The sequence below is a fragment of the Phragmites australis genome, chromosome 5, assembly GCF_958298935.1.
Source record: "Phragmites australis chromosome 5, lpPhrAust1.1, whole genome shotgun sequence".
Classification (NCBI taxonomy): Eukaryota; Viridiplantae; Streptophyta; class Magnoliopsida; order Poales; family Poaceae; genus Phragmites; species Phragmites australis.
Window position 1 is genome coordinate 13727702 of NC_084925.1, and position 72089 is coordinate 13799790.

A 72089-nucleotide genomic window follows, 5' to 3' on the forward strand; every position below is an offset into this window, starting at 1 on the left:
AAGACTCTAAGGCCCTGACGTACCACTCGGTACAAGCTAGGATCACTCCTTGATCCCTTCTTCAAGCTGTAGCACCTAGCTACAACTCACTCTATCCTTATAAGCACTAAACACTCTCCAATCTTATGCTTAATTGCCTTAGATAATCACTTTAAGTACTTTGGTGGCTTGGATGTCTTCTCAACTCTGTATGAACTTCCTCTAGACTTTAGCAGCATACCATACCTTCAAATGACTGAGTAGAGGGATATTTATAACCTCAATCCTACCAACTAGCTGTTTTCCCAGCGGCTCAGAAAATCCATTAACACTGGATGATCCGGTGAGAATAGTAGTACTAACACCGTATCATCTTGTGAGTACAACCTTATAAACTAGCCGTTGAACTTCCACTCAAAACCTCTGTGAACACCGGAGACTCCGATGTGCCTTGAAATCCATCACCGGACCTTCCAGTGAGTTATCTTTAGTCATCCAAGCCTTTGCAATCTGTCTGTATAAAATGCTCTATTGCATTCATCTGGTGTTCATTCTATTCACACCGAATCATCCGGTGAGTTAAACCTTCTCTTCTTTTCACTAGAAATGCTCTGGTGCAACTATCTCTATGATCACCGGACTATGCGGTGAGTTGATCTTCATTCTTCAGCACTTACAGTCATCTCTGCAAGAAATGCTCTCGTGCTATACTCCAGTGTGCACAAACCAAGAACTGGACCTTCTGGTGGGTTGATCTTCAGTCTTCTACACTTGCATTTTTCTCTGCAAGAAATACTCCAATGTTACCCTATGTAGATCACCAAACTATCTGGTGAGGTCCTCAGCCTTCTTCCCCTTTATTAGAAATACTCTGGTGAGTTCAACACACAGAGCACCGGACTATCCGGTGAAGCTATCAACCTCTGTGCATAATGCTCTGGTGAGTGCAAACTCCTCTTCACTGGACCTTCTGGTGGGGCAAATTCTCTTGGGACTTCTCTAATTCAATCAAACTTTGTCCCGGCTATGGTGGATTATTGATGTATTTCATCCATGAAACCTATTAACATATATTTTTGGCAAACATGCTAGTCCCAATGACTATATTGGCATTAATCACCAAAATCACAAGCACGGCCTAATAAGTACATTTTCGCTACAATCTCTCCCTTTTTGGTGATTGATGACAACACAACCAAAGTAAGTGGAAAATAATAAATGATATTAATTGTAAAGAGCACAAAGCATTACCACATTGCTTGGATGCATATCCTTACCATTTAGTCATCCTATGTTGTTGCTCCCCTTTCTCCATTGTCATTATCTCCCTTGATCGATCCATGCAAGAACTTCTCATCTTTGTCAATCTAGATGCCTCATGTTGCTTCTTGTATGTTCTCCTCCCCCTTTGTTACCTTAGGCATTCCTGGATGTGGGGACCCGTCCAAACAGTATTCAAATTAATCATCAGGCGGATCATTATTCATAATCCAACCTCAACGATTAACCCGAATACCATTCCAGCAGTCCCGGCACGTGTTTTGTGCCCAAGGATCGGAACACATGCCTCCAACATAGTGCATCACAACATAGCTTAATAAAGAGCAAGTAATAAACATTTATATTACAAATATTAAGCATGCAACTGATTTCAACAATTTACAACAAAAACGAGCTAGGAGGAGACAAAACCCCTCAACTCCTAACTAACAAAAGAGACTACGCAGCGGAAGAAAATAAACTATCCAACAAAAGGATATGGAGCCACATGCCCTTAGGCTCCATACCGAAAGCACCGAGTTCGGAGTAGAATGTGCTACTCCTGCCCGCCACCCTGATCGGCAGACACAAAGTAGCCAAACACCGCCACTTCCTCACCAGCAGCACCTGAAACGCAGGCATGAGTACAAAGGGTACTCGCAAGACTTAAACCATATAGAGCAAAAAACATAGCTCGACTCCAAGGATTATGCATTGAGCCATTAGCAAGGATAAAGCCATATGGTTATGTTAAACACAAGCGGTAAGCAATCTAGACATCTATGTGTGAGAAACTAACTTAACCAACAACATAATTCTACCCTGCATATACCAACTGAACATAAAGGTAACTGTAACCAACATAAACATAAAACTAGAACCAACATGAGTATATATGTAACCAAGAACCAACTCGTCCATCTCCCACATAACCAACCACAACCACAATCGAAACTCTACGACCGGGTGCAAATGAAACAATAGCATGCTCATGACCGAGAGCGCGGCAGTTCGAACTGTTTATACACCCTGCAGGGGGATACTCCTGGACCCACACGACTCGGGGACCATACGGCTTGTGCCACCCGCTAAAGTGCACACAAGGGGGTACCCGTGTCAACCTTTCCCAACCAGCCCCAACCGTGTGGGGCATGCATCGCTCGGCGCGGTGATACTAGAACTACTCCCGGAGCAAACTAGTACCGCTTACAAGCCCGCCCGCTCACACCGTCGATGTCCACGCCCACAAAGCCACATCTGCGAAGATATTCGGCTCGCCTTACCATTAGATCGGCATGTGGTGAGTAAGGTAAGTGCTAAAGCCAACTATCTCGACGATCGGCCTTAAACGATGCAAGCGGTCTACGGTGTCCGGTCTCCCTCTACCGGCCTACCCAGGGGAACTCCACATCCGGGCAGGACAAAACACCATCCTAGCACCGCCCACATCTCGTCTCATACTCACCACTCATACAACCATCATCAACCAATCTCCAACATTGTGATCATAACAAAAGTAAATAACGCATATGCTCGTGAACGATGAAACCATTCACCGCTCGACTTCTACCGAAAGACCTATGCATTGCTAAGCATTTCGATTAATTTGTAATCTAGACAACAACATATTCAAGGCGACAAGGGTATGGATAAACAACATATCAAGGTATAGGATATGCAATTCAACATAGGATCTACCCATTTATACCCGACAATAACTCACTAAACATGCAAACATACACAAGCATAATTTATCAATTTTAGACTTTATTCAATTCGATGAAACGGGTGCAATATGCAAACATAATAGGTTGCTTGCCTTGATGCACTGGTTCACAAAGGTGCGGCACCTCGGGATCGACCTCGGTCTCCGGGATCGATGGATCGGCGTGTTCTAAGAAACATAACGCGTGCAATGATAAGCATAAATAAAATGCAACAATATAAGCCACAAGGTGCAAATGATGAAATGTCATGAAAATATACTTTAAAATGTAGGAAAATATTTTTCCTAGCTAGAACAAGTCATAAGAAGACTAGCAAAATTGGTTTCATCCATTTTGGACTTGTAAAGAATTAATGGTGAATTAATGAAGCTTAAGCCTAATTAATTAGCCTCAAAATTTTAATTCGATATTTAGTTGCTGGGGATATTTTTAGTAGATATAGTAGTTTATTATGAAACCAACAAAATTGGTTTCATGATTTTTGGAGTTAGTATGAATTAATTATGAATTTTACAAGTTTCAGCGAAGACTGATGAACAGTGCACCCGGATACTCCGGTGAAGGCCGGATACTCCGGGGTACCGGAGACTCCGGGAGACTCTCCGGCAGCACCCTCTCTGTTATTTTCAGCTGGGGCTCACCGGAGACTCCGGGGAAGGCCGGATACTCCGGGGAAGCTCCAGAACTGGACTGTTTTGAGGGGAAAAATGCCCGGAACGAATTGCAATCTTCTCCAAACCAAAAGGGAACATGTTTGAGCTAGTTCAAGGGTTCTAGAACTCATTTAACAACTTAGAAACTCCATTCATAACTCAAATTCATCCAATTCCTCAATTTAGGGTTAAACTCACAAAAACTCATGAATTTCACTCTTTTGCAAAATTGACCAATCGAATCACGAATTCCTCCTATGGGGAGCCTAAGAGACTTACCCACAACACTTGTGAAGGTTAGTGGCCACCGGGTGATGAAGAAAACGGAGGGAAATCGAAGAATTCCGGCGTTCTTCACTTTTCAACCCTAACACCAAAAGACATCCAAATCGGCTCAAATCCTTCAGGAATGAGCAAACAAATTGGAGGAATGGAATGCTTGTGAGCTTGTGATCGCAATGGTACCACATGCATACCTTGATTCGGCTCCTAGAGCACGGATTTGAGGGAGAAAGGGAGAGGGGCTTGAGAGAGTGAGAGAGGGAGCTGCTCCTTTGCTTGCACGGGAGAGGCACGGGAGTGAGGTGGGGCTGCTGTGGAGTTGGCAGCCGAGTGAGGGAGAGAGAGTGAGGTGTGGGGCCGGCCAGCTGGTGGGTCCCACATGCTAGAGAAAGAGGTCCGTTTTAACTGCGAATTCAATTCTTTTCGCTCCCAAATTTGATTCTCTCATCCGATTGACATGAAACGAATTGCGCTAGAGTTATAAAACAAAATTACACAAAATTAAACATAATGCTTAAGAAGCATAATTATGCTTAATTATGTGATTATAGAATTTGGGACGTGACAAACTTCCCCCCCTTAAAAGGAATCTCGCCCTGAGATTCAGTACGAGTCGGGGAAGAGCACGATGAGTCTAGGAACCACGCTGTGAGACATAGAATCCAATGAACATTTCCATTTAACAAGACGATGTACACATACATGCGAAATGTTCAAACTGTGCAAACTTTACAACGACTTCTCCAAGCCTGCAAAGAGCTCGGGATACTCGGAGCGGATCTTATCCTCACGCTCCCAAGTTGCCTCGTCTTCCGAGTGGTTGCTCCATTGGACTTTGATGAATTTGATGGAACTTCGCCGTGTCTGGAGTTCGGCTTCGTCCAAGATACAGAGTGGCCACTCACAATAGGTCAAGTCTGGTTGCAACTCTTGGGGTGCAACATCGACAACTTCCATCGGGACTCAGAGACATTTCTTCAATTGTGACACATGGAACACATTGTGCACGGCGTAGAGAGACGGAGGCAAGTCCAGTTGATATGCCACCTCTCCACGTCGAGCAACAATCTGGAATGGTCCCACGTATCGAGGCGCTAACTTGCCTCGAACTTGGAATCGGCGAACACCCTTGAGCGGTGAAACCTTGAGGTATACATAATCTCCAATTGCGAACTCAAGGTCTCGGCGGCGACGATCCGCATAGCTCTTTTTGCCGGGATTGAGCTGTGAGAAGACTCGTACGAATATTCAGAACATGATCTTCCACTTCCTTGACCAAATCTGGGCCTAGAAAAGCCCGTTCGCCAGATTCTGACCAATTTAGCGGCGTTCGACATCTCCGTCCATAAAGAGCCTCAAACGGTGCCATCTCAATACTAGCTTGGAAGCTGTTATTGTAGGAGAATTCTGCGAATGGCAGGCATATGTCCCACTTCTTCCCATAAGTGAGAACACACGCTCGGAGCATGTCTTCTAGAATTTGGTTCACCCTCTCGGTTTGACCGTCTGTCTGAGGGTGATATGCCGTGCTGTGCAAAAGCTCGGTTTCCATAGCCTCTTGGAAGCTCCTCCAGAAATGAGAAGTGAATTGCGTGCCTCGATCAGAGACAATCTTCTTTGGAATACCATGAAGGCAAACTATCCTGGTGAGGTATAACTCCGCATATTGCTTGACCGAAAATGTGGTCTTGACGGGCAAGAAATGAGCGGACTTCGTCAATCGATCCACAATCACCCATATAGAGTCGTACCCATTCGAGGTCTTCGGCAAGCCGGTAATGAAATCCATTCCAATTTCCTCCCACTTCCAGGAAGGAATGGACAAAGGCTGAAGTGTACCGGCTGGCCTGAGATGCTCAGCTTTCACTCTTCGGCAGACATCACACTCAGCTACATATCGAGCGATCTCTTGCTTCATGCGAGTCCACCAAAATCTCGGCTTGAGGTCTTGATACATTTTTGTGCTTCCCGGATGAATAGAGAGCAACGAATCATGAGCCTCATCAAGAATCTTCTTTCTCAAAGCCTCAACCTTCGGAACCACAAGACGGTTCCCAAACCATAGAATGCCCTACTCATCTTCAGAAAAGCATAAGGCCTGACCGATCTTCATCTTCTCTCTGATTCAGGCCATGCCTTTTTCATTCTTCTGAGCTGCCTTGATCTCATCCAGAAGAGTGGATTTGATCTCCAGGTTGGCAATGAATCCCTCCGTGACCATCTCGAGCCTAAGCTAGCGGAACTCATCACAAAGTGTGGAATTCCCAGGCTCGACCCTAAGACAATGGCAATAAGCTTTTCGGCTCAAGGCATCGGTGACCACATTCGCCTTGCCGGGGTGATAATGAACTTCCAGCTCGTAGTCCTTAATCAGCTCGAGCCATCTTCGCTGCCTCATATTCAAATCTGCTTGAGTGAAGATGTACTTCAAACTCTTGTGATCCGTATAGATACGACACAAGTTTCCCAACAAGTAATGACGCCAAATCTTCAGAGCGTGCACGACAGCAGCAAGCTCTAAGTCATGTGTCGGATAATTCTCCTCGTGGCGCTTCAACTGTCGTGAGGCATAAGCGACAACCCTGCCTTCTTGCATAAGGACACATCCGAGGCCCATGCGAGAAGCATCGCAATAGACATCGAAACTCTTGCTCATATCGGGCTGAGCGAGAACTGGAGCGGTCGTGAGCAACTTCTTCAAGGTCTGAAAGGCGAACTCACACTCACTTGACCACTCAAACTGGTTGCCCTGCTTCAACAACTCAGTCATTGGCTTGGCAATCTTGGAGAAGTTCTCGATGAACCGGCGGTAATAGCCCGCAAGTCCGAGAAAACTCCGGATGTCAGTGACATTCTTGGGCTGCACCCAATTGAGCACATCCTGCACCTTGCTCGGGTCGACTGCAACACCGTTTTCTGATAGAACATGACCCAGAAAAGCTACCTCCCTAAGCCAGAACTCACATTTGCTAAACTTGGCATAAAGTTGATGATCTCTGAGTCGGCCAAGGACAATACGGAGGTGCTCAACATGTTCTGCATCAGTCTTGGAGTATATAAGAATGTCGTCGATGAAAACCACGATAAACTTATCCAATTCCTCCATGAACACCGTGTTCATCAAGTACATGAAAAATGCTGGTGCATTCGTCAAACCGAAGGACATGACGGTGAATTCATATAGGCCATAGCGAGTCGAGAAAGCTGTCTTCGGAATATCCTCCGGTCGAACCTTGATCTGATGATAGCCCAGTCTTAAGTCAATCTTTGAGAAAACCTGGGCTCCAGTCAATTGATCAAACAGAATATCAATCCTAGGGAGAGGATATTTGTTCTTGATAGTGACCTCATTCAATGGACGATAATCAACACACATCCGCAGGGTACCATCCTTCTTCTTCACAAATAGTGCTGAGCATCCCCAAGGCGAGGAGCTCGGACGAATGAACCCCTTCTCCAGCAACTCCTTCAACTGCTTCTTCAGTTCCGCTAATTCATTGGGTGGCATCCGATACGACCTCTTCGAGATTGGAGCTGCACCGGGCACGAGATCAATAGAAAACTCGACTGCTCGATCGGGTGGCATTCCTGGCAGCTCATCCGGAAAGACATCCGGGAATTCCCACACCACAGGAATACTCATCATGTCTACGGTGGGGATAGCCTTCAAGGCAAAGAGACAAGATTTGTCACCCTCAAGCTTCAATTGAATACGAGTGCTGGACGGACCATTTAGAGTAACTGTCCGCTGAGCACAATCTAAGACTGCCTCATTCTTGGTGAGCTAGTTCATCCCCAATATAATATCTATTCCCTTCGAGTTCATCACTAGCAAATTTGCCCCAAAAGATATCTCATTGATGATTATCGAGGCGTTGGACACGCATTGCTTAATAAGGACCTTGGCTCCAGGTGCATCTATAAGATAGGGCGTAGGGGTGGTGCTGACTGTCAACCCATGACGCCGAGTATAACTTGCCGCTATGAAGCAGTGAGAAGCTCCAGAATCGAAAAGAACAACTGCTAGAGCTATGACGGAATGTGAATGCACAATCAACGTACCCATCAGGACGGTGTCACTCTCGTGAACGTCCTCAGCGGTGGTGTGACGTGCTCGGCCACGCTTGGGGACGTGGGTCGCCTGAGAGGACTGCGGTGCAGATAGAGCCGGTGGTGGCCTTGGAGCGGTCACCACGGCTCCCGACCTCGGGTAGGGGCAATCCCGCGCGTAGTGGCCGACACGGCCGCAGTTGTAGCATGGGCCGCCAGGGCCACCAGTCACGCTCACTTGCGAAGCGGTCGGTCGTGGAGGCTGTCCCTGTGGAGCTGAGAACGACGGGCGTTGCACGAGCCACATCGGACGAGGAGCGCTTGATGCCGGCACGCGAGATGGTGGAGGTAGACTCTCCGTGCGGGCACGCTGCAAGCTCCCGCCCACAGAAGGCGAGGGACCCCTCTTGTGCTTCTTCTCCTCCTGGTGGTTCTTGAGCTTGAACTCCACCGTGAGCGAGGTGCTCACAAGTTTGTTGAAATCGGCGAACTCGTGCGCCGACAACCGATCTTGCATCTTCGAATTGAGACCGTTAATGAAGTGGTATTGTTTCCGATCGTCAGTGCTCACTTCATCTTGAGCATATTGTGCAAGGTGGTTGAACACCTGCACATATTCCATCACCGATCGGCCTCCCTGCTTGAGGTCCATGAATTCCCGTCGCTTGATCTCCATAAGACCCTTGGGAATGTGGAAATCCCAGAATGCCTGGCGGAACTCCGCCCAAGACACCTGGTGGTTGGCGGGGTGCATGGCCAAGTAGTTGGACCACCACACGCCCGCCGGGCCCTGAAGTTGGTGGGCGGCGAAGAGCGTCTTCTCGTGATCCTCGCATCTGAGGAGAGCAAGTTTCTGCACAATCGTCCGGAGCCAGTGGTCGGCATCCAGAGGATCCTCAACCCGCGAGAAAACCGACGGCTGAGTCCTCAGGAAATCCGAGAAATCATCTCGGTGCCCAGCTCCACCCCCTCCATGAGGAGTCGTGTTGCGCACGAGAGCCTCCAGAAGTGCCTGATTAGTCTGACGGTTCTGCTCAATCTGCATGAGCACTTCCGCCATTGTTGGCGGTGGGGGAGGGTTATTCTCATTCGAGCCCTCGGGGTCATCCGACTCGCGACGAGTTCTCACCATACTGTACCGACAAAACAAAAAGGGAAACATCAAATTCTGACATAGCCTAAAAGCATTCGCTGGATATCATTTGCTAGCCCCCCCCCCCCCATAATACATGTATATAGATCATGCATGCATGAATGCAGTATGAGAATGACGCTATGCTCGATCCTAGATACCGTTTCTTTCCCGTGCACTTCTCTCCGCAACAAACATCGAAACTCACAAGCAGTTATACTTAGGGGCATAATATAGCAGATTCATACATATTGACAGGAAAATGTGTAAGTAAACTTTATTTGGTTGCTTAGTGGGTTTGACACACTTACTAAACAACATTCTAATTGTGTTTAGGCTACTTAATTAAACCAAGCTCTGATACCACGCTGTGGGGACCCGTCCAAACAGTATTCAAATTAATCATCAGGTGGATTATTATTCATAATCCAACCTCAACGATTAACCCGAATACCATTCCGGCAGTCCCGGCACGTGTTTTGTGCCCAAGGATCGGAACACATGCCTGCAACATAGTGCATCACAACATAGCTTAATAAAGAGCAAGTAATAAACATTTATATTACAAATATTAAGCATGCAACTGATTTCAACAATTTACAACAAAAATGAGCTAGGAGGAGACAAAACCCCTCAACTCCTAACTAACAAAAGAGACTACGCAGCGGAAGAAAATAAACTATACAACAAAAGGATATGAAGCCACATGCCCTTAGGCTCCATACCGAAAGCACCGAGTTCGGAGTAGAATGTGCTACTCCTGCCCGCCACCCTGATCGGCAGGCACAAAGTAGCCAAACACCGCCACTTCCTCATCAGCAGCACCTGAAACGCAGGCATGAGTACAAAGGGTACTCGCAAGACTTAAACCATATAGAGCAAAAAACATAGCTCGACTCCAAGGATTATGCATTGAGCCATTAGCAAGGATAAAGCCATATGGTTATGTTAAATACAAGCGGTAAGCAATCTAGACATCTATGTGTGAGCAACTAACTTAACCAACAACATAATTCTACCCTGCATATACCAACTGACCCACAGGTCCCAGGATCGAAACCTGGCTCTGATACCACGCTGTGGGGACCCGTCCAAACAGTATTCAAATTAATCATCAGGCGGATCATTATTCATAATCCAACCTCAACGATTAACCCGAATACCATTCCGACAGTCCCGGCACGTGTTTTGTGTCCAAGGATCGGAACACATGCCTCCAACATAGTGCATCACAACATAGCTTAATAAAGAGCAAGTAATAAACATTTATATTACAAATATTAAGCATGCAACTGATTTCAACAATTTACAACAAAAACGAGCTAGGAGGAGACAAAACCCCTCAACTCCTAACTAACAAAAGAGACTACGCAGCGGAAGAAAATAAACTATACAACAAAAAGATATGGAGCCACATGCCCTTAGGCTCCATACCGAAAGCACCGAGTTCGGAGTAGAATGTGCTACTCCTGCCCGCCACCCTGATCGGCAGACACAAAGTAGCCAAACACCGCCACTTCCTCACCAGCAGCACCTGAAACGCAGGCATGAGTACAAAGGGTACTCGCAAGACTTAAACCATATAGAGCAAAAAACATAGCTCGACTCCAAGGATTATGCATTGAGCCATTAGCAAGGATAAAGCCATATGGTTATGTTAAACACAAGCGGTAAGCAATCTAGACATCTATGTGTGAGAAACTAACTTAACCAACAACATAATTCTACCCTGCATATACCAACTGAACATAAAGGTAACTGTAACCAACATAAACATAAAACTAGAACCAACATGAGTATATATGTAACCAAGAACCAACTCGTCCATCTCCCACATAACCAACCACAACCACAATCGAAACTCTACGACCGGGTGCAAATGAAACAATAGCATGCTCATGACCGAGAGCGTGGCAGTTCGAACTGTTTATACACCCTGCAGGGGGATACTCCTGGACCCACACGACTCGGGGACCATACGGCTTGTGCCACCCGCTAAAGTGCACACAAGGGGGTACCCGTGTCAACCTTTCCCAACCAGCCCCAACCGTGTGGGGCATGCATCGCTCGGCGCGGCGATACTAGAACTACTCCCGGAGCAAACTAGTACTGCTTACAAGCCCGCCCGCTCACACCGTCGATGTCCACGCCCACAAAGCCACAGCTGCGAAGATATTCGGCTCGCCTTAACATTAGATCGGCATGTGGTGAGTAAGTTAAGTGCTAAAGCCAACTACCCCGACGATCGGCCTTAAACGATGCAAGCGGTCTATGGTGTCCGGTCTTCCTCTACCGGCCTACCCAGGGGAACTCCACATCCGGGCAGGACAAAACACCATCCTAGCACCGCCCACATCTCGTCTCATACTCACCACTCATACAACCATCATCAACCAATCTCCAACATTGTGATCATAACAAAAGTAAATAACGCCTATGCTCGCGAACGATGAAACCATTCACCGCTCGACTTCTACCGAAAGACCTATGCATTGCTAAGCATTTCGATTAATTTGTAATCTAGACAACAACATATTCAAGGCGACAAGGGTATGGATAAACAACATATCAAGGTATAGGATATGCAATTCAACATAGTATCTACCTATTTATATCCGACAATAACTCACTAAACATGCAAACATACACAAGCATAATTTATCAATTTTAGACTTTATTCAATTCGATTAAACGGGTGCAATATGCAAACATAATAGGTTGCTTGCCTTGATGCATTGGTTCACAAAGGTGCGGCACCTCGGGATCGACCTCGTTCTCCGGGATCGATGGATCGGCGTGTTCTAAGAAACATAACGCGTGCAATGATAAGCATAAATAAAATGCAACAATATAAGCCACAAGGTGCAAATGATGAAATACCATGAAAATATACTTTAAAATGTAGGAAAATATTTTTTCTAGCTACAACAGGTCATAAGAAGACTAGCAAAATTGGTTTCATCCATTTTGGACTTGTAAAGAATTAATGGTGACTTAATGAAGCTTAAGCCTAATTAATTAGCCTCAAAATTTTAATTCGATATTTAATTGCTGGGGATATTTTTAATAGATAGAGTAGTTTATTATGAAACCAACAAAATTAGTTTCATGATTTTTGGAGTTGGTATGAATTAATTATGAATTTTACAAGTTTCAGCAAAGACTGATGAACAGTGCACCCGGATACTCCGGTGAAAGCCGGATACTCCGGGAGACTCTCCGGCAGCACCCTCTCTGTTATTTTCAGCTGGGGCTCACCGGAGACTCCGGGGAAGGCCGGATACTCCGGGGAAGCTCCAGAACTGGACTGTTTTGAGGGGAAAAATGCCCGAAACGAATTGCAATCTTCTCCAAACCAAAAGGGAACATGTTTGAGCTAGTTCAAGGGTTCTAGAACTCATTTAACAACTTAGAAACTCCATTCCTAACTCAAATTCATCCAATTCCTCAATTTAGGGTTAAACTCACAAAAACTCATGAATTTCACTCTTTTGCAAAATCGACCAATCGAATCACGAATTCCTGCTATGGGGAGCCTAAGAGACTTACCCATAACACTTGTGAAGGTTAGTGGCCGCCGGGTGATAAAGAAAATAGTGGGAAATCGAAGAATTCCGGCGTTCTTCACTTTTCAACCCTAACACCAAAAGACATCCAAATCGGCTCAAATCCTTCGGAAATGAGCAAACAAATTGGAGGAATGGAATGCTTGTGAGCTTGTGATCGCAATGGTACCACATGCATACCTTGATTCGGCTCCTAGAGCACGGATTTGAGGGAGAAAGGGAGCGGGGCTTGAGAGAGTGAGAGAGGGAGCTGCTCCTTTGCTTGCTCGGGAGAGGCACGGGAGTGAGGTGGGGCTGCTGTGGAGTTGGCAGCCGAGTGAGGGAGAGAGAGTGAGGTGTGGGGCCGGCGAGCTGGTGGGTCCCACATGCTAGAGAAAGAGGTCCGTTTTAACTGCGAATTCAATTCTTTTCGCTCCCGAATTTGATTCTCTCATCCGATTGACATGAAACGAATTGTGCTAGAGTTATAAAACAAAATTACACAAAATTAAACATAATGCTTAAGAAGCATAATTATGCTTAATTATGTGATTATGGAATTTGGGACGTGACACTAGACATCTTGTATCTTGTTTTTTTGCTTCTTGTTTTGGTCATCAAACTTCTCCTCCTTTGTCAATAGTCTCAAAAAATGGCTACAAACATATGTTGAACTCGAGGAAGAACGTTAAAGCATATGAGAGAGAGCTTCATAAATCATGATCCATATGAAATGATAACAATTCAAAAGATATACCGGCTGTAAGGATATGAGGCCTTGATATCAAATGAAAGAGACAAACAAGTATCATAATTCATAGGACTCACATGATATAATCTAAACTCCTCCTTTATGTGTGCATACATATAATGAAATCTACTTGTGAATACCACTTGTACGAATATAGCAATATATGCACATCTAGATAATAAGTAGAGATATGAAGTTTAAGTCATATCATACATTGAAATAGCTTAAATGTATAAATAAATTGACAATGATACCAATTGAAGCATTTAAGCATTGCATACCTTCGGGGATGTGTTGATTTCTCTATGAGACTCAAAAGATACATCTAACAACACATATTGATCTCAAAATCACAACCCATAAGATATACTCCTCCTAAATGTGTGCATACAAGTTGTGAATAGTTGTGATACATATGCACTTGTTTTTGATAACTATGGGAATGATACCCTATAGATTGGTTCATAGCATATAAAAGATACCAATTGTGAAACTAATATTATGAAAATAACCTACAACTAATAAACCATATAGGTTGCTCATAAGAGAGAGAGAAACACAAGCAATCTACCATATGAAAACCTACACTAGGTATTATAATAAATTGAAATATGCGCATGCAATCCTAGATAAGGCAAATGACATACAACAATTGAAAGATTTTGCATTTAGCTTCATTACTTTTTTACCTTTGGATAGGGATTTGGATATATGATGATCATGATCTTCATCAAAGCGTCCAATCTTATACACTTGGTTTCTTTGCTTAAACATTTACTTTATTTTATAAGCTAAGTCTCCAAATTCTCATAGTCGCATCGGGCTTCAAGTCTTCTTTGGAATCCAAACCGATTGGTGTCCCTTCATATTGGTGATGATTTTCTTGGGCACCCAAATGGGTTGGTTCCACCTCCAATTCTTTCTCCCAACCATATGTGCAACCACCTTGCTATTGTTCTTCTTCTTTTGCTTGTAGTGGCATTAATCACTAAAATCACAATCATGGTCTAATAGGGCCATTTTCGCTACACTAATATATTTTTGTGATGTTTTATTGCTTAGAAATATGGGAGAGGCATCATAGGTCACCTAAACATAATCACTCGAGTGCCAAGTCTACTCGAACAACAAGTCGAGCTCAAGTTGGACTCCAAATTCGGCTCAAAATCTCAGGACAACACGTTGGTAAAACGGACATAACTCTCACATATGGAGTCCAATTGAGACGATCTTGGACTTGCTGAAAAGCATATGAAGAGTCATTTCCAATGGATTTATGCTCAACCAAATATTCCTTATAGTTTAATCAAAGTCAAAGGAATATGGTGTTGTATCACCATTTTGGACCTTGTTAGATCATGTAATCATGTCGGGGTCAGAGTCCAGATTGTGTACGTCTCTTCTCAGGTCCACACAACCCTAGAGCGACCTTTTCACATCCCTCTATATATACATAGTAGCCATCATATTTTAGGCTTGGATTTTATTTAGATTATTCTTTTTAGAGAGTTTCACCGTTTATTAGTTTGTAGAACCCTAAACCCGAGCACTTCATTGATAATCAACAATATTCATATTGCATATACCTATTATTGCTCGTGTTCTCAATTCTCTTGCATAGAAAGCCTTCTTGGCAAGGTCAACCATGTCTTAACATGGTTGATAACCACGAAGTAGTGGTGTAGTAGCTGCAAAGGGTTATCAATCTGTTCTGTTCAGAGCCTTCAAATCATCAATGTCGAATCTCTACCAAATCGACTTATCATATTACCTTTCAGAAGATCAGGCAAGATCGCATCAAGTTCTCAGGGCGTGAAACCACATAGAGTGGTCGGGCTAAGAACATCGATGATGCAGCGAAGCCGAATTGGGGGTGCACTCGTGGTCCACATCCAACACTAGGGTCTGACTACATGGTGGTGATGCGGGTTGATATTAATTCGGCATTCTATTCATCGAGGGAGCTTGCAACGCCGTGAGATTAGCACAATCACCACTTTGTCTACTTGTCTCTATGATGAACTCAGTAGAGTATTCAATGATAAAGGGCTCCCCCTAGTACGGCATACCTTTCTCACCTTGGGCTCCCTAGTTCCTCTTGGTGTCCTCATCGGAGATGACATTGCGAGACACGTGGACACAGTTAGTAACAGGAACATATAGATGATATGCCTTGTTGCTGGGTTTGTAGCCAAGCAGGATCATCGAGACAGCTCGATCCTCCAGTTTCTTCAGGTGTGGCTGAATGTTCTTAACATAGGCCAAGCACTCGAATGTTCAGAGAAAGTGTATCGTCGGTTGCTCACTATGCGAAGCTTCATATGGTGTTTTGTTGTCGAGGCTCTTTGTTAGTGATCTGTTGAAGACAAACACCGCCATCACGACAGCTTCCCTCCCAAATCTTCTAGAAACTTCTTTGGCCTTCATCATGGTTCAGGATGTGCCGACGATCATTTGATTATGGTGCTCAACTACTCCATTTAGCTATGAGGAGTAGGTGCAATAAGTTGTCGATGAACGTTGTGATCCGTGCAATGCACAGATGTGAACTCCCCTCCATGGTCGGTGCACAACGCACGGAGCTTCCTTCCTGTTTCAGCTTTTGTGTGCGCCTGAAATTGTGCAATGGTTGCTAGATCTTGATCCTTCATCTTGAGCAGAGTCACCCACATGTAGTGGCTCATATCATTGTTGAGCAGCAAGAAGTAGGCATTTCCTGCTGTGGTGATTAGTGCCATTGGAACACAAAGGTCGCCACAGACTAGGTCGAGCTGAACCTTGGCACGGAATTTGGCTTCAACAGGGAATAGGGAATGCCTTTGCTTGCCAATCAGACAGCTGTCGCAAACCTGATTGATCTAATCGAGTTGGGGAAAGCCTCAGACGATGTTCTACCACGCCAGCTACTTGAGAGCCTTGAAATTCAGATGAGCATACCTCACGTGCCAGTGCCATGCTTGCTCCAAGCTGCGAGCTGAAAGGAAGATAGGTTTGACAATGGCGAGATCGAGCATGTAGAGCCAATATGGTGACCGCTTGACTTCCGCCAGCAGATCACAATGTTGGTCATAAATGAGCAGTACTCCATTGTTGATGAACACCTTGCAGCCGATTTCATTGAGTTGGCCGAGACTGATGATACTCACCATCAACTATGGGATAAAGTATACCCCGGTGAGGGCACAATTCTCTCCTGTATTGCATGAAAAGAGCATGGTTCCACGTCCCTCGATCTTGACCATGGACCCATCTCCAAATTTCACAGTTCCGGTGATGCTCATGTTGAGTTCGGTGAAGACAAGCTTCGTACTTGTCATGTGATTGGTGGCTCCGGTGTCCAGAACCCACCGTTGGTGTTCTTCTTGCTCCTTTGGTCCATGGTGCAAGAAGACTTTGTCTTCGATCACGATGACATGTTTGTTTGGTGGCGAAGGTGGAGATGATTACTGTCGTGGCGACTCTATTTCTGGGCATGGTCGTGTAGTGGCCACCAACAATGTTGGCTCATCATCGTTGCCATCGACGTGGTGCGGCTGGTCATGCTTCACTTGGAATAGCACTCCTTCGCCCAGTGGCCATACTTGCCATAGTTTCAGCATTGGTTCCTCAGATTATCATATCCACAAACCTAAGAATTGTTACCTTCTAGTGTTTCACAGCCTAGTGTCACATCCTGGACTACATCACCCTCTGCCTTGGTGACGTCCTGAGCTTGGGCCGTCATTCTTGCATAGCCTAGCCTTCCACTCTTCTTCTGTGAGAAGAAGGCGGATGTTCGTGTTCACTCAATTGACGGCACTTGAACTCAAACTGAGCTTGTACCACTACTCTGCTACGCGAAGCCGACCGGTGCACTCTTCGATGCTCAAGGTGTTGAGGTCCAACAAGGTTTCAATGGAGATGCAGGCCACCTACGAGAGACGATCAGGCATGACCTGCAAGAGTTTCTTAACAACGTCAGTGTCGGAGATGTAGTCACCGAGGATGCGAAGGTTGTTCGCAGTGCTTGACATTCTCATCGTGATGTAATCAATTGACTCGCCGTCCTTGAACGCAATGTCATTGAGATCTTGCCGATGTTGCTGGGTCTTCGCGCATAGTCTTTATGGCCTACTAGGCATCCTTGGCGATGTCTTTGATGGCGAGTGATGAGAGCATGTATGGTGGCACTGCACGAAGAATAGTTACCAGTGCCAGCCAATCATCTTGAAAGTAGCCATCGCCGTGATGGATGATGTCCCAAAGACCTTGAGCTTGCAAGTTTACACGCATCACCAAGGCTCGATCAATGTAGTTGGACATTGTGAGAGTTGGATACACCAAGGAGTTTGCTGCCTCTTTGACAATGCGCTGCTGCACAACCATTTTGCGGCCACCCGTGTCCCAGTTTCATGGTTAGTGTGGCGCATGTGTTGGAGATCCATGGTGGTTCTAGCGTGGAGGCATCTGAGAGCACGTGTCCGTTGGAACTACAAATGTATTCAGGACCGATTGGAACTACGTGTCGGTTCGAATTGCGCATGTCGGTTGGAACTACGCATGTCGGTTGGCTATAATACTAATTATTGGATCTTGACTCTTGCTCAAACACTCGATCTGAAAATGAAGTGGCTATTGAATTCCACTCTCCCTTAGATAGGAGAACTTTGAATGTTTTGGTGTCGTAAGATTCAGTGACTTTTCCATTGATTTGAGCAGCTATTTAAAAGGGATTACATGCTAATATACTGGCCCTTATGACCGAACTAATAGTAGCACAAAAGATGATGTGTGCCATCCCACACGACCATGAATTCATATCATGCCACCACTTAGTGGTGGAGCATGGGGCCAAATCAGGGGGGATTGCTACCAGCTACATGTTGGGGCAATGGTAGAGCGAACACCGCTGGTGACCTTGTGAGGATGTTGATGCCTACATGAGGCCAGAGGCCATGATGCAGCAGCAGCAGCACGTGTCGATGCACAGTAGCTCACCATCCTTGAACGCCACCCTCATGATCAGCATCATCTCTAGGTCCAGCAGGGCAGTAAGGACAGCCAACAAGCATGGAGCAGGGGGGCGGAGCCCAGTTTGGCCTTCACTACACTCCGCCTGTGCCACCACTAGCTAAATGTGCCAAAATAAAATCAACTGACTAACAAACTTTGACTAACACGCTCTGAAAGAGCTCAACCAGTTGAACATCATTCAACAAAATCACGCACAACAATTTTATCCCAGGTGATCATATAGAATTTTTTGCCGATAAGCAGAACTTTGGGGAACATTGGTTTCTTAAGAAGCTCTGCTGCCACCAATGTACGAATGCCCCATACACCCTCTTGGAACACATTCACCTGCATGGTAGTATGACACTCTCTAAAATGAACAGTCTATAACAGTTCCAAACACTGCAGGCTGTTATTGCTGTGATCAGGGAGAAACCCTGTGGAATGGGTGGATGGTGTCGGGCTCGGAAGCAAGCAGTTTGGATGACTAGAGGAAGGCCTTGTCTCCTACAGGGTATAGCAGTGGGATGAACACTGCCTACTCATACGTGTTGCCGACATCAGAGAAGATGAGGAGGCGGCCATCCCAACAGTCCATGATTTTCATGTTGCAGTAGGGGAAGGTATCGAAGGTAGAGGCAGCACGATAGGCAACGGAGACAAGCTCTGGGGGATGACGAATCGGCAAGAACTCCCAACAATTTCCAAACCTACCTTGGGCGTGGAAGCTGAGGAGGCACGATAGGTGGAGGTCACGGAAGCGACAGAGGAATACAGGGTCGATGGCGACACGGAGCCAACGCTTACATGCGAGTGTTAGAATATAATAACTTGTTGGTGCCAGTGTCTTGTCTTTTCTTTTGTGTTTTGAGTCAAATGCACATTGCCTTGCTTGCGTCAGGAACGTGCGAGTAGATATAGGACTGAGACGTGGGACATGACATGTGTCAAGACATTGTGACTTTCATGCCCCATGTTAGCTACGACATATGATACAGCGCAAGTTGCGGAGCATGGGTCGCATATAAGGGTAGGTCTGCAAGAGTCTATAAATAAAAGAGGAAGAAAACCAAAAAGTTGTGGTGGTTGAGTGGCACAAAAATCTCTCTCTCTTGCATCCAAGTGTTTCTGTGCTCCTGCAAGCAGTGCTTGAGTGTGTCTATGTGTGGTCGCTAGCACTAGTCAAGTGGTCATGTGAGTGGTCGGAGTGGTTGCGAGTGGTCATGGGAGTGGTCAAGGAGTGTGGTGAGCAGTGCTTGTGTGCACTCGACAAAGATCGAGGGCCAACAATTGGTATCAGAGCCTAGGTCTCTGATGTTCTTCGCTCCTGTGACATGTCGAAATCACAGGTTCCGGAAGGCTCGAGGCTTTCTCGGACTCCGCCGTGATGGGGATGTTGCAGGTCTCCCTCTCCCGCTTCGCGCCGAGGATGGAACTATGACAATAGTGGTAGTACACTCGTGGTGTAGCGGATGGTACGAGAGATTGGAGGCTCGACGGCATATCCAACTCTCACTCTGACGAACTACAACGATTGGTCGCTGATGATGAAGATGATGCTCCAAGCTCGTGGGCTCTAGGAGGTCATTGACATCGGCAGCGCTGAGGAACAAGAAGACTGGATGGCGTTAGAGGCCATTCTCCGAGCAATTCCACCAGAGATGATTTCTGCGATGGCAACCAAGTCCAGCACCAAGGAGGCTTCGGACAGCCTCAAGGCCATGCACATAGCAACCGATCGCATGCGAAAAGCGAAAGCCTAGCAGCTCCGCAAGGAGTATGAGGCGATCCAGTTCGACGATGGTGAGGCGGTGAAGGATTTCCCGCTGCACCTGAGCGGTCTGGTGAACCAGATGGCGACCGTTGGTGAGGTCATTGATGACACGACTGTTTTTGAGAAGTACCTGCGTGTGGAGCCTCCCAGGTTTACGCAAATCACCATATCCATTGAGACTTTGCTTGACCTATCCATCCTGTCCATCGAGGATGTGACTGGTCAGTTGAAGGCAGTTAAGGACCGCTCCATGAAAAATGCGAGCGGGCAACTCCTGTTCCCTGAGGCAGAGTGGATGGCATGGTAAAAGGATCGGCAGCCTGGAGAGGGCTCCTCCTACTCTAGCAAAGGTGGTGGTTGCGGATGTCGTGGTAGTAAGCCGACTCAAAAGAAGGGTGACTCCAACGGCCACGACGACAAGCAAGAGTCTGGGCGCGGTGTCAAAAATGACAAGTGCCATAACTGCGGCAAACTTGGCCATTAGGCCAAGGACTGCCGGCAGCCAAAGTGCAACAAGCAAGCACACCTCACGCAGAGTGACGATGACGAATCGATCCTACTGATGGCGCAAGCATGTGCCCTCACTGACTCGATGGAGCTGACGCACCCCAGATGCGTTGTGCTTGATAAGACGCACGCGCAAGTGAACCTTGGTTGCGAAGGAAAGAGCTGGAGTGATGTGTGGTACCTGGACACTGGAGCCAGCAACCACATGGCCAGCGCTGGTGACACATTCGTGGAGCTTGACACCGGCATCATCAGTTCGGTCAAGTTCGAGGATGGCTCCATCGTCGACATCTGAGGCCATGCCACGGTGTTGTTCAAGTGCAAGAACGACAAGCACCACGCCGTCATGGATGTCTACTTCATCCCCAAGCTGAAAAGCAACATCATCAGTATTGGTCAGCTAGACGAGAGAGGCTGCCAAGTGCTAATCGATGGAGGAGTGTTGTGGATCCGTGATCAGGAGCTCGATCATCTCACCAAGGTAACACACTCCAAGAACCGGTTGTACATGATGAAGCATGAACATCATGTAGCCGGTGCGCCTGGCTGCATTGCACAATGATAAGGCGTGGCTCTGGCATGCCTGTTGTGCAAGGGCATGTCCTTCGTCCACGGCCATCGGGTTGTGCACCACGACCTCAGGCCGCACAACCTGCTCATGGACCGCAAGACCATGGCGCTCAAGATCGCCAACCTCGGGCTCAACTGCGCCTTCATCGTCCATCTCAAGAAGTACACCCACGAGGTCTGGTTCCAACGGGCATCAGCCGGTGCTTGATCCCTGTTCTTGGATTGAAATATGTGGTTAGTTTGATGTATAGTTCGGTTCATTTGGATGGATTTTTGGTGGATCTGATGCAGGACCACCAACTCTTACTACAGGGCCTCATCGCACCGCTTGCTGCAGTTGTCGCAGGAGCTCACCAAGCGGTTCGGCCGCAATCCACTATGATGGATCAGCGGGTTCAACATGTTCTGGTACTCACACCACCTCTTCGTTGTTGTATGTGTCACCTTCATCATCCACAGCATGTGCCTCTGCATCAACAGGACATGGTACAAAAAGATGGTAAGGCGAAAACATACCCGATCGAATCCGGTTCGATGATGTGCAATTGGATTCTCTGATCACATGGATCTTCTTTGACCAATTTCAGAAATGGATGTACCTTGCCATCCCCCTCCTGTTGTATGCTGGTTAGTGCCTTCTCCCGGCACTGACATCTCATTGTCTCACCAGTGGGGATTGTGAAGGTACGGATTTCATCATAGCTTCTTCGCCATGCGATCCCAGTGTGCTGGTATACTGTATTCTGCCTTTCTTGGATGAAATCAGAAAAATATGAGATTCACATTATTTTTTCGATAACGGATGATTGAATTCTTGACTTATGCTTCGCTAGAAAGATTGTGAAATTAAATATGCTCATTTTCTTTTCTGATGAATCTCTAGCACCATCTTGGAGCACAATGACGCTGTGGAGTCCAAAAATTTCTGGTCGTTCCTCATCTCTCTGGTTAGTCCAGGTACATGAGGTCTACTGCTTAAAATTGTCAGTTTTCATATTCCGATCTCAGTTGCATGCATTTGGATGTGCTAAGGGTTTAAGAAAAAAAATTTGCCATGTCACATCAACAAGCAAGCATCTAATAGCTAAAATTTTCAATGCAAGTACCGCTACATAGTTGTTTGACAAGCTTTAGATCCCAGATAAGCACTTGCCAACCATCGATACTCAAGCATCAATTCTATGGGATAGAAATAAGGAGATTGTTGAGTTACATCATGATAACTCCGTTCCTTGATTAATATATCTTCCTGTTTCGAAAAATAAAATCTACGGGACAAGCATGAAACAGATCACCATGGCACATGTGAAATCATGAAAAGATTAAATTTTGTAGCACCAAAACAAAAAGAAAAGAGGACAAGCATCACAGGTTCCTCATTTCCTTTATATCTCACCAATCCATGGCTAACATTTTATTATGCCACATGTTCGTCAAACTTACTACGTGAAAAAAGCCGTAAGTGACGGGTGTAACCATTATTAATGACGGGTCTCGCATCTGTCATCCTGAACATATCACTAATGAGTCGTCATTAGTGATGGATCATAATCGTGAACCGTCACTAATGAAATCATAAGTGACGGATCGTAACAATGACCTGTCACTAATAGCTGAACATAAGTGAAGAGTCGTAATAGTGACTAATCACTTATAACTAAGAATGATAATTTATCCCGATTACTCGGTTACCCACGGGTAAATATCCGAATATGGTAGAGTATAGGTAGCATTTGGTACCCATAGGTATATTCATGTGCAGAAAATACTACCCGAAGGGTAAATGGTATAGGTATAGGTAAGACGTATTCATACCACGAAATCCGTTTACCCGTGAAATAAGTCTGATAGGTGGGCCAACTCAATCCTCCATTACACATTGAGCTGAGCTAAATTAATAGTGGCATGGGAGATGGATGTAGGATGATAGAAATTGTTTATGAGTCACCAGTTCAGCACACACTTTAACTACACTTGTGGATCTTTTTACATGCAATTTATAAGGTGTTTCTAAAGTAAATGATAAACTGAGTGCAAAGTATGAGTCCTAACTGCATGTATCAGTGGTTTCTTTATTTGATCAGAGAAGCAAATATGGCATTGTTAATTTGTCTTTCATAAATTCAGAAAAAAAAATTCTTCAAAGATTATCAGACTAGCATGGTTCACTAGTGGGTCAACGGGTATATCCACGTATAACGAGTACCCATGGGTAATGGGTTTGGGCAATGCTCTTCACCCACGGGCATTCCTGGGTATACTCGTGGGCAGGTAAAAAACTAACGGGTACGGATATGGGTGAGCACTATCCGTACTCGTGATACCTGATTGCTATTCCTACTTATGATTGATGAATGTTTTTCATATTTTCTGATACGAAAAAAGTAAAAAAATTATTTTTTTCACCCGAGCCATCCCAACACAAGGACCCATCGTATATGCCCCACAAGTCACGTCATTTTTCAAACTATTTTTCAGTCTGCGTTCCATAGACCTCGAATCCGAGGCCTCCCCTCGCGCACGTAGCTTCCTTACCACCTCATCTATCACGTAGTTGTGATAGAAACTGAATATTTTATCATTTTAATCTTCTTTGTCAAAGGTTATAGATGATGGGTCATAACCGTGATCCGTCATTTATGACTGATTAATGACAGGTCAAAATCGTGACCCGTCACTAATGACTGAATATTAGTGATGTCGTAATCTTGATCTGTTACTAATGACTGATTTTGCCAAATTTCATCAGAGGTTATAATTTTTACATATAAAATTTTCTTTATCCAAATTTGTAGAAATATTTTATGAATTTCTCCCAAACGATCGCAATTTGACAGGTGACGACCCAGAGTGCTTTCAGTAAAATGGGTATAACTTTTACATATACACTTTGATTTTGATATATTTTTTGAGTCTATGGACACTTATAGAAAAAGTTACATCCATTTCTCTTCGGCTTTGTCGGATTTGGCAAATTTTTTGAGACTAAATTTGGCTTGGAAAATTGAGTTCTCGCCCCTGAAGTTTTTACACCGTTTTCAAAATGTGCATTTATGTTTATAGCTGCCATGTCTTATATCGAAGTTGAGTAGAAATGTACAATAGTTCATATTCTAGTGCTGCTAACGTGAGAGAAAATAAGAAAAAAATAAAAGAAAGATAAAAAAGTTTTGTGAAAGATAAAGTTTTCAAAAAATTCTTGTAATAAAAGAATGGAAAGACATGTTCACATACTGCACATATGTAACTAACAATCCTCTCTATCCATAAATGTATGCCATTTAAAACATCAACAAATTAAAACTTAATTTGATGCTCTTTTCTGCAATCGTGAAAAAGCTTGTTGTCTTTTTTGCCATAGCTCAGTCAATGTATATTTCATTTTCTTTTCCTACTCAAACTATTCCATAAAGTATTGGGCTCTTGTGCATGCTTATACATAATGGTGAATGATTTAAATAATTCAAAAAAAATTATAAATACCGTCATTAGTGATTGGTCACAACTTAACCCGTCGCTTATGTCATCAATAACGGGTAACTTTATGACTCGTCATTGATGATATGTTATAAGTGACGGGTTATGGTTCAATCCTAACCCGAGGCTACATAAGTGACAGATTCTTATCCATCAGGATAGGTTCTTTAACGATGGATCTTATTATTTATATAGTGTCTCCTTTGTTTGTTAATGACTTTTAATTTTTAGTGGCGAGTCATGTCACTTATGTAGTATTTTTTTATCTGTTTTTCACGTAATGACTTTTTATCTCTCTCTAATTTGAATCATGAGGGTGTGGCTAACCCTCCTACATCAAATATATCAAAAAAACTCTCAAGTTTACAAGTTCAGAAGACACCACAACCCCTGCAGTAAAATACCGAACCACGTGAAATTGGGTGAGACACTTGTAAGTAGTGCTGCTAGTGCATAAAACACGTTCTGAAAGATCCATATGATATTACTATGAAGTCAGAAAACTGATGGAGCTTGTAAAACGTAGATGAAAGGAAATTAAATACGAAATTAATTTTACTACTGAACACTACTTGGGTCCAGAGGCACCTCAATTAGACATAAGGGCCCTTACCCAACCACGTCCATAACATTACATGGTAGATAGGTGTGAACGAGCATAATCCCAAGCTGACGACACAAAGAGAAGGAAAATGATCCCAAGCTTATGTCAACGCTGAGAGGAGCAAGACCTGTAAGCTGATGGCAACCAGACTATGGTTGCCGGGAATCAACTCCATCCATACTGTCAGTAATCCTGATATACATCCCACGAGTGAAGGACACAGAGGAGCAATCCTATTGTTATTGGCTGGAGATAAGATTAGTTAGATTGGTTTGTTAGTTTGAATTTGATTTAGTTAGAGATAAAATTAGAGATCTGCTAGTTTAAATTATATAAGAGTTAAAGATAAGTTAGAGTTAGATTTGAATTATAACTTTGTATGCTATCTAAGTTATCTCTTAGCCGGCTATACATACACGATGCTAGCCGTGGTTAAGAAAAAAATTAAACAAGAGAAATCAATCTAGTTCTCAGTCCCTTCTCCTATATCTTTCATATAATTTTAAGTCTTCTTAATCTATTGTTCTATGTCTTTCCTAACAACTGACGTCGTCTGATTATCCTTCTGATAGTGTTTACATTAATATTTAGTATCAGAGCAGTTGGGTTCCGACTCCGACAAGGGTGCCAGCTCTCATGCTATCGGATCTTCAACCAAGCTGGTGGTTGACATATAAGAAGCAACTTGATGAAGAATTAGCGCAACATGTGGTCATGCTCGACAAGTGTTAGTTGGAGACTGCAAGATAGATGGCCGTGTTGTCGGTACACTAGCCAGTGCAGCAACCACATCACTTCTAAGGGTCATCACTGACATCAACCACATCATGGTAGCTACTGCCCCTAACATGAATGTCATTCTCGCCTTTGAGATGCTCGCCATGAGTTCAAAGTCAGACCATAGCACCAACAATGATGATAACATTTGTGTCTTGCTCGTGTCCTACCCTTGACGATCATGACCATAGCTGTGGCAGCGACAACACCAATAAAATATAGTTTTGTGAAAAATGTAATTATGCGATAGATTTTTCAATCTTAAATTCACTCAAAAGATTAATAATGGTCAAAGGTTTGAGCAGGTTACAACAGTGAAATCGATCGTCCCAATCCCCATTTCCACCCTGCGCCGCTCGCACTCCCGATCCCGAATTCCACCTGAACCTAAACCCTCGCTTTTCTTCCTTGTACTGCTCCTCCAAAATCCCACCCTCCGCGGCGGGTCGCGGCATCCGCGGCAACGGTCGCGTCGATGCTCTGCGATGACGACCTCCTCCGCGAGATCCTCCTCCACCTCGACTTCCTCACCTGCCTCGTCCGCGCCGCCGCCGTCTGCAAGCGCTGGCTACGCGCCGCCGCCGATCCCGCCTTCCTCCGCCGCTTCCGCGACCTCCACCCGCCCTTCCTCCTCGGCTCCTACGTCGTCACCACCGGCCACCCGCGCGTGCGCTTCGTGCCGATGTCACAGCCCCCCGAGCTCACCGCCGTCATCCGCCTTGGCAGCTTCGACCTGCCCGACGACGCCATAGCTTTGTCGAACTGCCGCAACGGCGGCCTCATCGTCCTCGTCAGGGGCAGATACCCCGCGTACAGCCCACTGCATCCTGCACGAGGCACCGTCGCCCTCCCACGGATCTACATGTTATGCCCTCCCACAGTCTACCGCCCACTGCTCCCTGAGGACGCTGGCGACCGCACTGCAGGGACCTTGGTGCTCAATGATCAGAGAGTCTGTGTTCACTTATCCGACTTACAAGCTGGAGCCTGGGGCAAAGAGCTCACCTCAGATCTTAAGGAGCTACCGAAGCAGTGGAGGTACTGCGCGTTTGATTTGCTCGCCTATGGTAAGCTCTACATGATCCGAATGGTAGGGCACATTATTGGGTTAGATTTACCATCCAGGAGCTTGTTCTATATCAACCTTCCAGAAGGAGTGGAGTATGAGTCTGATGTGAACTTTGAGCTGTCATGCGCTGAGGGCTCTGGATTTTTATCTCATTCATGTGAAAGGGGTTTAAATTTTTTTGTCTGGTAGTCACCTTGCAGATTCTATGTAAAGATGTATAAATGGGCTGTGTCTACTGAGCCGATCCGAGGCACGGTATTGTAGGCACGGCACAACCCGATCACCGACGGGTCGGGCCGGCACGACACGAGGTCACGGGCCGTGCCTGGGCCGAGCGTGCGGCACGACGGGCCGGCACGGCACGTATTTTCTATTTTTTATATATATTTTTAATTTTTTAGTTATTTTTAAATATTTTTTATCTATTTTTTATATTTTTATCTATTTTCTATATATTTTTCATATATTTTTTTCATTTTTTTATCTATTTCGGCCCGTCGGGCCGATAAGGCCGAAATCGTGCCCGGGCCAGCCCGGCACGGCACGATCACCGACGGGCCGTGCCGTGGGTCGAGAGGAAGGCACGCGGGCCGGTACGGCACGGCCCGTTACTGTAGATGGGCCGTTTGGGCCGTGCTGTAGCCGGGCCGTGCCGAGTCGGGCCCGTGCCGGGCCGGCACGAACGGCTCATTTGGCCATGTTTAATTCTATGCATTCACAGCGTGGTGGGAGCCTCATCTGACGTAATATTAAAGGACAGGTGTCGCTAATGTGGACTCAGGTGTGAGAAGCTCACATATTATTGACCGTGTCCTTCTGACGTGAACATAAAAGAAACTGATTCCAATAACATGATATTGTTCAAGTGGTTGTGGTCTTTGGCCGGGGTCAATGCGAATTTTATTTTCTTGCGGATAAAACATGAAGTCTTCTAAATGCGTATTAGGAACAGGGCAGTAAAGAAGGTCTATGAGTCGTAGGAGTCTAAATTAGAGATTGATATCAATCCCTTCATTATGGTTTGGCCTCTGACCTTCCCAGCACCTAACAATGGATGTGATCTGGTTGAGTGATGATTCTATAAATTTTATCTCTAGTTAACTGTATAATTTCTTTCTATTTGTGGGTTTACGATGTATTTTGATTTGATCAATCTAGGTAAGAAACTTAAATCACGTCTTTTTATTCTACTACCAGCTATATATTGGGTCACAGCATCTGCATGTCAACAATCATCGTATAGAACCTATTGTTTCTCCCTACAAAACGCCCATAGTTACTATTCTTACAACAGTCCCCTAGCCCTACTCCTCCGATCGTGGCTTGACGGCATCCGGGCTGCCCATGTCTCCCTGCCTCCGGAAGCCTTCGGGTCCAATCAGGAGCAAAATCATCCACGGTCGACCCATCCCCCACCGAAACGATTTTCTATGTTCCGTTCCGCTCTGCACTCCCATAGCTGCCTCTCACCACCTACTGACTCTCCCTCCACCTCCAGCACCCCCCACCCTCCCGGCACAGACCCGCGCCCCCCACTCGACGATCCTTCCCTGTGGCGCACCACCTCGCCCGTCCCCCCCCCCGCGCGCGCGTTAGGCCGCCTCTATCCCTATTGCGAGCCGCCCCTCCCTTCCCCCTCGTCCCTCCTTCCTCTCACAGAGGAGGTGGAGCACAGGATTTTCTTAGGAAAGAAGGAGATGGAGGAGCTACTTCGCGCCTGAGCCGGCACTAGCGGTCCACCTTTGGCGTCGGCACTAGGGTTGAGGAGCTGCTTGGCACCTGAGCAGCTGCGCGAGCGGCGCGGCACCAGGCGGGTATCGCCATGGGAGATTGGGAGGTGGCAGGTGGCAGCGCCGGCGTCTGGCGCACAGTGGCGGCTGTAGGCGAGCGTGAGTGATCTCTGCGCTTGTACGGCTCAGCGGATCCAGGCAGGCAGCCCTTACAGCGTGTGCCTCCCCGCCGTAGCTCCCCACCGAATCCGAGATGACCTATCTCAGATGGAGGACCAGTTTGCAATCCTTATCATGTTCATTCCCTTCTCCTTATGTTTCCATTTTTCTTCTGACCATCATCTGATTTCGTTAATTGCCCTCAATCAAATTAGTTTCTTTGCCAGTTTCGAACGAGAGAATGAAAGATGGACCATCTGTAGCAACTACTGCTACGATGACCAGAGAATCCATTTCCTTGCAAAGGAAGAGCAGAGATGAGGTGTGTGTTTTTCATCTTTGTTTGTTTCATCTTCTCCTGATTATTTGCTTCCATCAGGCCAAAGGAGGGCCTTGCGTGCTATGTGATTTGGACTATGAGGCCTTTTTATAATATATGAGAGTTAGTCAGCTTATCAAAATTTAGATGCAGCCACGCAAAAAAATAGAGCTTAGATTGTACAAATTCATGGCATATTTTTGCTCATTCTTTATTTGAAATGCTCCTGTAGGATCATAGTAGGATTTGACGCCATACTAGCTGTTTTAGATATGTGTGGCCTTTTTGCCTCGAACATGATTTTGCAGTTTCTTCCGAATTAATGTTTCCTAATTTTGTTCTCCAGATTATTCATATCTTATATGATTGTACATGTGCTATACAGATCAATGGAATGGTGCTCAGCAGAATAATCTCAATTTCTTACCCTGTTGAGGTAATTACCGATTCTATTTAGAACTTAATTCATTTCAGCTAAAAGAATTTAACATTTCACGCTAGCTGCGCTGGTGATGATGCAAAAGAAGTTATAAGTTGTTTTAAATCCTTGCCCTCTCTTCTATCCTGGTATGTTAAAGCTTTCATATTCCTGTGCTTTCAAACATGTTCTCTCTTTTTTTTTTTTTGAAATAGCATGTGTTTTCCATTGCTAGGTAACATCCTAATACCTGGAAATTTTCAGTCATTTGTGTGGTGCTGTACAGGCTAGAGCCATACACGCACGCATCAGCGGATCTATGGCTGTGCGAGGCTACAGCAGACGCGAAGCTGGCGGTGGAGCGGGCGAGATTGTCGGAGGTGCTCTCGGAGGTGCCGTTGGACATCAAGGGGGCATCTGGAGCAGACCTACGGCAAGCGACGCCGACAACTCAAGCGGGAAGTCGACGCCATCGAGGCACGTAAAAGAAGTTATAAGTTGTTTCAAATTCTAGCCCTCTCTTCTACCTTGGTATGTTAAAACTTTCATATTCCTGTGTTTTCATTTTTTACACACATAATTAAATCTTTCGTTAAAGAATTGACTGCTCTTTAATGTCCTCTACAAGGTTAGTTTTACCAATAGAACTAGAGGATATCATTTTATTAGAGCAATAAGGAATAAAGGATGGTACATCCTTGGATATAGAATTTACATAAGATAAATTGGTAGGACAAGCACATGTTAAATCTATATTATGCAAAGAATGAGTGCTATTATTCATACGAGGTTTATATGATTTTATCATTGTGATAATGACCTTATGAACTACTTCTAGCTTGGTACGAGAAGTTACAAGATTTTTATGAGAGCACAAAAGCTCGTTAAAAGTTTATCATGATTTTCTTATAGTTTTACATACTTGCTAGTTAGATTTTTAAGTTGAGCATTTAACTTAATATTTTTTCTCTCTAAAGATACTACATAAGCAATAGAGTTAAAAACACAAGCATTATCAGTAGGAGAAATAGTGGATTTATCCTTATATAAAATATTGTAATTAGGACATATCATTTCTAAATCCACTATAGGCATACCATATATTTTGTCAATTAGATTAGCATGTTTAACTTGAAGATTCCTATATTCTCTAAGTTTTTCATACTTTTTATTTAAGGTCTTAAATTTTTCAATTTTCTCTGTAAGTTATTCCTTTTTCCTCTTTAGGTTTTTCTGTTGGCCTTCTATTATGCTCATGAGTTTGATCATTTGAGGCATATCCTTTTTCTCAAAAGATCAAACTCAAGCTCATCACTATTACTAGCATCATTACTAGTATTATCACTATCAACCTCATTTACCATTTTCTTTTTACCTTTTGCCATAAGGTATATTAGTGCATCGAAGTGAGGTGATGAGCATCTTGAGAAAATGGATACTTCACTTCCAAGTTGAGGATAATTAATGCTATAATGTCTATATTAGCAACATGTATAGCATAACTTGTTTGTCCTTCTTCTCCTAAGTGGAGCCTTCTTCTTGATTTTCTTTGTGGCATCTCCACCTAAGCTGTCACCTATAAACTTCTATTTCCTTCAAAATATTAGCCTCAAGTACTAGTAGAAATAGATACATCACTACGAGGACCAAGAACTATATCATGATAAATGAGCATTTTAATACAAGATATGCAAGTGATAATAACACCAGTAGATATAGAAATTTCATTTCTAGTGTTATTAAAGTCTAAAAGAATGATTAGACACTAATCCCACTCACAATATCATTACCTTACTCAGATTTGTATGTTAGTGAGGAGGACAACAAAGTGAAATCTTTTTGGACAAAAAAGGAAGTTATTTGATGCTATTTATGATTGGACGAGGAAGTAGAGTATTCTTTAAATGACATCTTCGGAAGAAAAACCTTTTCATCCCATGCGACTTGTTATATCTTTCTTTTAGTGTTGTCCAAATAAGATGAGCGTCCTCTAGCGTCATGATGGTGTAAAATATATTTTCGTTCAAAGTATTGAATAAAGTATTAGCAGCTTAAGCATTGAGATGTATGCATTTCTCTTCCTCATCTAATGATATGAATTTATCTTTAGGAGGAGAAATGCTCATATCTATAATTCACTCTATTTGAGACTCTAAAGTCTTAAAAATAGTAAGAATGCGAGTACTTCACTTAAAATAATTTGAGCCATCTAATATGAGTGGTTCTATATGCACTACGCAATTAGTTGATATCTTTACTCTCTAAACGGTAAAGCCTTAAAAGAGTGACTTGGCTTTGATACCCATTGAAAAGACAATGTTGTCGTCTAGAGGGGGTGAATATGCATTTTTGAAAAGTTCATCCCTTGTTCAATAATTAGCCTAAACTCGCAGCGAAAATAAACTAATGGATTTTTCACAAGTAAAAAACCTAAATATGCTAGGCTCAATTGGTGCACAATCACCCTAAACTAAACGAATGTGAATATTACAATCCTAAGGTGATAAAGATTATTTAATTCTTGCAAGATATGCAAGAAACTCTAATCGAAATGTCCTATACTATTCATCGGATGTTCCGATTCTACTGTTCATTAGATATTTTGGTGTTGTTCATTGGATGTTCCGATGTAGGTAAAACCAGCTTAATTGAATCTTAAAAAATTAACTCAATGCACATACAAATAATATGATGGTTGGTCAATTTAGTCAATTGTGGTGCTTAGAACCATAGTTGATGTGTTGGTCAATCACGATGGTGGGACCGTGGTTGAGGGGGTTCTGATAGTTGTTCAACCTTGTTGTGAGAATCTTGGTTGAGGTGTTGGAAGGTTGGTTAAGTCAAGATGGTTGGAATCTTGAGGTATTCAGTTACAGTTATTTTCTTTATTACTTTTGCTTTACAAATGTTTTATTTAAATGCTATTTACGCAAAAGAGCCAAATTGCCATATCGTTGTCAAGCTTTTATATGCATATATTTCCTTCATAACTTATTGAGTATGATAAATACTCACTCTTGCTACCATCAAACACTCAGTTGGAGAAGGTATTAAGGAGTTCACTGATTATGGATCGTTCTAAAATGCATTCTATGTCGATCATGCCTATGGAGAAGTCGTAAATGATTAGAGTATTCGTTGCTTCATTATAGAGTTTGATTTGGATCTTGGTCCTCGAATGTCTCTTTTGTAACATGCTTTATTTGATTAAGGTATCGATATTTTAATGATTATCATCAATGAAGTCACTATATATTGGGATCGATTCCTGGGCTCAGCGCATAGAAGAGATTGATTTGTCCCTTGAAACCAGTCTTGACACACAGGAGGGACAACATGGCTTGGAGATATTGGAGATGAGCTAACTACAACGGGCTGTAGATGAGCATGTGGTCGAAGAAGACGAGGACAAAGCAGAGAAGGTAGGGGTGCATGACTTCATTCATCAATGCCTAGAATGTGGCCAGTGTGTTTGTGAGGCCGAACGACATGACCAAGAACTCGTACAGTCTCTCATGCGTTTAGAATGTCGTCTTAGCCACGTCTGCGGGATGAATGTGCACCTGGTGGTAGCTTGAACGAAGATCGAGCTTGATGAAGAACATGGCGCCGCAAAGCTTGTCTAGTAGTTCATTGGCAACTAGGATGGGAAATTGTCCTTTACTATGCGATCGTTGAGGGACCAATGCACAATGGTGCCGCAGAGCTTGTCTAGCAGTTCATCGACAACTGGGATGGGAAATTATCCTTTACCGTGTGATCATTGAGGGTGAAATAATCAATGCACATGTGCCATGACTTGTCTACCTTCTTGATGAGCAACCAGTGCCGAGAAGGCCGATGTGTTGCGCCTGATGAGGCCCTACTCCTCCAAGGCATGACATTGGTGGGACACTGGGTGCCGATATGGGCGAACTGCGATCGGGTCGGTCCCTAGCACCATGTGGATGTGGTGGTCCCAGGAACACGGTGGTGGCAGCCACGTGGCTTGGTGAAGACGTCCCCAAACTCAGCCAGCAAGTCCTCCAAGAGATTACACATGGTGCACATGGTCAGGCCCACACTGGTCGAGCCGACTTCACCTTTTCATGTAGCTTGGCATCCTTAATACCTGAAAGACATGGTGAGGCTACTGAAGTCCCATAGGACCGGCCCCTGTGTGTCCAGCCACTGAGTCCCAAGTACAACATTGTAGCCGCCCAAACAGAGGATGAATAGGTATGCCAGAAATTCTTCAGTGGTGATGGAGAATGTCGCACATCTAAATACGCTAGAACATGGCACCCGTTCGCCGTTGGCCACCATGACGTGGAGGTTGCCTAGCGCCTAGAACAGGAGCCTGTTGTGTGCGGCTGTGGACTCAGACACTAAATTATGGGTGGAGCTCGAGTCTAATAGAGCATTCAACACTGCACTGACAATTTTGCATTGCACCTGCATAGTGTTAGGCTTCTGGATGCTGGCGATCACGTGCAAGGAGATGTGCGGCGTGTCATCTTAATTTTCGTTGTTGTTCCTAACTCAAGGAGGAAGAGCCGATGATAAGACTGTTGTGGCCGCACACGTACTGCTCATCGCAGTTGAAGCAAAGGCCACGGTGGCGACAGTCTTTCATCTCATCCTGGGACAACCATTTCATCGTGCGGCTTGCCAAAGTGTCCATGGACATATGTGGTGCATCGGTTGGTGCTGCGGTCCTGGAAGCCGTGACAATGTTGGTGCTAGTCTTCCAGAACGAGGAGCGAAACCCAGGATGAAGTGCGCGTCCACTTGCTTGGACTGCCTGTTCCCGGCACTCAAAGGAATGTTCCAGGATAATGGCTATCTCCAGGGACTATGGGTTCTGCAACTGGACGTCGATGCTCATGGGCTACTGCAAACCAACAGTGAAAAGTTAAACATGTTGTGATGCCGTTAGTGGTCCAACGTGAGCCTAAAGCTCGAGGAAGTGGTCACAGTAATCTGCGACAACCCCTGTGTGGCGGTAGGCCTCCAACTCACCCAAAGGGTTGGCATGCAGGGGTGTCCTGAACCAGACGTTGAGTAGCTCGGTGAAGTGGGTCCATGATAGCACATCTTCTTCACATTCGAGGCACATCTACCACTTCTGCACTCGGTCAATTAGGTGGAACGATGCCCACTAGACCTTGTTCTTCTTAGTTGTGCATACCCCCTGAATAGTTGCTCACATCGGTTAAGGTATAGCAGGGGTTCAGCTTCTGCAAGATGATATCTAGGGTAGCTTGGTCGGCTGGAGGGACCTTGTCGCTTGAACTAGGCATGATGGAGGTCAAAGGACGGTATGATCCTGATACCAAGATGTTGTGGCTTGTGGCTAGTGGAGGGTTCCAAAGATAGTAGTCATGGTTGACGGCAGGGCGAGACCAATCCATGCGCTGCCTCCTTGCCGTGGCATTGATGGAGAAGAAGACCAAGGGAGGAGTTTGGCCGTAGAGGAGAGAGAGAGAGATAGTGGGAGATATGACTTCTAATTGTTTGTTTTATTATGAGTATTACCTCTCCTTATATAGGAAGGAGGATACAATCCAAATCTGACTTTAAATTTAACTGACCTAATTTATCTCTTGCTAAATTGAAAACTAACTCAAGAGTCCAGTGTTATGAGAGCATTTTCCCCGTTCTTGAACCTTTTGAGCAGCCAGTTAAACAAAGTACTTACTAGATACTTTTCGTCAGTTGTTCCAAGCAATTTTCAACCTTGTGTATGTGAATTGTTAGTTTAGACCTGAATTAAGATCAGTGAGCTCTGTGCGTTAAAAAGATTTGCCATGTTCAGTCCTGGGTTGGGGCTCTCATACACCATCTCTTAGATTTGTTTGCTGAGCCTGGAACCAAGCATCATAATCTGTGGCATCCTTAATAGTTTGTAAGTTATTTTGAACACAAAACAAGACGATTCTGCTATATGTTTCAGTTCAAATACATTTATTTAGTGCCGCATACGCTCACGTTGTTGTCATTATACACCCGAAACAACAATGTTCAATGTCAATTTGTCCTTCTACTGGTTATTATCACCATCAACAATGTTCAATGTGAAATGTGTGCTTGTAAGCTCCCCAGCGGCTTTCATTCAGAGGCAACTGAATCTAGACCACTTGCTTGTTGTAAAATATTCAGAGCTTTCACTGGGAACATGTTTGGGTGATAGAGCAGCTCTAAACCAGTCCAGTTGTATCACCGAACAAAGAAAACAATGGACATCACAATTGCATTTTAGCGTTGTCATTTGGGCCATCCCTGTACTGTGCTGAGCATGCACTGAAGCTTCTCCGCAAGCTGTAAGCCTTTTTGGTGGGTGATTAGTTAAAGAGGATTGCTCCAAGAATTTTTTGGATTTAGTTAAAATTTAAACAAATTATATGATTTCGGATCCAAATCGTCCCTAACCATACACGCCCACTTTATTTATGAACAACACAGGCACCCATAATTTGGTAGATTATACCAGGAACAGTACAACAAAAGAACATTAGCAGTCCTTGGTAGTACAAGAATTATATACGCAATCCATGATTCCATGCACATCAACACCTGAACCGTCAGATTCTGATGTACCATCACCATTTTCGTTTGCAATCGACATATAAACGCATTCACAGACCTCTACTCAACTAAAATTCTGAGACATACATTCCACTGAAAGATGAATGACCTAGGGAGGAACAAAATGTGGAAACAGAGAAATTGAAAAATATACTCCGGGTATCATACTAACACACAGCAACACGTCAAATGAAGGTAGCATTTATCCACAAGTACGACAAAAATCACTACAAAGATACTTGCAAGGTTATCCACTTTCTGCACATCAAGCGTAGAACAATACAACATCAATTCTAATGCTGTTCTCGAGAAGCTAGGGCAGAACCAAAACATACTACTACCATTTTACAAACTTCATAGAAACAGCACTGTCCCTGAAGAACCAAAATGACTCCAGTAAATTCTGAGGGGCGTGTTGTGGCCATGACAACTTCCACATCTTTAAGGCCAACAGAACTACAGAAAAAAAGGCAACTGCTCGTTGAAATACCACCTTGAAGAGCAATTAAACAGTGTCTTCAAGTAACAAGTACAGACAGCATGGGGTTTTCCTCTTAAGAGCAACAGGCCCAGAGAAAAAATTTCGCAGTAACCAAACACAGCTGAACATGCAACGCATCTGGCAACCCTACAAACATAATCAAGACAGACATGTTTTAAGAGTGATACTAAATCTGAAGTCTTGTATTACCAGCAGTTGATTGATGTATCGATGCTCCAGCCCTCTTAATCTTGTTTCTTGAGATTCATATTACTATTCACATGTTTAACCTTCTCTTCTTTCGGGAAAAGCATAACAAACCTCTTTGAGAGCCATTCTATCAAGTATAGAGTACCAAAACAGTAACTTGATGCTCCCTCTTATTTCTTCTGACTATCTCAGCTTGGGACAGCCTCTGATGTCATGGGTCCACCACCAGACCCATGAGAACTGTGACTGCTGACAGGCACAGTGCGCTGAGCAAAACTGAGCAACTGCTTGCGCTGATCCTCATTAGTATGGGGGAGACTGGCACGCAGAAGCTCTACTGGTATTTCCCTGCTTATAACTGCTGCAGTGGCAGGTTGTAGTTGTGCTGTATGTACCACACTATCAAATTTACTCATGCAGTACTGTGTAAGCAGCCCGAAGAAGGCATCAAATGATGCCTGCCATAGAGCTCGGTTCTGCATGTCGTAGGTAGAAGCCACATACTGATCAGTGAGCAACACTGTTGCTCTGTCCAGTACAGACTTTATGATGACAGAAGCCCAATCGCCTGCAGAGGATCCAAGGGGTCGAAGAGGTGGTTGTGACGACGAACACACAACAGCTGCAAGGCAAGCACTGAGATCACTCAACTCCATCCGAAGAACACAGGTGGATATAGCACTTGCAAGTTTAGTTACTGTCTCAGCTGTGCTTATATCAGAGGGCATATTACCAAATATAAATCTTAGATGCCGGAAGACTGCCATGCAAGCTATCCTTGCAAGCCCGCTGCCTGAAGTCACAAGTTCAAGGTAACGGGAAAGTAGTTTCCGGCCCTTCGGTAGAGTAACTATGCGAAGAAACACCAGATCATCATTTGAAGACAGAGATGCATTCTTATTAGGTGCAAGTGGATCAACTAATTGCAGTGATTCTGCCAGCTGCTCAAGGAGGGCCTGCCTTCTGTTTCTCAACTGCAAACCACCATCTTGCTGCTGGCTAAATTGCAGCAAGCGATCAATATCATCTACATCAAGTAGTAGGCAAAGTCCATCTTCAATTGTGATCCTAGCAGCAAGCATAGGTTCTTGATCAAGAGTCTTTGACGCAGACTTTTCAATGTTATCACTTGGTGCAGAGGCTTGTTCAACATCGAGAAGTGGGCGAGGCCTACGAATCGAAGAAAATGGGAGCCTCCCAAGAGCATCAACCTGGAGGTACGCATGTGGCTCATCCTTACTGTGTGCACGGGAAGATGGATCTCTAATCAAGGTTGGACAGAAGTGGTGCTTTAGTTGTGCACCTGCTGATTTTCTAGCCAAGCAAGCTTGATGGTAGTAATCGTCGATATACGGATCATTGATATGAGTGGCAGCTCGCTGCATCCTTGCAATGTTCTCAATTTCTTCAGTGGACATGTACATGGATCTGAACCGTGGCCACCCATTATCCATCCTCATATTACTAAGCTCATAACCTTGGTGAGGATATCGTTGCCCCTGCATTCCATGGTGCAGCATTGATCTTGCTCTTGGATCACTCAAGTCAGGCATAGCGAAATTCACATCAAATCTACTCATCGCTTGTGATGGAGGATGCTGAGGACCAAACATTTGCATGCTTTGTGGTGGGGAGTGCTGGGGACCAATCATCTGTGCATGTAGTTGTGAGAAATGTGGTGGAGACTGTTGACTTGGCAGCATTCCATGTTTTTGACGAGGCAGCAGCATTTGAGGTGGCATCAATCCATTTGGACACTGCAACTGATGCTGCATCAAACCTGGCATATACCTGGCACCGTTCCCAAGCATTGGTCCAGTATTTAAAACATGATTTTGTTGCACATTTTTAACTGCCACACCCATCAAACCCATATGAGCCAGGTCCCTACCAAATAGTGGTCCTGGAGGCGTACCACCATGAGGGAACTGGGGAAGAGGTCGATCATTTTGTTTGGACACAGGCATCTGGAACGCAGTGGGAGGAGATGCCATGTTAATATGATGTGGCTGACCAGGGGAAGAATGAGATGCTGCACCAGATGGAGGGTACAAAATGAATGATGATTTAGGCACAGGAATTGGTTCAGTATTACTGTATTGAGGTTCTTGTTGTGGGTATGACGATGTTCTGTGCAAAGGAGATGGCTTTGCTCCAACAATAGGTTCAGTAGGATTGTACTGAGCATCTTGCTGTGGGGATGATGATGTCCTGTGTAGTCTGTAATCAACGAAGTTGGCCAAATGGGGTGGTTGAGACCACCAATTCTTCTTATCCAGCCCTTGTTCAGTGTCCAATACAGGCTGCGTAGTCCAATATGAAGATCCAGACTCTTGCTCCCAGTCTGCATTAGAACCTATATATTGCAGCATTTAAATAAGCGTTAATTAGAGAAACAGAGCAACGCTGAGAAACAGAAAAGAGGACAAGGATTATTCTTATCACTGGTAGACTGAAATCAACATGCTAAAAGTGAAAGCTGATATATATCATATATATTCATTATATATCTGTTCCATTTTGAAATACTCCCTCCATTTTGTTTTATAAGGCAAATTTTGGTTGGGTGCGGGGATTAAGGTATGAAACCAAAGAGAATGGTTGCGAGAAATGGCCTAAGGGTCGATGGTGTTATTGTCTTGGGAAAAAGAGAGGATATAGTTGTGTGGGTGTTTACTCATAAATGTTTAAGAGATAGGGAAGATAAATGAGGCAAAAGTCATAAAATAGCATTGAAACTACATGCCCGCCTTATATTAAACAAGATGGCAAAAAATTATAAGCATTATATTTTGAAACGGAGGGAGTATATTACAGTAACAGTGGCTGTTGTAGACGTTGCAACGAATTCACAGACTTCTACAGTTCTACTAAGTATGTGATATTGGACTGTCCTGCCAATTATAATTTATTTTTCAACAAACTACCTAACACAATCAATGTTGAAACACAAATTTGCTATTTAATAATTCAACATAATGCATAGCTAAATACATGAACCAATCATATCCTGAAAAAATGGAAAGGAAAATCAAAACCAGAGCATGAGGATTGAAGAATCATATCAGTAAAGACAATTGAGCGATACAGAGAGCTACTTACTTTGTCTAGAAACAGATCCCCTGTGACTTAGTATTCCTGGCTGATTTGGTTCATTAACAATTCTGGTCAGCTGAAAGTGAAGAATGCATGAAATCAGTAACCAGCTTTAACGATCAGAAAAGAGCAAATGCAACAATACAAACATGCAAATTAGGTACACAGTTATTGAGGTAAAAGTAAAACCAATATGTACAGCTCATGTGCGTGCTATAATATTTTTGAAAGAACTCAAGTGCATCAACATTCTTGGAAATGAATCCCAAGAACTACATATTTACCAATGCATGTAGAGGATATAGCTGCAAAGATTTAACATTTCAAAGAAAGCACACCTTCGAGAAAGTTCCAGCAAGATCATCAACATCAGTAAATGAACCTACAGCTTCCTGCAAAAGCAAGTTTGATCAACATGAGCAGTTGATATATTCCTGTCTGACACAAAGAACTGATGCTGTGGCTTGAAATATTGTAAGGCAAACAGCAGCGCACCATGTCTAAATCATTACTGAATGCATATTCAGCTTCCACGGTTAATGAAGAATAAGCAGAACACAGGAAACAGCCAGCATGATAATTTGAAATATTTCCTTCCTGAAGTCCCCAAAATATAACTGACGGCATTATCTTCCAGACTTTCAGTTGTAGCAGTGTTACGAGATTTTCAGAGTCACAAAAAAAGACAATGCCAACTTTCTCAGTTTACATAACAATATGAATATGGCTACATGAGTTGCCCAAAAAGAATTTTGGTTGTATCCTCTACCAGGCACTTGATGACATGAACCAAAATGAAAACAAAGAAAGGCAAGAACAGAATTGTCAAATTAATTTCTACGAGAACCGACCCTTAAGTTCTGAACTCAAAAGCGAGTTTGCTACCTTCTGATATAAAAGGAAGCTTTATAGAGTTATTCAACACTTAATTGGCTTATAAAGTCATCGACATAGCGCTTATTCATTGCAGCAATTTTTTTTGGGAACAAAAAACAGGAAATGGCTGACACTCATCACATCAAAGTTCAAACATAAAAGAGATCCATCATCTATGCTACCTCTAACATATTATCCCTTCCATAAGGAGGGTAATCTTCATCGCCAGGCCCAACAAATGCAGCATCACCACCACCATCATCATCCAATCCACCTAGCTCAACCTCCTCCACCACATTGTTGCCAAAGAAAGCATACTGTGATGCATCAAATTTGGTATCGCCTGTACAGAGATATTAAAGAATACAGCAATCACTATCGGCTAATCACATAACAAGCAAAAACAACACTAGATATAGCAGACTCAAGGAATACTGTTACAGGCTAAAACAACGTCAAATGAGTTTACAAGCTGCTTAAAATGAGTCTGCGATAGAATGCCACAAACTCACAGTAGAATGTTAATCATAGCGACTAAGCAATCATCAAAAGCAACAATTACAACTGCAAGTCTGCAACTATTAAAGGATAAATAAGTACAGTCCACCCCTGTGATTCAATCAATGCCAAATAACTATACTATAGCCCACTGAAATCATAACCTTACAAAACAACCACATCAAGTTAGCTCAAAAAGCATCCACCTATTAAGTTACTAGGGTAGTTCCGAACTACACAACACCACAATCAATCCTACAGTAGAATAACCAGCTCATTAACTAGTATAATCAAATCGATGCTGCAGATTCGAGCCACTACTAAAAATGTATGAACAGCAGAATCATTGAAAATTCACAAGCTTTATTGATTCATTCACTCAACTAAATAACTGATGCAAACAACGGTGGACATAAGGACTAACTCCAACAAGTGTTATTAGGTCAATTCACCACCATGACAAAATTATTCAACCAATTAACATAATATCCCTTGCAAAGAAAACTCACGGTAGAATCTAAGCTGGTTGATTTAAAAAATCATAGTTTATTGCCACTATAAATAGTCTGAAAAAGACCCGACAACTCAAGGGAAACGAACATGGTTCACCAGAACCACCCAATCGCTATCACAGGAACCTTTCCCTGGGAACGAATATGCACTCCCATGGGAATCTCAATAAACTCGGTGGAAGAATTGATTAAGCACCTGATTCCATGGCAGGGGCGGCGTTGAACCCCAAAAATTTCTGGGAAATAAGCTGCTACGAGCAGAACATCCCACCAAGATCTCCCAAGAACGGAATCCACCAGCTGATGGATTGGATTAGCACCGGGTCGCAGGAAAATCCGCAGCTACCTCCATGGAGAGCAAGGAAGACATGGATCTGATTACATGTCTTGTAGCAAAGCGAAGACCAGAACGAAACTCAATCCAGGAAAGCTTTCCTTACCAACAAAAGAAATGGTGATGAATGGATCTCCCGTCCGCTCCACGCCAGTCCAGTGGAAGGGGAGGAGGAGGAGGAGAAGAATTCGAGGTGTCGCGCTGCGGTGGAAGGAGGACGGGGGGCTTGCACGGCGGCGGCGCTGGCCAAGAGAGGGTTCGGCGGCCCGATGGTATCCCTGACGTGAGGAGCTCCGGAGGCGGAAGGGAGGAGAGGTTTTTTTTTTTTCTTTTCGTTTTTTCCCTGACAAAGCACCGGCCCTAGGATAGGGGCATTATCTCTGGATTATTTATTTTTTCGCTGCAACAGTAGCGCGGCACTTATTTTTTAAGTGAATTACACAAAATTACTAGAATAGTACCATTTGTAATATAAAACTACAGACGTATTAATTTTACATAAAATTAGATCTTTCAAAAAATAGCTTTATATTTTTCAAAAATTCTAGAATTTTTTGTAAGTATTTCATAATCTATATAATCTATGTGCAACCTATTTTAATTGGCTTTTTACTAAAAGCATATGTAGAATTTAAACTTAAATTCTCAAAAAGACTATTTTTATAACTCTTAATAATTGTTAGGGTCCCAAATAAAATTTCAATAATATAGAAATATTCACTAATATTCTTCTTATATGATGGAATAATTTTTAAAATTATATATAGCCCTATGTTATATGTGAAGAATTATTAAATAGAGCGTATAAATGAAGAATTACAAGAAACTCACTTTTTCACCTTATAACCTAGGGCTGTAAATATTTTAGAAATTAGTTCATCATATAATAAGAATATTAGTGAAATTTTCTATATTTTTGGGATTTTATTTGAGACCTTAACAATTATTAGGAGTTATAAAAGTAGTCTTTTGAGAGAATTTAAATTTAAATTCTAAACAGGCTATTTGGTTGAATCTAATTAAAATGGATTGCACATGGATTATGAAACATGTAAAAAAGTTCTAAGATTTTTAGAGAAACATAATACTATTTTTTGGATAAATCTAATTAAAATCAGATTTTATATCAAATTAGTGTACGATACTTATAGGTGTTACTAGCCACAATACTTATAGTTTTGTATTATAAATGACACAATACTTATAGTTTTGTGTAATTCACTCTCTTTTTTTTACCATTACGTATTATTCTTCACTCCTTAACTTCACTCGCTCAGGTTATCTACTAGAAAATATTTGGTGTGCCCGTGCTCCAAAACCTGAAACAACAAACAAATAGCTGTGATGAAATCCGGAAATGTTGAGTGACATAGCATATGGAACACAAAAATTCTACTATGACATATGGATATATAACTTATTAAGACTGTTTATTTATATTGAGATTTGTGTCATAGAGAAAGGTGAAAAAAAATCATAAGGTATGTGAGAGAATCAATAGATAAATGAGTATCAGACACGAGAGATTGATGACCAAGATAAGTTGTACCTACGTAAGAGCATGTGGAGTTTTATTTCTCATAGGGTATGCTATGCTCAAACAACTCAAAAAATTTAACTCAAGCAAGGATTTATGTCAGAAATTAAACAAAGCAAGTTCCAACGTATAATAATACAATCTGTTCTGATTCCCCAAAGTTTATCTATTTTGTATGTTCTTACAGAAGTTGTTGTTTTGAGTTCAAAAATTTTTAGATGCTTGACTATACCATACTCTACACCACCTATTTTTTCAGAGTTTTTCATAATTATTTGCTTGGTGTTTTCAAGGTTTTGCAGCACAGAAGTTGAAAGCATCACATCACCTATTTTTCCCGTTGTCTGTGAATTAAGATCACTGGATCTATATATGGTCATGTTTTGTTTGCCCCTTTACTGTCCTATCACCACGATGAATGTCGCCTCTCGATCCCAGCGCAAGTGTAGCGGATTCAACAAATTAGCTAAGTATAACGGATTCAACAAATAAACTCCCATGTCACAACATTTACTTACTGTCAAATTCTATTATAAAACAGCAATGATCTATCCAATGGAAGATACAGAGTGAGGACACCAATAGCAAGCAAGAAAGTGATGATACAGGGGTACAAGTAATGTCACTTTATTCTTGGCGCCACTGGGACAACAATAGCAAGCAAGAAAGATACAGGGTGACGAAGAGAAGAAATGAAGTTGGCCCATGATGCTTAAAAGCATGACCAGTAACAAAAGTTTAAGGGACCTACGAAAGTGATGATCGCCCGGCATTAAGGCATTACTACACGAAAGGCCTCGTTACTGGCGGATCTCGACTTTTTTGACACCTTTTTTCTCTGTCAGGTGTCAGCACTAATTCGTTGATACGGGGCTTTGGAGTTACCTGTGCTATTGTGAAAGATTACAAAAGGAGCAGCAGTGACTAAGCTTTGTTTCTTAATTATACTCTTCAATAGTGATCTAACGACCCGATATTCTACTTCCAAGGTAGAACGCCAATTCTACAGTTATTACTTCGGGAATGAAAGATACCAGCATATTTACATACTAGATTAGCATAGAAAAAGTAATGTAGTAGGACAGTAGACAAAAAATAAGTCACTGGCACTTAAGATTACTTCATAAATGAAGTGTCATTAAGGTTATTTTACATGAATTTGAAAAGACACATTACTGAAAAAAATCATTTTTATAGATGGTTCCGAAGCCTCGTGCGGGACAGTTTTTCGAAACATCCGTGAAAAATAGTATGTACAAATCAGATTTGTACAGATAGATTTTGAACCATATATACAAAACTTTTATACAGACGGTTCCATTCACTAGCCGTCTGTACTATAGAATATCACAGACAGCTCGGAGTTATGAGCCGTCTGTACTATGTAATATCACATACAACTCAAAGTTTTGAGCCGTCTATGATATAGTAACAGTACAGACAGCTCATTATTGAAGTCGTCTGTACTATGGGAGGGTACAGATGATTCTAATTTCGAGATGTCTGTACTATATAATAGAGGCCGTTATAAAAAGCATTTGTACAGACGATTGTATTCCTAAAACTGTTTGTACTGTCATATATACAATACATAATCCATATATTACTGAATATAACTGACATATCAACAACAAAATACACACAGCAGTATGTCATACAAACAGCAGATTATTTGCATTCAAACTCCATACACTTTGTAAATCGAACATCTTCATTCAATATCACAAAGTCAATATTACAAAGCCTCGCAACATTACAAAGTCTCAAAGTGACACATAAACAGAAGTAAAATGTCAATAATACAAAGGCTCACAATATTTGCAAAGCATTCTTCATTCTTGAGTCAACCCCGTGCCTGATAATATATAAAGCAACAACTTAGCTTTAGCACACTGGATTAAAAGGAAGTAATGAGTTCATTTGCTTTATTTTTTATATCATTAGCCATAAAGATATAATACATCAATAGACTGTAAGATGCAAACATTTTTAATATATTGAAATAACCAGTTTCTGTTGAGATTACAAACATTGGCTCCTAAAGTTTTCAGATCATAAAATTAGCTGGTCACCTTTATGATCTCCGCAAGTATGAAATGGATGAGTCGTTTTTTAATATACATTAGATTGTCCTTCACGAGATTACCTGTAGGAAATATACATCTGTAGAAGAAAATTTAAGTAGTTAGGCACAACGATGAAACATGCATTTTAATATACTATAATTACACTAACCGACGGATATACTGGTGGACTAGAGCCAATGATGTGCAGCATATACTGGGCAACATAGAACCCACAGAGGTTGGTGCCCTACAGCTACCTGTGACACTGTAGAAATTTGTACACAGTACATTTAGTTCTATGGAACGCATATTATAACGGTAAATTGATGTGTGACAAAGGAACTATTACCGGGAACTGATGTTGGTGGGTCACTAAGGGTTTATCTCTCCGTACAATCCCGTCCATTGAAACATACTTTGCGAACGCCCTTGTCAACAAGTCTGCCAAATCTGAATACCTCTCTAGGTCATAGTACATCGAGTCGAGGTATAGGCAATGTTGATTTTGTGTATAGATACAAACTAGCATCCAATGGTCTCAGTAGTTGTACGGTAGAAGAATAAGATCCTTCGATCCATAGAGAGCGACCATGGCCTCGACATATTTCTTGACCTCCTCTAGAGATCAAGTGATCGTTGACCCACATACGACCTGTGGGTCAAGGAATCCGATTATCAAATTCTCTTTCATGGCTTCTTGAATCATAAGTCTACACATAAGAGTAATATAAATGAATAAGTGTATCAATGAGTTAGACAGTTCATTAAGCATAAATCATGATTAATAACACTTAAAGTGTCTAGCATCTCAGTAGACTAACATCCACCTTGTTAAGACAGTAGAGGAGGAATAAATCCTCGAAGGTCATGAGAAAGGTTCCAGTTGGTTGCAGGAAATGTTGCCGCTGTTACTTGGCACTGAAACAAGGAGAAAAATGTTTCTCCTCATGGAACCTCTTCATGTATAGATCGTGCATAATCATACTTGCCCTGCCCAATTGTTCTAACGCTTTCTTGCTCAGTAACGACTGGCTTGCCACGTAGGCGTTTGATAGAGGTTCTTCTTATACCTCCTTCTTGTCCTTCTGTTTGATGGCTCTACGCTTTCTGGGAGGTGCCGTTTTGGTGGACTGTTGGCTAGATTTGCTGGACAATTTTTGTTGCTCATGTGGTGCAGAAGGAGATTTGACCTTTGGCAGAGCATGACGAAAAGAGAAGTCGCTACCATCGCGTACTGGAGATAGAGGTTGCGGAGGCGGTGGAGGACCAACCAATGTTATGAACTTCTTCGGCCACTGGATGAATGAGTGGACGGCCTCCCCAAGTGTCCTGACATCGTCCTCTGGGGCAATAGGAAGTGGGAGGGATGTGCAATTCGTGTAAACCAAGTTCACTAACACCCTAGCGTAACCAAGCTGTAGCTATAGTCTGTGAATCGTCTGTTCCCCGCCACATAGGAACACCAAGCCCGTGCCAATCTCAATGATGTTATTGGAGCAAATAGTGGTGGGCAGTAGGAGCTTGCACTTGGTGGCCGCCTTTATGTCTTCGATGGGGCATCTCTCGCTAGGGACCTCTTTCTGAATGTTGTTGATGGGGGGGGGGGGGTTCACCTTCAAATCCGCTGATAGGGAAGTCATGTTAATCGAACATGTTATCAGGAGCGTTATCTAGTGTAGATGCACAGTTGCTACGGTGCTTAGCCAATGGAAGTTCAAGTGTTGTGGTTGTATCCTACTGCCTCATAGTCCGTACTCACTCCTCGACCCGTTATTCCATCCTTTCTGCAAGCATATCCATCTATTCTTTCATCCTTGCTTCGACCTCAGTGACAATCTCCATTCTCATCCATTCACGCTTAGCTCCTTCGTGCTCAGCTTTGTTTCTCCTTCAGCTCCTATATGAAAATCGACGTCGTCAGGGAATCCCAACTTCCATGGAACGGAAATACCTATGCCACACGTGTGCCCTGGGTGGTCTCTGTTCCCCAGAGCCAAGGTTAGTATGTCTTTTTCCTAAGATGGTTGGACTGATCCCTAAGTGGATTATTCCAAAAGTTGCAGGATCCTTTGAGCCACTTCCTCGGTTCCTGGCTTCTTGAAGGTGACGAAACCATCGACCGAGCATATGGCCCTTCCTCGAAACCAGTTCTGGGCCCGCCTCTCTGGTATCTGGGAAAATGGTGTGGAGCAGTTCTCCCGAGTTGCCTCCTCATCCTCCTTGTCCCAGTCCAACTCCTTGCGTGCGTACCCACTGGTGCCTAGCCTGTGAGGGTGCGTGTTGCGTGACTGGAGCGCCTTGTTAGCCTGACTCTGCTGCTAAAATCCCTCAGATTGGCACCTCACCACAAACTCTGCCCATTGATCTGCCAAGTACCCATAAGCAATATTATTGGAGACGAGATCCTGCTTCACATATGTATTATACAACTCGCTCTTGAAGGTCTTCCATGCCTTTCCCATCTTAGCTATTGCCTATCTTTCCACGTCCTCCAAGGAGCATCATTTAGGGAAGTCAAATTGGGCTTTAATTGTTTCCCACATGAAGCAATTCCAGTTTGGGTAAGTTATTCTGACCCTTGTCCGTCCAAGTGAGGTGCATGCTCTACGAAATGCCGCCTGGGCTTGCTGAGGTTGTGTTGGCATGCCTGCCTCATTGACATGAGTTATGGTGTAGTGACTCATGGCATTTGGTTTTTGCCTTGACTACCTCGCTTTCGCTTCAACGACTGAGTTTCTTCTGTTTGCCCCTGAGAAGTGGCCTCCGCATCTTGTTGAGCAGTGACCCCCTCTTGTTGTTGAGGGGAAGAGGTCGGAAGTAGCTCAAGTTCATCTCCAGTCGCCATCTTCAAAATAGGAAAATGATAGAAGATCATTCACAAAAATAGAGAAAAGAAAAGGAATCAAAGTGTGTGTTTTAAACTTCAATTAAATTTAACATTTGTATTAGATTTTGCACTAGTTAAAGCTAACTTTGATGTAAAGTCATCTTATTTTTGCCATTCAAAGAAATAAAAGAATTATCTTAGCAGAGATTCTGTCTCAATCCATCTAGTGACAGAAATATACATGATCATTGATATTATTCCATATATATAAAAATAAGAGCATAATACCCAAATCCAAATATACATGATCTTTGAAGGAAACAACAATAATGCAGGACCATCAGCATTCAACATCATATATATTTCAAATGCTCATATAAAATGAATAAATGTGCTCCCTAATTGTCCTAGTAAGAGTATCATTAATTAGGCAATGTTCCTAAGATCTCAACTAGCAAAATAAACTATACTTGATTCTCAAGTTCTAAAGGCTAATTAAAACAATAACAGTGTGCTGCGCAAGAGGGTCACAATCTAATTCAATCAAAACACACTAACTAGCCTCTAGAATCATCAAGATTTAACCAAACAACATAAGAATCTACAGGTATATGCTATTGTACTCAGTGAACACACCCAATTTCATATTTAGAGCACATCATCGAGCACCATGTATGAATACCTGTTGTCCAGATCATAGGAAGGGAAATACTCATAGAGAGAGCATATCTGCAGTCACAGGAAGGGAAACATGTTCCCTTTTTTGAAAAAACAGAAACAGAACCAAACATAGGCACCGCCATGGTGACAATTCGTAGTAGAGAAACAAGCAAAGTAGCTTAGCAGCCATGTCGGCATCAGACCGGTAGCAAGGACAAAGGAATTGAAACAAAATTTGCTGAGCAACAGGAAATTGAAACAAAATTTGCTCTTAGATAATACAAAAAGTTGGCCCCAGGACTAAAGATGTTATGCTCCCTAACTGATCTTTGGGCACATAAAAAACTGGACATGAAATTAAGATCACGACTAGATGAGAATCTGACAAAAGTTCTCTGAATTTAATAAGTCTTCCTGGATAGGGCTGCTGCACAGATTTTTATTCACTGAAGAATACCAATTTCTACAAAAAACGAAACCAACAGAGCAGCAGACCAACAGGACAAGTGTTGACTAAACCATCAAAAATCTACTGCCCCTTCACATGTCAATTAAAATAGGATTAACCTGAATCAAACATTACAGCACCACCACATCCTCTCTTTTTCCCAAGTAGCATGGACTAATACTTATAGGCAATGAACTGACAGCAATAGTGTTCCAAACCTCAGTAGACAAGGACTAATCAAAGAGTCCTAGAACAAAACCTCAGTCACTACCTATATCAATCAAGAATCAGAGAACTATACAGGTTCACATCCATTGTACTCAGATAACATGACTAATTTCAGTGCATTTCATCATCATCGAGCATTAAGGCACAATAAACCATACTATTCAAAACAAAAGAGAGGTCAAACTGCTCTGTCAGGACTTGATATATGGGCCAAATCAATAGTGGCTCAACCTCAAACTCCATCATTGACCCTAAAAAGCAACACATGGACCAGCTTCACCATCAAGCATCATCAAGATCACTAGCACCTACATGCAGTAAATGGCAAACCAGTGTAGGGCCACGCAGCAGGACACGATGGACATGACAATGGCAACAACACCAAGGCAGGGGCACCAGGCAGCTCATAATCGACAACAAGGGTGCACATCGAACGATGGTTGGCCTCAACAGTCATCATCGGCTGACGGCGAGGGCTTCGCATAGCAACGGTAAGGAAGGTGGCGCACGTCATCACAGCAGCAACAATAAAAGCAAGAGGTGCACGGTAGCAATTCGATGCGCGGCATCTCATCACAGAGCTGTCGGGGAGGAGGCTATACAGGTGGCTGGTCGGGAAGGGAGGTCACCGAGGATGGAGGAGCCACCGGGGAGGGACGAGGGCCGCTGATGATGGAGGAGCCACCGGGGAGGGAGGTCACCGGAGAGGGACGAGGGACGCCGGGGAGGTTGCCTGCCATGGAGGAGCCACCAGGGATGGATGAGGGCTACTAGGGAGGTCGCCTGCGCCGGGGATGAAGGAACCACCGTGAATGGAGGTTGCCGGGGTGGAGCCGCTAGGTTGGAGTCGCCGGGGTCACTGATGGAGGAGCCGCCATGAATGGAGGTCGCTGAGGTCGTGAGGGAGATGAGGCGGCTAGGGTTAGCACTTGGTGCGGCACGGGTTGGACAAAACAGTATTTATATAACATTGGTACATACTGATAATAGTATTAGTACAGATGACTTTTTAGTAAAAGCTGTCTGTACAAATATTACAGACGGCTTATAACTCTGAGCCGTCTGTACTAACATCATTAGTACCGACGGCTTTTTAGTAAAAGCCATCTGTACAAATAGTACAAATGGTTTTTAGTAAATAACCGGCTGTACTATTGATTTTCCAGCAAAACATTAAAACTTGCAAAATTCATAAATAATCCATACAAACTCTAAAAGAGAAGAAATTTGTATGTAAATTTGTGATTAAATTTGTACTATCACATGGTGTGGGTATCATTAAACCTAAATATTAAATTGATCTAAAACTAGCAAGATTCATAACTAATTCATACAAACTCCAAATTAATGATATTAAATAAATTCATAACTAATTCATTTTAATATATTACATTGCAATACATAAGTACATAACAATCAAGTAACATCATATAGCTTTAACAATCAGCCCTTCTTGATGATCGACGCGCAGATAGCAAGCAGCTCGGTCGGAAGTTGTTCTTCGTTGAGGGTGATGCCATCTCCAAGAGGGTACTCATCAAATTGATTGTACTCTTCTTCGTCCACGACATTCTCAACTCCGACAATCCTTCTTTTTCCCTGAAGGACTACATGAAGCTTTGGATTTGTCGGGTCCTGCACATAAAAGACCTCGATAACTTGCTTAACGAGTACAAATGGTTCGTCTTTGTATGCAGCACATTCGAGGTCGACAGTAGTCATTCCGTACTTGTCTACCTTAACACTTGAGAGTGCAACCCAATGGCACCAAAAGAGGGGGATCTTGAAACATACATAGTCGTTCCTAAATCTCCTTTATGTACCCATAGTACGCACAGACCCCATGTTTATCCTAGAAAGCATCTATGTGGACACCATTGTTCTGTATCGTGCTCTTACTATCCCATGCTCTGATATAAAAGGTGTACCCATTTATGTCGTATGCTTCAAATGTCACGACTGTGTGACTTGGCCATCTTGCCAACCGGCTAATATTATCCTTTGTTGAACTATTATTACTGACTCACGCTGCCAACCAGTTATTGAAGCTGTGGTTGTGTTGTTTTGTGATTCAAGGCTCCGTATGGCCTGGATTCTCTCTTCGTAGCACATCCTTATGCATGTCGATATACGGGGATACTTCAGTCATATGTTGCAAGACTGTGAAATAGGCTTTAAATAATGTGGCAAAGTCAGCAATGATTGATTTTCTACCTATGGTCCCCTTCCCATCCAACCTCCCCTCATGGCGAGACATGGGCACACCTATTGGTTTGAGTTGCTCCATGTAATCTTCAGCACAACACCTTCTCTGGAAGAATTGCTCTGGTGAGCACTCTGCTCAAACACCGGACCTTCCGGTGAGGTCATCAAGCCTCTCTCCCATTTGACAATTATACTCCGGTGAGTTCAAACACCTGGAGCACCAGACCATCTGGTGGGGCAAATCTTCCTAAGACTTTTCCAATTCAGTCCAACTTTGTCCTAGCTGCGACGGTTTTTTCATGTATTGCATCCATGAGACCTACTAACATATATTCTTAATAAATATGTTAGTCTCATTGACTATGTTGTCATTAATCACCAAAATCACAATCATAGCCTAATAGGATTATTTTCGCTGCAATCTCCCCTTTTAGTGATTGATAACAACACAACCAAAGCAAGTAGCAAATAATAAATGATACTAAATGTAAAGATCAAAAGCGAGCACAAAGTCTTACCACATTGCTTGGATGCATATTCTTACCACTTAGTCTCTCTTTGTTGTGGCTCTTCTTTTCTCCATTGCCACTATCTCTCTTGAACGACTTATGCAAAAGCTTCTCTTTTTTCAATCTAGGCGCCTAGCATCTTTTATTCTCCCCATTTTTCAACTTCAGCATTCCTAGATATCTTGCTTGTTGCTACAATCTCCTTGTATTGTTCATCTTACTTTTATCTTGCTTTGGTTGTTAAATTTCTCCCCTTTTATCAACAATCTCCCAAAAAGGACTATAAATACATGTTGAACTCGAGGGAAAGATATTAGAGCACATGGGAGAGAGTTTCACAAATCATAATCCAATAAAAAGGTTATATGGATATCACTACAAAAGAATAATAACAATTATAGGTTATGAAAGCACATAATTTATGAAACTCACATAATATTGTCTAAACTCCCTCTGTATGTGTGCATACAAACAATGAGAAAGAAACATATGTACAACTAGACAATATGTCAAGGTAGGAAGTTTAAGTTATATTATGCATGGAGGTAGTTTAAATGAATAAAAGATTTGATAATGATACCAATTGAAGCATTTAAACATTGTATACCTCCAGGAACATGTTGATTGCTCCATAAGATTACAAAAGGTGTCATTAAAAACATATATTAGTCTCAAAATCACAACATATAGGATATAATCCCCATAAATATATGCATACAAGTGTTGAATACTTGTGAGATACATATATGCACTAGTTATCGATAACAATAGGGATTTTTTCTATAGATTGGACCGTGGCACATAAAAGATATCCAATGTAAAAACTACTGCCATATAAAGAACCTGAAACTAATAAACCATGTAGGTTGCTCATGGGTTAAAGATAACACAAGCAGCCTACCATATGAAAACATGGACTAGGCATTGCAATAAATTGAAATAGGCATATGCAATCCTAGATAAGGCTAATAAGCTAGAAGTTAAACAAAATGCATGAACATAAGTCTAGCTATACTTACCTCCTTTTCCTTTGGATGGATATTTGAGTATGTGATGATCACGATCTTCTCAATATGCCCATCTTATATACTTAGCTTCTTTGCTTGAATCTTCACTTCATTTTGTAAGCCAAATTTTCAAATCCTCATAGCCTCTTTTGGCTTCAAGTCTTCTTTGGAACTCAAACCGATTGGGGCTCTTTCATGTTGATGATGACTTTCTTGGGCATCCAAATGGGTTGGCTCCACCTCCGGCCATCTCTTCCAACCATGTGTGCAACCACCTTGCCATTTTTCTTCTTCTTGAGCTTGTAGTAGTTGCTCTTGGTCTTGATCTTGTAGTTGAGCTTAGTGTAGAGATTGAAGGTCTTGTTGGAGAGGTTCGCCATCTTCTTCTCCTCCTTGGTCTCCTTCTTGGCTTGCTTGCATTGGAATGACTTGTGACCTTCTTGATGGCATTTGAAGCATGTCATGATGGACCCCTCCGTAAGCTTCTTCACCATAGTTGCACGGTTATCTTGAGGAGGTTGAACATGATTCTTGTCCTTTAGTCTTGCCAAGTCCTTCTTGAGCTTGTCCACTTCTTGATTAAGCTCATCATTCTCTTGTGCAATGAGGTTGTTAGATGATTTTATAACAATATTCTCAACACAAATCTCATTAAAAAGGGGTGAACTAGATAAAGCAATTAAATTATCACAAGAAGTGAAAGCATCTATCTTATTATTGTAATTAAATAGAGAGGTAGATTGCTTCAAAAGGACCTTAGTTTGAGGTTCAATGCACTCAAATTTAGCTTTAAGCTTTCCATGCTCCTTGTTTAGCCAATTGAATTTCCACAATAATTGTTCATAAGTAGAAACAAAGGTAGCATGAATATCATTAAGTGCATTGAATTTCTTAAGCTCTTTAGATTATTTCTTAAGAATCCTTTGTTGCTCATTGATCAAAAAAAGAAGTTTATCATAGAAAGGAAAATCCTCATCGGATTTATCACCACTTACATCGCTATCCATACCTTTGACCATAAGATATTTGTGAGATGACTTGCACGACGACTTGTGTGATGATGACCTTGAGGAAGAGCTTTTCTTGTAGGGGAGGATGGTGAAGCTTTTATCACTTGAGCTTGTCTCTTTATCGTCGCTCACCCATCTCCCTATGTTTGCGAGTGCTTTGGCTCTTCCCCTTGTCTCTCTCTTCTTGATCTTAGTCTTCTTCTCCTCCTTGATGTGATAAATTATGTTGATCAAGTCTTCAATGGAGATGGGATGATCAACCTTGGCATTGATCCCCATCATGTTCTTCTCTAACTTTGAGAAGAGCTTGGCCATCTTAGGATCAATTTCTTCATCATTTGATGTGCTTTGATCATCCTCTTCATAACTCTTTTCATCTTGATCACCATCATCTTCGCTTGAGCTAGACTCTTACTCTTGTCTCCTCATGTTGGCATTGAGTTTGCTTGCTTATAAGAGCAATGTTCTTGATGTCGGATGAGCAATAAGCTTCCACCCCTATGTTCATTCTCATCTCATGGGCGGTGATCTTGCTGAGCATTTGACTTGAAGTTATCTTCTTGATGCCATTATTGTTGTAGATAATGGAGACTATCAACTTGTACTTCAAAAGAAGAGCTTGAAGTATTCTTCTCACTACTTGATCATCTTCAGTTGGTGTCAAACCTAATCCATTGATCTCATTGACAAGAATATTCAAACGTGAATACATATCATTAGCACTTTAATGGGGTAATTGCTTGATGCCATTGAGCTTAGTAACAAGCACATGATATTTCTCATTACACATATCATTTGTGCCTTCATGTATTTCAATAAGACTAGTCCAAATATCATGTGCATTGGTGAGAGAATAAACACGATTAAATGCATCAACACATATAGATGATAAAAGGATACTCTTGGCCAATGCATCTAATTGTCTCTCCTTGTTGGTGATGTGAGATCTCATCCCATCCTCGATGATTCTCCAAACATCCAACCCTCGGGCTTGCAAATAACAAGTCATTAGTATTTCCACTGGGGAAAAATTATGCTATAAAAAAGTGGAGCACTATAAGAATCTATCCCAACCTCGAACATCACAACTCACTAGGAGGTGAAGCCTAACCAATCACAATGAGATTAAGGCTCAAATGCCACTTGAATGGGAGAAACCTTATAAAAGGTGTGAAACTCTAACACAAGTTGTAGAGTTAGATGTGAGCCCTAGCTCTTATACCAATTGAATGAATCAGTGATGTTTTAAGAGAGGGGTGAATTAAGACACTAAAAACTATTTTGTATCAAAAAATAACACAAGATAAACCTATATCATTTTTTATCTAAATATACTCTAGATTTATCTAGTGTGTCTACCCTACCGATCAAAGCACTTGCAACCTATCTAAGAAGGTAAATTGCAAGAATGTAAATGCGAAAACGTAAATAAGGTAGAGGGAGCAAACTCGATATAAGGGATTTTTTCCTGTGGTTTCGATGGTATAAATGCCACCCCTAGTCCACGTTAGAGCTCCACAAAGGATATGCTCCCGGTTGGCACCCGGTCATGGCTGTTGAGCCACCAAGTCACAAAGACAAGGCTTTCACCCAGATGAGCCACCAAGCCACCAAATGACTGAGTGGAGGGGTATTTATAGTCTTAAATCCGCGCACTAGCTGTTAACCCAACGGCTCTAAAAGTTGTTAACACCAGATGATCCGGTGAGAACAGTAGTACTAATACCAGATCATTTGGTAAGTACACTCTTACAAACTAGCCGTTAGAACCCCACTCAAGCATCTGTGAACATCAGACCCTCCGGTGTATATTTCATCTCCATCACCGGACTACCCGATGAGTTATCCTGAGCCATCAGAGCCTTTGCTTCTTCTCTGTGTACATTGCTCCGATGTATTCATCCGATGCACATCACTCCATCACCGGACTATCCGGTAAGTTAACTTCAGCCAACCGAGCCAATACAATCCTCTCTGTAAATAATGCTCCGGTGTTACACAGCCTTGATCACCGGACCATCTGTTGGCTTGAACTTTTTTCTGCTTCTTTGCATTGTTTATTGTCCGGTGTATTGTTCTGTGTTCATTCCATTCGCATCGGGCCATCCGATGGGTTGAACCTTCGTTCTTTAGCGACTGCATCCTTCTCTGGTAATAATGCTCCGGTGCATTTATACTTCTTTTCTCTGAAAATGCTGTGGTGTAACTACCACTAATCACCAGACTATTTGGTAAGGTTTAATCTTCTTTCTTTAGCACAGCACCTTCTCTAGAAGAATTGCTCTGGTGAGCACTCTGCTCAAACACCAGACCTTCCGGTGAGGTCTTTAGGCATCTCTCACATTTAATAAATATACTCCGATGAGTTCAAACACCTAAAGCAACGGACCATTTTGTGAGGCAAATCTTCCTGGGACTTCTCCAATTCAGTCTAACTTTGTTCCGGCTACGATGACTTTTTTATATATTATATTCATGAGATCTACTAGCATACATTCTTGATAAACATGTTAGTCTCATTGACTATATTATTATTAATCATCAAAATCATAATCATACCTAATATGTCCATTTTCGCTACACCCGTCGTAGCCGAAGCAGGTGACTATGCCATGGGAGCCAGCCCGCTCGTACCCTACCCGGAATGCTCATGTTCTGATAGTTTTTTACTAAACATAGTACATGTCATAAGTTTTTAGCATGCATGTACAATTTTTAAATTTTACATCCTTAGTAGTAAGAGGAAATAGGACAAAGCGCACTATTTAGTAGTACGGGAATTTAGTGTTTCCAGCAACTTATCGTAACCCAAAGATGAGTACTTCAGTCGATTACTGATTTACACCTACCCTGCACTTTGACTCGTAAACTCCAAGGCTCAATCAGGTTCCTTCTTGCATGTCCGACAATCTCTCGACCATTCTTCAACTGGAGCACCACTCCGGAATAAACAGAGTCACCAATCCTGATACGAGCAGTACCAAGCAATTTGCAACAGCGTAAAATGGAGAGATTATGACAATGCTCCCAGAAAAATAGGTCTATGAAACGGCAAAATTACCCTGCATTTGCCTTGTGCTCTCAACAGAATGATCAAATCTATCACAACGGACAGAGGAGGAACAGGGGAACGAAAATGGTGAGATTGTTAGTTGGAAGTTCTCGTGCACATGTGAATTTGTTTGAAGACGAAAAATGGGCGAACTACATAAAGTGGCATATCCTAACTATTACATGCCTGAGATAGCAAAATCACCAACTAGAACGTTTAAAGTGGAGAGTCCTCAACTGCTGATGTTTAAATGGCGACTCTTCAATATTTCCAATTACTTTCCATGCTAAGAAAATGAAAAAGGGAGGACCTGCATCCTTCAACCTCCCAGGGTAAGTTCAGCAAAATTCAAATCAAACATATGTAAAAACAAGAAAGAGAATACATTCGTTGGCTAAACATAAATCAAATATTGCCTGATATGCATCACAAACAAACTCTAGCAAACAATTCAAGTTCTGCAGGAACCTTGCCAGTGATGAAGGCCATGAGCTTAATCAGTTTGTTACATTCACATGTGATGAATGTTACCGCTGCTACCTTGTAGGTGCATCACTTTGTTGCCTTCACACGAATCAAACAATGACATACTGTACTATGGTTTGAATCATTCGTTTATTATGTTGTATATGCAATATACACGAAGGAAATGAAAACAACTAATTAAGACCGTCTACTCGGAATATGGACAGTAAGATTTGCAAGCTGAACAAAATCGTTGAGACCAGTATTACAATTGTAACTTTTGGTGGTTGCAGGCAGAGACAAGGAACAAGGATACATGCTCATACGATCTCATATAAGAGAAAAAGATTTACTCGGACCGATTAGTAAACTGAAAAACAAAACTGCTTTGAAATACCATTGCCACAGTTATCCAGATTATAACTGCACTATCCACCATCGCATATATAGAACGAGTAGCCTTCTAGGTATTTGCCATCAGGAGTAGAGGCGGCATTTTCCAGTTCCAGCACATACTGTACACGCATCGACATCACCTGCAACGTGTCTCAGGCAGTATTTGATGCGATCGTTCATAATATCCTGTAAAACATGTTCGTCAAGGAATTAGAGATCATATCTTACTGAGTGAAGGGATCAACTTGTCAAATGATCCCTGTCCTCAATTGCTCACAAATTGACGCTGCCTCCTGCATTAAGAAAAAATTGTCCAGAATTCCAGATCATAGGAGCAAAGGAGTGGTAAAACCAGGAGCCAAATACATTGAGGCTATGTTTGGAAGGCCCAAATCTCCCGAGGATCCCGGCCTTTTTCCAGGAGAGAGAGACCACAGGGAACAACCCACGGGCCAACTAGAGGGCGTGTTTGGAAGCCCAAGTGACAGGTATCTATAGCCCGACCCACGTCACCCCCACGCCCCCACCTACACAGGTCAGGGACCCCTCCACCGTCTCGCTCGCTCGTGACTTAGCCTCCATGGCCGAAGCCGCCACTCCGTCCACCTCCGCGGCCGGCCCTCTCCACCTCATCTTCCGCCGCCGCCGCCATCACCCCTTCTCCACCTCCGCCAATGGCGCAACCACCACAGCCACCCCCTCTCCCCACCCCACCCCACCCCACCCCACCTCACCGCACCACCAACCCCTGCGTATCCCCTTACTAAAGCCGAGCCCACCACCCACCATGCTCCCCCTCCTCAGATCCCACCCACTCCTCCTCCACCATGCCGCCCACCTCTCCACGCCACGTGCCCACCTCCTCTGCTACGCCAGCTGATCCGCATGGCTTCCTCCGGCTCCAAAGCCAACTCCCCCGCTCTGTCATCGCCGCCCCCAATGGTGAGACCCGCCTCCCCATATCACTGTTGTGCTGCAATTAGGCGACTTGTAGTAGTAATAGCTGAGATGCATGCTTGCTGCTGAGTCGAGCCAATTAGGGTGTTGACTCAAAAATCCAGTGACCGTGCCAATTGACAAATGGGATTGGATACCCGTGCACCTCCAAACTGTAGGGATGCTCTCTAGTAAAATCCTAGTGTTCTCTATGCCCCAATCATCTACCCTGTCTTTCTTATGGCATCCAGAGCGCAGCAAAGTTATTTATTGTCTCAGCTCTCCTAAGCTGCATATGGTTAAAGCTATATTACTGTGAGTGCTAACTGTTAACTGAACAAGAGTGGTTTTCATGAAGGTCTGTGATGCTGGCTTGCCTACCCAGCATGGCCCCGCAGTGTTTATTTCCTGAAATACACATTCATTTAGCTATTGTTGTGAGACAAGTTGCCGAATGCATGTTTAATCTCGGCCAACCATTCCCTCTGCAGCTGCACAAGTCAAAGATCCGATTTTGCCCTGCTTGTGGAAGTCCGACGAAATTGGCTATACCAGATGGGGATGAGAAGATGAGGCTGTTTGTTCTTCTTGTGGAAGAGTTCACTATGAAAACCCCAAAATGGTATGTACTGAACCAAAAGAAAAGGAACAGATGCATATGCATTAAGATTTTATAACAAAGTCACTGTAAATTGTTTGATTCAGATAGCTGACAATCAACTCCCAAGTCCCAACTGCTTCTAATGAACAGACCTGCTCTTTTTTTTTCATATCTTTGTTGAATTATAGTTGAAACAGGCGAATATAATAGCGATAAAGAACTGTATTTTATATGTGTGACATGTTTTGGCTGTTATTTTCTGTCTTTGATAATCTATATTATATGGATAGGTTGTTGGTTGCCTCATGGAGCACGATAATATGTATAGATGAAGTAGGATATGTAACATGCTGTTTTCATTCTGTGAGCTAGGATTTCTTATTTTGTTGTTTATGCTGCGGATTCCTGTTAGTCTACTGTGCAAAATGCCCACTAATTGATTGCCAGCGCTCATATGCTGTTACCACAACCCAAATTTCTACTTGTTAGTTCAAATTAGCAAATTGTGCCCACATTATTTTCAATCAACTACATTTCTTGCTTTTGACCTGTATGCTAGCTTCTTTGATATCAACTCTTATTCAGCTGTTTCTTTGATATCACCACACTCCATTATTCTTCAACATACAATGTACATTCTCCTTTGAAATTGTTGATTGACAAGGAAAGCTTTCAACTCTCATCATGTTTCTCATGGTTTTTGCAGGGATTCAGTGATAGTGATGCACAAGGAAAGGTCTGTAGCTTAGACAAGCAAGCAAGAGAAGTTCATGTGGTCCTAAAGCAACAAATCATGCTCGCGGACTTGTGTGAAGAATCACCATTCCTAACTTATCTATCCCCTGTCCAAATATCTGATGTTTATCATTGTAACCGGCATGGTTCTTCTCATTTTTAGGACATCATTGTACTCTCATCTGGGCCGTACCGATGTATCTCTCGCTTAATAATCGCTGTGGGAAATGCTACGTCTGTGTGCTGAGAGTATTTGTACATGTTTGATTCACCTCTGAAATTCATGTTGCTGCTCTTTTGTTTCATTATGTTTGAGGTGTGTTCCATAGTGGAATGAAGACATTAAGTTTTTTCTCAACTTTCTCTATTTTTTATTTTATTTTTTGAGACCATTTTTGTTTCCAGGATTTCCATCCCCTTGGTTCCCAAACAGCAGCAGGGAACAAAAACCTAGGTGAGAATTTCCCCCAGGGAAAAGAATTACCCTCAAAATCCCCCTTTGGGATCTCCTTCCGTGGGATTCACTCCCCTTGCTTCCAAACATAGCCTGACGGTTATGCATGTGAGGAATGTCAGCTGGTTTCGAAGCAAAAGCTATTCTCGCGGTTATACGAGAATTTCATGACTACCAAATTTTACTATGCATATTTTCCCAACCACAGATGACACATACGATGTTATGGTCGGCGGCAATGGTAAATCTGTTTAGATTCAGTATAAATAAGTTTGATAAGAAATAATTTAGTTTAGATCAATTTGGTAAGATATAATTTGGTTTAGAGATAGAATTGGCTAGGAGATAGAATTGGATTTTGTTTATAGATAGAGTCGACTAGGAGATAGAGTTGAATTCGATCAGAGAATTTCCATTGAGAGTCTTATTTATAGAAGTCATGTAATCGGATCAATCAAGCAGAGAATTATCAATCCGTTTCTATCTCTCTCTCGGCTCTCTATCTCTCTCGGTTCCCTCTTCTCCCTCTATCTTGCGCTACCCTAGCCAAGCTCTACCATACGAAAAGAAGATGGAGTTATGCAAGAATTCCATATTACTATGTTTTATTTTATTACATTGGGTGCTACAAAAGCCTTTACAGTGTTTCAATGCCTACTAAACCTTGAAAGTTGATCACTGTGCATGTATCATCATGATAGACAAACATCAAGGTCATCATGGACGCTATTTACAGCAGCCATAATTTTATTTTATAGTTAACTTTAACACTCCTTTCCAAGCCATTGTAATTTAGGAAATCGTCAAGAGGATGGCAGCTCTAGTGATCTATTTGTCAACAAAAATCCTTTGTCATAAAAATTCTGGAAGAACTATCAAGTGTTAAAAGCTGCAAATCAGACTCATGTGATAGCTAGTTTGTTTGTCTATTAATGAATGCTGAATATAATACATATAATATAGAGGGAACTCAAAGAGCACAAAAATATAATACATATAATATAGAGGGAACTCAATGAGCACATACCACCATAAGCTCATGCAGTCCAAGAGGGGCAGTGACAATATAGGGTATATTTGAGTGCTCCTTAGATGCCTCTGCTGATAAAGCAGGGATATCCTGAGAAAAATGGTGCCAGCATGTATGAAAATGCTTGTCTTAATATAACTATTACATGCAACATATGTACAAGGTAGACTCACATCTATCTTCTTCCGTAAAAAACTAATATAAGCAATGGAATATCAAACCTTTAATAGCTAACACAGTATAACTATTACATGCAAGTTATGTACAAGGCAGATCCACATCTATCGTTGTTCCTAAAAAACTATTATAAGCAATGGAATACCAAGCCTTCAACAACTACAACCCTTAACAATAAGAATTATCATCGTAAATAACTATAAGAACATACTTGCTTCCAGTGTCGTCCAGGGGAAAGGAAGTATGGACAAACAATAACACGGGATGCTCCTTGTTGCACACATTTTCCAAAAGCATCCTTAATAGTAGGCTCAGCCAACTCCTACATTTTGTAAAAACTGCATGGTAAGTAACAAAATATACTGATCATAACAATATGAGAAGCTAACGAATAGTATGAAAAATTGGCCCAAGATTCCCCAGCCAATACCAATTAACATTACAAAGAAATAGCAACTGCAAAACAAATAAAATGGCACCAAAAGAAATTAGGCAATATATCTTTTTAGCAGGAAAAAAAACATACAGGGCAACATAAATCAGATATGGTGATTAAACATAACCCTCCGTTCATCCAGCATTGAATAATCAATCAGCCCAAAGAACTACAAATAATATGGACCCCAGGGCAATATGAATGGAAGTATGATGCAACTATCGTACTAACATGTACCTTGCCATACGCCATGTAACCTTAGGTGCTAACATGTGCCCCGCCATATGCCATGCCATCTTTCATTCAATGACTTTGATGGTTTTATTTATATGACTCCTAATCAAGCAGCAGCAATTTCACCAAATTGATGAGCACATCAGGATATCTTCTCTAACTTGATCAATAAGCACATGCTCACTTGTTTAGTGGAACACAAGAGATACAACATCAAAGAATGACTACAGTCTCAGTATGGTGCTATCTCCAATATTGGGTAAAATGGCCATGAAAGATGATTCCATTAAAAAATATATTCAGATACAGTTTAAAATCACAATGATTCGTAAAAAAAATTAAATCAATTAAATGTCACTCCACGTACAAAGCATCACAAATAAAAAGTCGATGAGCCTTGACAGTGGCAAATGCTTCTCTTGCCACAGAAGTTCAGTGGCAAAGAAATCTGACTTTATAGATCACTAAGTATGTTTTCTATCGTGACTTATGATACTATGTGATATTAACCTGAATTGTTTCGTGGCAGATACTGGCAATACAATCTGTATTGGTTTGAACTTCATAGCTGGAAATTCCGAAATTGGACTAGCATGTCAGTGTCACCTGCATTCTGCATTCTGCAAAAGTGTATTTAGGGGCCCTCAGACCTACCATAAGACTTCTCCAGACTAGAAGTTCAAGCTGGGCCAAACAAGCAGCTTCTTTATTTATTTATGTCTTTTTTCGCTTCTCGAGTCTCAATCACTCCATCCCACCTCCCATCATCCCATGTAAGCTAAAATTCTTACTGTACAGCTTTTATGGGTTCTGAAGCTAGATTTTTTACGCAGCTTTTATGGGTCCCAAAATTTAGCTTATTGGTGACATTAAGCCAGGCCAAACATGAAAATAACAGGCACTACTTATAACTGCCAATTAGGAAAAAGAAGAGGTCAATTTCAGTTGCTGTCCCAGTTATAGCTAAACAGTGCCAGCGCCCATAACAAAAATCTCAGATCACTCATAACAAAATGGAAGAATATAATCTTTTGCACTACTCAAAGCAGAAGCCCAGCTGAGAGTCTGCACTCTGCAGTAAATTGATGCTAAGAGGACCAGAACAGATACAGAAAGTTTAAACTTTCGAAGGGAACCGAGCCCAAATTTACAAGCTAACCAATTGTACATGGAGATTCATAATAGGAAATAATTGCATAGAGAGCAGAATACTTTCACTAGTTTGGGTTTTGTTTTGCTCTGAACAGAAAATGTATGGACTGGAGAGTTACAGCTTAATCTAACTCAAGCTTAATCTAACTCAAACTCGAATATTGGACTTGTGTTTTATGCTTATGAGGCTTGTCAACTTACTATATGAGACTTCAAAAGGAAAGAACATAGAAGTAAAAAAACAATGAAGATAATAGAAAAGGCCTCGCGCCTAGTCTGTTGGTTTGGCTGTTCAGGACATGTAGCTACTATGTAAGATCATCCAGAGGAAAAAAGACTCATTTTCTAAGTAGAAAAATGTCTGTTTTTAATATTCCCCAGCTTCCTGCGCTATATTTGACCCACTGAAAATGGTTATTGCGTGATATTTTGCCGCAATAAAACAAGGTCATTTGGAGAAGTGAAATGGCAAGTTGGCAACTTGAGTAAAATGGCCATAAGGAACAAATGATACAGCACAGTAGATATTATCCTGGAGTTACAGAATAGGCATAAGCATACATGAACACGCCTAGCTAAAGCAGCAAGTTTGCAATACAACTGAAGAGGAGATAGATTCTATATTCCATAACTAATTTCTCCATTTGATTCCAAAAGGTGGAATTAGCTTCATATTCTCCTGAGTACAGGATACACAATGGCAAGTACAAATTTCAGTAGTTAAACACACACAAACTGCACTGGATGCACAGATATTGAACAAAATCGGGCATAAGAATTCTCTAAATGAACTGGCATTGATCAATTCAAGGTGCAATGCAATAGGTTCAAAGCAGATTCTCCACTTGGGCTTAAACATAGAAGTGCGCAAATTAACAGTGATAACTGATAGATGAAAACCCTTTACTATCGACAATTCGACATTCAAAATATGCTCAGTGACAAGACGAAATTCCCAAATCCAAACACATTGTGGGTCACATTGAAATCATATTACAAGTAAATTTACTGTTTGCTAGTTTAATTTCAGAAAATGGTGGACAGGTCCACTGCTCATTTGCAGCAACAGCCATTTAGGGTATATTTGTTTTGGCTTCTGCTTGTTTTTTACGCCGAAAGCTAGAAGCCCAAACAAACGAGATTATTGAAAAGTGGTTTCTGGAGAAGTTAGAAGTCTGCTTCTGGGGGAATTAACTAAAAACTGAGCTGAGAATAGTTTTTCTGAGAAGTTGTGTGCTAAGAAGTTAAAAATTTATCATAAAAATCAATAACTAAAATCTAAAAACAGCTCTTTAGAAAAACCAAAAGCACAACTTTTTAGAGAAACCAAAACAAACAGACTCTTAGACGGGGATAAAAGCTTCCAGTGCTATTAATAAATTCATCATTCCACTTCTAAGAAAAAATTCATAAAAATGCAAGAGCAATAAACAATACCATATGAGCAGGCTCGACGATCCTGTAACCAGTCCTCGACCTGAACATGGCAACAAAATCGTCTGCCATTTTCAAGAGATGAATCAGGACACCATCAAAGCAAGATACAAGACTTGCAAATAACACCAGGTTCATTACTTAGCATGAGATTAGATTCTTGACGCCGTGATCCATGATCTACAATTATCACAGCATCCTTGTCCCCCACAGTAAAATCGTCTCCTCCAGAAGTTTCTGAACCAAAAGCAGGATCTGGTTTGCAACTCATGGCTAGGTTTCCACTATTTCTTCCAATTCTTCGCAATTTTGCAAAATGAAGAGAATTCGTCACAACAGTGCTCCTAATGCCAAGAAAGGAAGGATAGTGTTATGACAAACAGCAACACGGGATAGATAGCAGAGCACATAAATTTATTCACCGGTGGGCAAGAAATGAAATGCAGGTCCAAGAGACAAAAAAGAAAGAAAGGAAATATCACCTTCGGATGAGATTAGGAGTTGCAGCGAATGGCTGGAGGGTAACTGAGACTGGGTGCATAGCAGGGGAAAACTCAATAGTGCGGCAAGAGACTACGGCGATCAGAGCCAAGGTTCGCGTTACCGACCGGAGGTCGGTTACCGACCTCCGGCGGTAACCGAAAAACCGCGGTAACCGCGATTACCGGTCAAAAATTCAAAAAAATTCGGAGAAAATTCATTCGGCAAATTTTAAATTTTTGCAAAAAAATCATGTTTTTGCCCTCTCGGTAACCGAGCGGTTTGGGTCGGTTACCGAGCGGTTTGGGTCGGTTATCGAGCGGTTTGGGTCGGTTACCGAGCGATTTTCTCGCATTTTCGATTCGGTCGGTTACCGAGCGGTTTGGCTCGGTAACCGCTCGGTTTTCTCGAGTTATCGAGCGGTTTTATCGAATTTCAGCGCAGTTCAACAAAAAATCTAAAAAAGGGTTCAATCTTGTAAAATCAATAACTAATTTATCCGAGTTTCAAATCAAGTGAAACAAATTTTGTTGGATTCCTTGTAACATGATCTACATGATAAAAGTATTTATACTCATAAAAAAGTTCAAAATTTTCTGTGAGAAATTTTATTTGTTAAACCAAGGTAAATGCATAGTTTACTCTTTGCTAATCCAAAAATCATGAAACTAATTTTTTTAGTCTTCTTACATGATCCTATATCTTTTAAAAATATATTAACTCATGAATTAATTATTGTAACATGCATGATTGTGTAAATATGTTGCGACTAGATTAATTCATAACTGACCCATCACACCTTAAAAATTAGTGAAACCACTTTCATTAGCTTATTTATATTATGATTTACGTAGAAAAAATAATAGTAGACATGAAAAAATTAATTACAGTGATTTTTCTTAACATATTCACTTTATGCTTGTGAACTTTGTAAAAATCATAGAGAATTTAATAAAACTCTAAATAAAGTGAAATCAATTTTAAAGGTTCTCTTAAAATACGTTTTATACAATAAAAATATGTGTTTGCATGTTACACTTTTCCTTAACGTGAGTTAATAATTGAGCCGCAAGCTTCAATTTTTTTCATTTTTTTCAAACTTTCTCCCTATAGAATATGATGCAAACGACATTATTTTTGAAAATGTTTTTCACAGAAGTTCTTAGAATTGTGTCTAGTTTTTTTTAAGATTTTTTTTGAATTTTTTTTAAATTTTTTTATTTTTTCGAATTTTTTGAATTCAAATTTCGGTTACCGCTCGTTTTTGAAATCGGACCGGACCGAGAAGGTCGGTAACCGCGATTTTTGAGCGGTTACCGACGGTTTTTTGAACCCTGATCAGAGCACGGAGCTCCCACCGCCTCCTCCACACAGGTGCCGCCTCCTCGATGGAGCACGTACGGGTGCTGCGAATGGCGGCCGCCTGGCTCAGCTTAGGCGGTGACCGGCACGAGGGTCGAGCTGCGAAGTGCGGCAGCCTGCGAATTTCCGACGGCGTGCAGCGGCAGGGAAGCGAGCGGTGGCCGGCTCCGGCTGAGAGAGAGATTGGAGAGGATTCCTCCGTTTTGGGCTGGACCCATCTCTATTCCTTCACTATGGGCTGTTTAGCTGTTTTTCTGATTGCATTAGTGGGGCTACGGGCCGGAAGCTACTACTGGGCCTCCCGTGGCCGCCGCCCCCACCCTCCTTGCCAATCGCCGAGGATCTTCGCTCGCACCGCCGTCACGCCCACCTCTTTCCTCTCCGGCATTCTCGCCTCCCGCCCCGGCCACTGCTGGCATGCACGTCGGCCAGATCCGGCGGGGATCGGGGAATGGAAGGTGAGTCTTGTCCAAATCTGCATGGAACTTCTTCATTTTTTACATACAGAGGATTTATCCATTACATATATTAAAAGATCAAAAATTAAATAGTAAATTTCACAAACTTACTATTTTTTCTTAATAGTCACAAACCCACTATTTTTCTTGCCCATTTTTACAAACCCACCGATACTTTGAGCAGAATGTCACAAATCCACTACTTTTACGTTTTTTACTGTTTACTAGCACTGTTTACTATCACAATAATCTTCTGTTATCCAAAATTCAGTAGTTTTCTGTTTATCTAAAAATCTTAAAACTTTTTACATGTGTTCTATAATCCATGTAAAACTTATTTTAATTAGATTCATCTAAAAAGCATGTGTATATTTTAAACTAAAATTCTCAAAAAGAAGCTACTTTTATAACTTCTAACGGTTGTTAGGGCTAAAAAAAACCCATAAAATCTAAAAAAATTCACTAATATTCTTATTATGTGATGTACTAATTTCTAAAATTATTTCTAGCTATATGTTATATGGTGAAAAAATAAGTTCGTTTGTAATACTCCATTTATATGTGAATAAGAATATTGGTGAATTATCATATATTTTTGAGATTTTATTTGAGGCCCTAAAAATTATTAAAAGTTATAAAAGTAGCTTTTTTTTTTAGAGAATTTCAGTTTAAATTCTACACATGATTTTTAGATAAATCTAATTAAAATAGGTTGCACATGAATTATAAAATATATACAAAAAGTTCTAAGATTTTTTAAGAAACAGAAGACCACTAATTTTTTAAGAAATAGAACACATCTGTGACAGTGAACAGTACTAATGAACAGTGACAAAACGGAAAAGTGGCGGGTTTATGACATTCTGACCAAAGTATTAGTAGGTTTGTGAAATAAACCAGAAAAGTAGTAGGTTTGTGACTATTAGGAAAAAAAGTGGTGGATTTATGAAATTTACTCAAAATTGAATCAATCCATAGAGTTATATATATATATTGAAATTATAGAAAAATAGCAAAAGAAATAATAGTTATATTGATAAATCAGTTGAAATAATCTAAAATGCATAGGAAAATAAAAAAAACTCAAAAAAATATGAAACAAATTTAGTTAGGTTTATATTACTGTCGTCTACATGTTAAAATTATGTGTATGCATAAAAGTACCACTGTTGTCTCATAATTAAATGAATGTGTTAAATATTGATAAATTCATAAATAAATATTGAGATGTCAAAAAATGGTGAATCCAATTTTTTTAGTCTTCTTTTGTCATGCTCTGTCAAAAAAATAGACGCGACATAGGCGCGTCAATCCGCCTAGTTTGACTTATTGGTGGAACTTTTTCTTAAATCGGGAACTTTTTCAATCTATGGGTGGAAATTCTCATATCTCTGTTTTGAACTTTTTTTCTTCTTTTTTTGGAACTTTCAATTCTATGGCTGGAGCTTCACTTCTATCTCAGAACATTTTCGACACACGTGAGACATCCAACAAATTTGGCGAGCAATTCAAGCCTTGCACGGCGAACGCGATGGTGACGAGTGGTGGCCCGACGGCGGTGAACGGGGACGAGTAGAGCTGCCAGGGGCACTTTTAAAGCGCGCGGCATTTTTTTTACCGTACCAGCACAAGCGGACTAGGGATGGCAATGGGTACCTGTTACCCACTACCCGATGGGTAATTACTCCATTAAGAACTAGATATAGGGTTTTTTTTTACCCATGGATTTATTAGCGGATAAAAATCTCACCCATTAGGTGAAGCAGGTTCAGGTACATTCTCGTAGTACCCGAACACGTTTACCCATGGGCCCAGGGTCCTCCACCAGGCCACTAGCCCACCTCCTTTATCCCGTCCAAACAGCCATGCAACATCGCAACCCTAACCCTATGACCCTGTCTCCCAGAGCCCCAAGTGCACACTCATGACTCGATAGTCGCCCTCACCCAGCTACCGCATGCTCGCACAACTGCGTTGTTCCCGCAGTCCCACTTGGCATGTCACCCAGCACCCTAGCCTCGCCCTCGTCAGCTCACCACCTTAGCCCGTCGCCCGTGCCCCTATCATCCGTCGCTCCCCTCCCTGATCGCTGTCGGTCAATGTCGCAGTCCCGGCCAGTCACCTCTCAACCACCACCGTTGCTGCCAAGTCCCAGCTGATGCCTCTTCCACTCGATCCCGCTCCGAGTGACTAGGGTTACTTCATGGTGGCGCTCTTCGGCGCCACCGACGATGACAACCGGTGATGAACCTTCATTCGGTCCATCCTTCTTCCTGTACAGTCATACTTGTTAATCCTTGTTGTGGCTAGCCATTTACTAAACCCCGCATTCGACGGACCCATACATTCTTGAAGGGATGCCACTAGAACTGACCGGCCATCGCCGGATCCAAAGGATAAGGACAAGGACATCAGTAAAGAAGGCACGTCGGCTGCTCCTTCAACCCTTTGGATGCCACCTCCTCTAGTTGAAGCCAGCGTCAGTGTCGTCGTCGTCACCATGATCTAGAGTCGGTTGCTTCTTCGATTCTTCCGCCATCGTCCCCACCCATCAAAGGCCCAACTGCCACGGTCCTTGAGCCTAAGCGACACCTCATCAAGTGTACCACATGCAAGAACCGCCGGCCTCCCAAATCTCCCAATTTGGATGTTCATGTCAACTGCAACAACCGGCTCCTACAACCTCTAGGGTAAGCAAAATATCCTGATGACGTATTTGTGTATGCTTATATGTGTAGTAAACTTTGATTGCCATGTTTCCTGTTTAATGGCATAAACTTTGATCTGGCACATTGAACTGTATAGTGTTGGTAATAGTTGATGGCACAGAAAGTGATTTTTTATATATGGATGGGTTCCACAGTGTTTATGAACCATATGTACTTAAGTCTAAAATTAATTATGGTTGTTCTTAACACTTTTGTATTCTTCATTGTGCAGGAAATAAATAATGATAGTAAACTAGGATAAAGTAGGTAGCAAGTTAGATTTCTTGTATAATCAAATTTCCTTACTTTGCTAGGTGGTAACTTTATGGTTTGCGCTTTGTAGTTGTGCCTTCCATTTCTCTAGATTATTGACGTTGATATTGTTACATTGGTTCTGTTTTTGTTATCATTAGTGTGGATCCACATGGCTATCTTGATATCTTTAGTATTGTATATGCCAAGTAGGGAGTATTAACAGAAGAATGATGACATTGAATGAGTTATTTTGGTCCAGATTGAAAAAGAATATATCTACAGCTAGTGGGAGTAGCAACCAGCGTCAATCTCCATTATCTCAAGCATCATATCCAAAATCAGAGTCATGTCCAGAATCTATAATTGACTCAGAACCAATTTCCATAAATGATGATGTAGAGGAGATTGAAGTAGAAGAAGAGGAAGAAGATGGTGTTGATCCATGTTCAATGAGAAAACTCACTTCAGTTGTTTGGAAAGAGTTTAAGAGAGTGAAATATATAGGCACAACTAAGGTTAAATGCATGTATTGTTTTAAGAATCTCTCCACAGGAACAAACAATGGAACTAAGCACCTTCATGATCATTTGAAGACTTGCTCACTTAAAAAGATGAAATTGATGGGAAATAAGATATTAGCTCAGTCTTCTTTGAGGTTTGGTTCCGTAGATTCAGGGAAAATATTAGTGAATAATTACACGTTTTATGAAGATATAGCTAGAAAAGAACTTTGTGCAATGATAATACTCTATGAGTACCCCTTAACCATAATTGATCATACTGGCTTTAGAATATTTGTAAGTGCACTTCAACCACTATTTAAGATTGTGATTAGGAACACAATAAGGTATATGAGTATATGACTTTTAATATTATTT

General features: G+C 42.2%; 5 protein-coding genes across 6 annotated transcripts; 3 read left to right on the forward strand and 2 right to left on the reverse strand.

Annotated features, from left to right (window-relative positions):
* Positions 1-26473: 26473 nt before the first annotated feature.
* On the forward strand, positions 26474-27670 carry LOC133918817 (uncharacterized). The gene has a single exon (XM_062362887.1). It carries the CDS (start codon positions 26556-26558, stop codon positions 27336-27338), a length of 783 nt encoding a protein of 260 aa, XP_062218871.1. The 5' UTR covers positions 26474-26555; the 3' UTR covers positions 27339-27670.
* Positions 27671-29084: 1414 nt separating this feature from the next.
* Positions 29085-30289, forward strand: LOC133917830 (uncharacterized). The gene is made up of 3 exons (XM_062361668.1): positions 29085-29360; positions 29743-29793; positions 30062-30289. The coding sequence occupies exons 1-3, from the start codon at positions 29280-29282 to the stop codon at positions 30287-30289; spliced, it is 360 nt and encodes a 119-aa protein (XP_062217652.1). The 5' UTR covers positions 29085-29279.
* A 6236-nt stretch (positions 30290-36525) lies between these two features.
* LOC133918818 (protein PAT1 homolog) lies at positions 36526-42705 on the reverse strand. Its single transcript, XM_062362889.1, has 6 exons — positions 42456-42705; positions 42212-42357; positions 41188-41348; positions 40468-40521; positions 40136-40205; positions 36526-39389 (listed from the first exon to the last, which is right to left on the reverse strand). The coding sequence occupies exons 2-6, from the start codon at positions 42219-42221 to the stop codon at positions 37222-37224; spliced, it is 2463 nt and encodes an 820-aa protein (XP_062218873.1). The 5' UTR covers positions 42222-42357; positions 42456-42705; the 3' UTR covers positions 36526-37221.
* Positions 42706-58494: 15789 nt separating this feature from the next.
* On the reverse strand, positions 58495-68035 carry LOC133918819 (sirohydrochlorin ferrochelatase, chloroplastic-like). Of its 2 annotated transcripts, none has more exons than XM_062362891.1 (7): positions 67765-68035; positions 66431-66528; positions 66090-66247; positions 65952-66013; positions 62904-63014; positions 62513-62605; positions 58495-58945 (listed from the first exon to the last, which is right to left on the reverse strand). In XM_062362891.1, exons 2-7 carry the CDS (start codon positions 66487-66489, stop codon positions 58841-58843), a joined length of 588 nt encoding a protein of 195 aa, XP_062218875.1. In that variant the 5' UTR covers positions 66490-66528; positions 67765-68035; the 3' UTR covers positions 58495-58840. The 2 variants fall into 2 exon arrangements, with proteins under 2 accessions (XP_062218875.1, XP_062218874.1); XM_062362890.1 differs by having other exon boundaries at positions 66090-66292; positions 67765-68032.
* Positions 59287-61139, forward strand: LOC133918820 (nudix hydrolase 23, chloroplastic-like). The gene is made up of 3 exons (XM_062362892.1): positions 59287-59701; positions 60187-60317; positions 61003-61139. The coding sequence occupies exons 1-3, from the start codon at positions 59645-59647 to the stop codon at positions 61043-61045; spliced, it is 231 nt and encodes a 76-aa protein (XP_062218876.1). The 5' UTR covers positions 59287-59644; the 3' UTR covers positions 61046-61139.
* Positions 68036-72089: the final 4054 nt, after the last annotated feature.

What these genes read in the sequence shown, in the direction of transcription:
- LOC133918817 (XM_062362887.1), top strand. Translation starts at nt 26,556, where the DNA reads ATGCTCTGCGATGACGACCTCCTCCGCGAGATCCTCCTCCACCTCGAC.
- LOC133917830 (XM_062361668.1), top strand. Translation starts at nt 29,280, where the DNA reads ATGAAAGATGGACCATCTGTAGCAACTACTGCTACGATGACCAGAGAA. An exon ending in AAAGGAAGAGCAGAGATGAG is followed by an intron (nt 29,361 to 29,742) that starts GTGTGTGTTTTT and finishes TGTGCTATACAG; the next exon opens with ATCAATGGAATGGTGCTCAG. An exon ending in CAATTTCTTACCCTGTTGAG is followed by an intron (nt 29,794 to 30,061) that starts GTAATTACCGAT and finishes GGTGCTGTACAG; the next exon opens with GCTAGAGCCATACACGCACG.
- LOC133918818 (XM_062362889.1), bottom strand. An exon ending in GAAGGGATAATATGTTAGAG is followed by an intron (nt 40,522 to 41,187) that starts GTAGCATAGATG and finishes TTGCTTTTGCAG; the next exon opens with GAAGCTGTAGGTTCATTTAC. An exon ending in GGGATCTGTTTCTAGACAAA is followed by an intron (nt 39,390 to 40,135) that starts GTAAGTAGCTCT and finishes TGCAATATATAG; the next exon opens with GTTCTAATGCAGACTGGGAG.
- LOC133918820 (XM_062362892.1), top strand. Translation starts at nt 59,645, where the DNA reads ATGGCTTCCTCCGGCTCCAAAGCCAACTCCCCCGCTCTGTCATCGCCG. An exon ending in TGTCATCGCCGCCCCCAATG is followed by an intron (nt 59,702 to 60,186) that starts GTGAGACCCGCC and finishes TTCCCTCTGCAG; the next exon opens with CTGCACAAGTCAAAGATCCG. An exon ending in ACTATGAAAACCCCAAAATG is followed by an intron (nt 60,318 to 61,002) that starts GTATGTACTGAA and finishes TGGTTTTTGCAG; the next exon opens with GGATTCAGTGATAGTGATGC.
- LOC133918819 (XM_062362890.1), bottom strand. Translation starts at nt 66,489, where the DNA reads ATGCACCCAGTCTCAGTTACCCTCCAGCCATTCGCTGCAACTCCTAAT. An exon ending in AGAATCTAATCTCATGCTAA is followed by an intron (nt 66,014 to 66,089) that starts GTAATGAACCTG and finishes TGAAAATGGCAG; the next exon opens with ACGATTTTGTTGCCATGTTC. An exon ending in CTGGACGACACTGGAAGCAA is followed by an intron (nt 62,606 to 62,903) that starts GTATGTTCTTAT and finishes CATTTTTCTCAG; the next exon opens with GATATCCCTGCTTTATCAGC.